General features: G+C 46.3%; 1 long non-coding RNA gene across 1 annotated transcript; it reads right to left on the bottom strand.

The window, feature by feature from the left end:
* Nucleotides 1-29645: 29645 nt before the first annotated feature.
* On the bottom strand, nt 29646-59628 carry LOC141169999 (uncharacterized). The gene is made up of 3 exons (XR_012252306.1): nt 59544-59628; nt 57313-57408; nt 29646-29740 (listed from the first exon to the last, which is right to left on the bottom strand). It is a non-coding gene; the product is annotated as an uncharacterized lncRNA (long non-coding RNA).
* Between the last annotated feature and the right edge of the window lie 12461 nt (nt 59629-72089).

The following is a 72089-nucleotide window of genomic DNA, read 5'->3' as shown; positions in this document are numbered from 1 at the left end:
TATTGCTCCTTAGTACGGTGTATCTAATCCCATCATCATTCGCGATACTCCTTAGACTGGTGTATCTAATACCGTCATGTGTGATACTCCCCAGATTGGTGTATTACGCCTTAAACCGGTGTATCTAATCCAGTCATCATGTGCGATACTCCTTAGACCAGTGTATCTAATACCGTTGTCATGTGTGATACTCCCCAGACTGGTGTATTACGCCTTAGACCAGTGTATCTAATCCCGTCATCATATGCGATACTCCTTAGACCGGTGTATCTAATACCATCATGTGCGATACTCCTTAAACCGGTGTATCTAATCCCGTCATCATGTGTGAAGGTATCAAGGATAGATGGACGAGATTGAATAGGGTAACAAAGGGGGTTCTTTGTGGCGAACAAATAATTTAAATTTATAGTTTCATGTGATCCTTCACTTTCCAAGGTTTTTAAATCAAGGAGGGAACAAGATTCCTGAAAGGTTCCCACATCTGTGAGTACCAGTAAGTGCGAGGTAGAAGGTTGATGAATAAAATTCTGGTCATATTGCTGTTCAACATTATCCTCAAAGTGACACCGTAATGTTATCATTCTTGCGAATTTATGAACATCTAGGATTGTCCTATATAAATCAAATTAATTCATTGGTGAAAATGATAAGTCTTTAGATAATAAAGATAGCTGCGGTTCACTGAGGATATAACATGATAGGTTGATCCACTGATTGCAATAAAATTTCCGTTGACGTGGTGTGAACTGATTCATGGTTCTTGTGTTTCCTGCCACTCCTGCTCCACCTTTTATATTTTTTGAATGGTCCATATTTTCAAAACTAGTTTTGATCAAACCTTTGTTATAGACCGTATTCCTCCTAGTGGTGCTAATAAATTGGTTGACCGAAAATGTGTCGGAAACATCCTTTGAAGTCATGCCAACTGAGGTTTCAAAAGATGAGTCTGTGTCTGAAAAACTAACTTTTAAAAAAAAAAAAATCCTTCTGAGTATAGGTTTAAAGTTTTGCCACTTGCCATTATTTCTTTTGTAGCCATTATATGTTCTCCAAGACAATAGATTTTAGTTTTTAGAGCAGAGTCCCACTCTTTAAATTCCTTGGAATCAGTATGAGGAAAAATTGTTGTTTGAACTTGCTGGATATCTGCCTGCACCGCAGTCAATGATTGTCCTTCATATGAAACTATTAGCTGCTTCAGCTGATTAGAACACTGATTCAAGATACTACACCATTTTTTGTTGAATTCATCTGAACACTGTGTAGTAGGTACTTTTTTTATACGAGTCCTTTTGGGATGATATGTTTCTCAAGATATGAACCTAAGGTTGTACTGTCCAACCATAACTTTAATTCTTTAACAAGGAGATTTTTCAACTATTTGAAGTGTGTGTCTAATTTGTTTGGGCTCTGATCCTGCTAAACTAAACATTTTCCACCGAACATAATGGGATTATTTCCTGTTCTGTGGTTACAGGGATAAAACGGGTTAAAAACCCAGGGCAGAATCACCATGGATATTTTTTATCCTGAGAATCCTGGTGGATCTATGAACCAAATACTAGGTTTCCTCTGGGTATGAACTTGATCTACTATTACGAATATTTTTTTTATTGTACTTTGTTTCACCATTATTTTTATTGCTAACAAAAGTGTTTCTTTTAAAAAAAATTCCTGCTCAGGATTGGTGATGCTTGATCACGTGTTTAGCCAGTATATGACTTAATACGCTAAACAAGTTCCTTAATCATTGCCTGCATTGAACACGTGTAGTGTTCAATTCAGGCAATGATTAAGGAACTCTTTCCGAAACGCGTTTGCTGATAAACACCCCTCTTCCATAGTGACTTAAAACCTTTTGTCTCTAGAAAGTTGTATACTTTAATTTTTTTAATGCATTTTCATTAAAAGTGTTTTTAAGAAGCTCAGGATGCTGGAATTACTTCTTTTTACTGACAAAAAATTTTAGGGGCTTCATCGCAAAAGGGATGTCTACATTTTTAGTCATTTGATCCCATAAATGTAATTTATGCCTGTATGTTTCTCACTTCCCTTCACCAATTAGATTATTTAGTGCTGATCCTTCACACACAAATCGACTTACAATAATAGGTAAAAAAGCAAGATGGGTGAATGCTTTTGCAAACCACTGTACATCACTGGGGTGACCAAGGGGACAACGATATAACTGGGTAGGACTTAGAAGAATAGACATCACTGGTAGAGCTGGGGGTCATATACATCACTGGCAAGGCATGTACATGATTTAGGAGAGCTGGGGGCCTTATATATCACTGGGGAGGACTGGGGGGCAAATTTATCACTGGAGAGGGCTGGGGGTCATATACACCACTGGGGAGCCTGGAAGCAAATAGAGGACTGGGGGACATAGATATCACTGGGAAGGTCTGGGAGACATATACAGTGGCTTGCAAAAGCTTTTTACCTATTTTGATACATTACAACCTGTGTTTAAATATTTTTGTAATCCAATTTTTGTGTGATGCAACATCACTAAATAGTATAAGTGTGTGAAGTGAAGGGAGAAAAATATAGGCATTAAAGGGAACCTGTCACCAGGTTTGCCCCATGACATACGGCCACCACCTTTCAGCCCTCATATACAGCATACTAATATGCTGTGTATATGCCCCCGATCCGACCTGTAACAATAGAAAAACACCTTTTATTATACTCACCTGCGGGGCGGTCTGGTCCGAGGGCGTCGCTGGTCCTGGACCGACGCTTCCCTTCTTTCGATGCTATCCTCCTATGCTTCATTTAGATCACGTGTCACTACGTCATCCACACAGGGTCCCCGGCATCGTACTATTGCGCAAGTGTACTTCTCTGCCCTGTTGAGTACTGCACTGTGCATGCACCAGAGCTCTTTGACATTTCCCATCACATGCGCACTGCAGTACTTTACTCCGCCCTCAACAGGGCAGAGATGTACGCCTGCACGGAGCGCGATGCTGGAGACTCTAGGAGGATGCCATAGAGATACGTTAACCACACGAAGCACAGGAGGAGGGCGGCATTGAAAGAAGTGGGGAGGCGTCGAACCATGACCAGCAACGCCCCTCGTACCTGATCGCCCCGCAGGTGGGTATAATAAAGGGTGTTTTTCTTTTGTTGGAGGTCGGATCGGGGGCATATACACAGCTTATTAGTATGCTGTATATGAGGGCTGAAAGGTGGTGACCATATCTCGTTACATAGAAAGTTAGAATTGGAGGGGACCTCCAAGGTCATCTGATCCAACCTCCTTCTCCATGCAGGATTCACTTTGCCATCTCAGACACATGTCTCTTCAGCCTGTTCCATTGAAGATGTGACATGGGGCAAACCTGGTGATAGGTTCCCTTTAATTAAATTTATGGGACCAAATAATTAAAAATTGGCATGTGCATATGTGTTCACCCTTTTTGCTATGAAGCCCCTAAAAATTTCTGGCGCAAGCAATTACCTTACCTTAAAAAATCGCATGCTTAGTGAAAGGGCGACCACCTTTGTGCAATCTAAGTGTCATATGGTCTGTCGGTCTATGCACGCCTTTTCTGGAAGGCCACAGAAACTGCAACACCATTATGCAAGATGCACCACTAACGAAATACCACTAACAACAAGGTGAAAACCAAGGAGATTGCCAAATAAGTCAGTGACAAAGTTCTTGAGAAGTACAAGTCATGGTTGGGTTATAAAAAATAAATATCCCAAATTCATAACCATCAAATGGAAAGAACATGGTATCACAACAAACCTACCAAGAGTGGTCCACCCACCAACCAAAACTCTCAGCAAGGGCAAGGAGGGAATTAATCAGAGAAGCAATACAGAGGCCAAAAGGTAAACCTGTAAACCTGAAGGAGATGCAGAGTTCCCAAGGAGAGACTGGAGTATCTATCCATATGACCACAATAAGCCATACATTCCATAGAGATGGACTTTATTGAAGAATGGCCGGAAAAAAGCCTTTAATTACACAAAAAATTGAGTTTTCCAAAAGATGAGGTAGACTCCCCAAATGTATAGAAGAAGGTGTTATGGTCAGATGAGACCAAAGTTGAACATTTTGGCCAACAAGGTAAATGCTATGTCTGGTGCCAAACCAACACAGCTCATCACCCCAAAAACACAAGCCCCACAGTGAAACATGGTGGTGGCAACATACATTTGAGGATTCTTCCACTTGTCTTTTGGCAAACTCAAAACAAGCCTTACAAATTTTTTTGCAAGTAAAGGCTTTTTTTCTGGCCACTCTTCCATAAAGGCTACTTTTATGGACTTTTCAGCTTATTGTGGTTGTATGGACAGATATTCTGCTTGGTAACCCTCTAGGCTCCTTCAGAGTTACCTTTGGTCTCTGTGCTGCCTCTCTGATTAATGTTCTTCTTGCCCAGGCTGAGAGTTTTGCTGGGCAGCCCTCTCTTGGCAGGTTTCTGTTTGTACCGTGCTCTTTGAAGATAATAGATTTGATAGTGCTCCAGAGTACATCAGAGATTATGCCATTTTTGTTATAACCCAATCCTGACTTGTACGTCTTAACAACTTTGTCTCTGTATTTTTTCGGAGATCTCCTTGGTCCTCATGGTGTTGTTTGAATAGTGGTGCCTCTTGCTTAATGGTGTTGCAGCCTCTGTGGCTTTGCCGAAAAGGTGTGTATATACTGATAGACAATGTGACACTTAGATTGCACACAGGGGGCTTCCTTTCACTTAGCATGTGACTTATGAAGGTAATTGCTTGCACTAAAATTTTTTAGGGGCTTCATCACAAAAGGGGTGAACATATTTGCACATGCCAATTTTTAGTTATTTGATCCCATGAATTGAATTTATGCCTATATTTTTCTCACTTCACTTCACCAAGTTGGACTATTTAATGCTGGTGCATCACACACAAATCAGATTACAAAAATAGGCAAAAAATACAAGATGGGTGAATGCTTTTGCAAACCACTGTACATCACTGAGGTGACCAAGGGGACAACGACATCACTGGATAGGACTTGGAGGCATAAACATCACTGGTTAAAAGGCTTGGGGGCATATACATCACTGACGAGGCATGTACTTCACTTAGGAGGGCTGGAGAGCATAGACATCACTGAGGGCATAAATATCACTGGTGGGAGCTGGGAGGCATATACATCATTGGGGAGGCTGGACGCTTATACATCACTGGGGATGTCTCAGGGTCATAGACATCACTTGGGAGGACTGGGGGCATAGATATCATTGGGGAACCTGAAAGCATATAGAGGACTGGGAGGCATAGATATAACTGTGAAGGGCTGGGTGGCATATACAGTTTCTTGCAAAATATTTTTCCTATTTTGTTACATTACAACCTGTGTTTAAATATTTTTGTAATTCTATTTGTGTGTAATGCATCAGCACTAAATACAGTGGGTACAGAAAGTAGTCAGACCCCTTTAAATTTTTCACTCTTTGTTTCATTGCAGCCATTTGGTAAATTCTAAAAAGTTCATTTTTTTTCTCATTAAAGTACACTCTGCACCCCATCTGGACCGAAAAAAAACAGAAATGTAGAAATTTTTGCAAATTTATTAAAAATGAAAAACTGAAATATCACATGGTCATAAGTATTCAGACCCTTTGCTCAGTATTGAGTAGAAGCACCCTTTTGAGCTAGTACAGCCATGAGTCTTCTTGGGAATGGTGCAACAAGTTTTTCACACCTGGATTTGGGGATCCTCTGCCATTTTTCCTTGAAGATCTTCTCAAGTTTCGTCAGGTTGGATGGTGAACGTTGGTGGACAGCCATTTTCAGGTCCATAAAGAGATGCTCAATTGGGTTTAGGTCAGGGCTCTGGCTCTGCCAGTCAAGAATGGTCACAGAGTTGTTCTGAAGCGACTCCTTTGTTGGCTGTATGCTTAGGGTCATTGTCTTGTTGGAAGGTGTACCTTTGGCCAAGTCTGAGGTCCACAGCACTCTGGAAGAGGTTTTCATCCAGGATATCTCTGTACTTGGCGGCCGCATTCATGTTTCCTTCAACTGCAAGCAGTCGTCCTGTCTCTGCAGCTGAAAAACACCCCCATAGCATGATGCTTCCACCACCACGTTTCACTGTTGGGATTTTATTGGGCAGGTGATGAGCAGTGCCTGGTTTTCTCCACACATACCGCATAGAATTATCACCAAAAAGTTCTATCTTCTTCTCATCAGACCAGAGAATCTTATTTCTCATAGTCTGGGAGTCCTTCATGTGTTTTTGATCAAACTGTATGCGGGCTTTCATATGTCTTGCACTGAGTAGAGGCTTCCGTCGGGCCACTCTGCCATAAATGCCCGACTGGTGGAGGCATGCAGTGATAGTTGACTTTGTGGATCTTTCTCCCATCTCCCTACTGCATCTCTGGAGCTCAGCCACAGTGATCTTGGGGTTCTTCTTTACCTCTCTCACCAAGGCTCTTCTCCCACGATTGCTCAGTTTGGCTGGACAGCCAGGTCTAGGAAGTCTTCTGGTGGTCCCAAACGTCTTCAATTTAAGAATTATGGAGGCCACTGTACTCTTAGGAACCTTGAGTAATGCAGAAATTATTTTGTAACCTTGGCCAGATCTATGCCTTGCCACAATTCTGTCTCCTTGGGCAGTTCCTTTGAGCTCATGATTCTCATTTGGTCTGACATGCACTGTGAGCTGTGAGGTCTTCTATAGAAAGGTGTGTGTCTTTCCAAATCAAGTCCTATGAGTTTAATTAAACACAGCTGGGCTCCAATGAAGGAGTAGAGCCATCTGAAGGAGGATCACAAGGAAATGGACAGCATGTGACTTAAATATGAGTGTCTGAGGAAAGGGTCTGAATACTTATGACCATGTGATATTTCAGTTTTTCTTTTTTAATAAATTTGCAAATATTTCTACATTTCTGTTTTTTTTCAGTCAAGATGTGGTGCAGAGTGAACTTTAATGAGAAAAAAAATGAACTTTTTAGAATTTACCAAATGGCTGCAATGAAACAAAGAGTGAAAAATTTAAAGGGGTCTGAATACTTTCCGTAACCACTGTAGTATGAGTTGGTGAAGTGAAGGGAGAAAAATATAGGCATTAAAGGGAACCTGTCACCAGCTTTGCCCCATATGAGATACGGCCACAACCTTTCAGCCCTCATATACAGCATACTAATATGCCGTGTATATGCCCCCGATCAGGACTCCAACAAAAGAAAAACACCTATTATACTCATCTGCGGGGCGGTCGGGTCCGAGGGCTTTGCTGGTCCTGGACCGGCGCCTCCCTACTTTCGATGCTGTCCTCCTTCTGTGTTTCATGTGGATGATACATCCCTACGTCATCCACACAGGGTCCCTTACATCGCGCTATTGCACAGGCGTACATCTCTGCCCTGTTGAGGGCAGACTAAAGTACTGCAGTGCACATGCACCAGAGCTCTTTGAACTTTCCCATCACGTGCGCACTGCAGTACTTTTACTCTGATAAGTAAGCAATGGGTCAAATAGGTAGAACCACTAAATAGAGAATATGATATAGCAAGATGTGGTAAAATAAAACGTAGCTTTGTCATCCAAATAGAGTCCGTGGCATCCATATATAAAGAAGGGAACAACGTCTACATATCGAGTATATGCAACAAAGCAAGAAAAAAGATGAATGTATACAATGGTGATCACCTTCAAAAATAGTTTATTACAATTGACAATGAAAAACAGGGCAAAAACAAATTAAAAACATTTAAAAAAACAAAATGGCTGAGACAAAAACAGACCCAGTCTCTGTAGGACTTAGGTCCACCCAACCTGGAGTGCCCTTAGACCTTAAACAATGCATAACATAATTGGCTTAATAATTATACAAAAAATATGATTACATACACAGTAGTTAGGGCTCATATACGTGATAAATTTAATATACACAAGAATATAGAAAAGTCATAGCATTAATATACAGTTCAATGTGAAGCTAATATGCTTTATGTATACACAGCAGCAAATAAATGAATGACACCTATATCAATCCCCAGTATTACTAATATTAATCTGCAGTTTTGGTATTCAGCACTTATGAGGAATTTTTAGTATAGGGTAAATTAGCATGAGCTCACTATAGGTACAAAGGAGTAATCCAGTACCAGAACCACCAATTTAAAGTGTGTCTGTTTAAGTAGGATACTACTCTGAGGTACTCAGTACAGTATAAGACCAGGAAGGGTGGTCCCCCACCACGAATCGCCGCTATCAGTGCGGCTTCATCAGGGGTAGACACAGTAAAGAAAGAGCGTGTATATGTATATATATAGTATATATAGACTGTACATATACACATAATTCATTAATTAAGGAAACTTACAGCTGGAGGGGCGGCCGCCTCAGCAAACAGACATCCACCAAAATACTCTGACGTAATTTCCTCATAAGTGCCGACCCGAGTACTGTGGTCCCCAGTAATCTGCCTGGGGGCCCACAGAAAAGTTAATCGCAGGCCCGAGGTTCCCCACCCCTGCTCTAATGGAAATGTACTGCAGAGGAAACAAGCTATTGCAATGACAAGGACTCAAAAACATCTTATCAAATAAAAGTGAAAGAACCTAGCTAGGACTGTATGTAGGCTGCATGGGAATTCTTCATTCAGCAAGGAACAGCATCATTCCTTTTTGGAGTGCTTAAAATTATGTATATAATATAACTAAAGTGTCGGTTGCAGGTACAATGCAAACCAAAGCCATTCAAGGTTTTCTTCATGAGTGAATCAGTGGACATCCGTTTAGGAATGAGCGATTGAATTATGCATGGGGAAATTCAGTTTTTCAGACTACATAAGTATAGACATACTGTATATGTAATTTTCCACTTACAGTAGGGCAGCCTGAAATACATTTCTCCCAAAGACAGGGCAAATACAATCATTACATAGCCCTTATTTGTTTACTGTGCAGTTTTTCTGTTATTATTGATTGAATTTATTTAATTTAATATAATATTTGTTAGAAATAATACAAAATATAATAGATAAATATATTTGTCTATTTTTGATCATGGGACGTTCTGATATATTCAGAATTCATAAAAAGTAATAAGAAAAATCCCACTTGTTATCTTTTCAATAACTCAAATAGTTAATTTATGTTCATTTATTTATATCTTGTGGTGTTTACTTTGCTTATGTAGTGCCGGCGTCCCTGCCCTCTGCTAGGCAGGGACGCTGTTCCCCTCACCGCTCTGCTCCGTGCCCGGCGTCCCTCTCCCGCTCTGCTGGCAGCGCGCGCTCCTTCCCGGCCACTGAGCTTAGGGCGCGCACGTGCGCTCTCCCTCCCTCTTAAAGGGGCCGCGCGCGCCGTCCTAAGGAGTCCCCGGCCAATGGCCGGAGGACTTTACCATATATAAGGCACCTCCTCAAAAATGGAGGTGCCCGAGCAATGTTGTTGCACCGTTCTACTCTGCTTCAGCCCTCAGGTCCCGTTGCCAGTTACCTGCCAGATTCCTGCCAGCTTGCTGTCCTAATCCTGCCTGATTTCCTGTTACCTGCCTGCCTGCCTGAGGTCCGACGGTCTGCCTTACAACTCCGGTCAGTCTGTCTATGGACCAGCTTGCCCGCTCACCTGGGAGCGCTTCTCCGCTACCTGCCTGCTTGCCTGTCCGGAGGCTCCGCTGTCACGTGCTGTGACCACCAGCTATTCCAGACTCTTGCCCGCTCACCTGGGAGCGCTTCTCCGTTACCTGCCTGCTTGCCTGCCCGGAGGCTCCGCTGTCACGTGCTGTGACCACCAGCTATTCCAGACTCTTGCCCGCTCACCTGGGAGCGCTTCTCCGCTACCTGCCTGCTTGCCTGCCTGGAGGCTCCGCCGTCACGTGCTGTGACCACCTGCTATTCCAGAGACTCTCGCTTGCTCACCTGGGAGCACACATCCTCCATCTGCCTTGCTAGCCTACCTGGAGGTTCAGCCATCACAGGTCGTACCTACCCTTTACCTAGAGACTGCCCCGGTCACTTGCCGTGACCTCCAGCCCGTTCTTCCAGAGACTGCCCCGATCACTTGCCGTGACCTCCTGCCCGTACACCCAGAGACTGTCCCGGTCACCTGCTGTGACTGCCTGCCTGGTCGCCACCCGCTCCCTTACAAGGACCGCCCCCTTCTATAGTAGCCCAGAGGTTCCGCCTCCCAGACCCGTTACAGTTTGTTCGGGCCATGGAACCCGGTGGCACCCAAGCTCCCTCGCTCTCGGACCTGTGTCATGAACTGTCCCGTCAAAGGTCCCAACAGGAGTCCATCCTGGGTCACCTGCGGAATGTCAATACTCGCCTGGACACTCTGACTGCTCCACCAACAACCTCCGCCAGTGCCATGTCTCGCAATCCGGCAGCTCCGCTGTCCACTAACACCATGATTTCCTACCCCGGACCTCGGCTTTCTGCACCTCCTCGCTTCGGAGGCGACTCCGCCCAGGCTCGGGGCTTCATAAATCAGTGCACCCTGCACTTTGAACTATTGTCCCACCAGTTTAACTCCGACCGAGCCAAAATTGCATTCATCATGTCCCATCTCACCGGGGAGGCCCTGGCCTGGCTAAATCCTCTATGGGAGAGAGGAGACCCCCTGGTGTCCAACTTGCCTGCTTTTCTCACGGCTTTCCGGAAAGTCTTCGACGAACCCGGACGGAAGACCTCATCCGCATCATCATTGCTACGCCTCCGTCAGGAAAGTCTCACCGTGGGCCAATATGCCATACGGTTCCGTACCCTTGCCTCGGAGCTGGCCTGGGATAACGACGCTCTGGTTTCCGTCTTCTGGGAGGGTCTGTCCGGCCGTATTAAAGATGAACTTGCCGGTCGGGACATTCCTACCACTCTCGATGACCTGATAACTCTTGCCACCCGGATTGACCTACGGTTCCAGGAGCGTGCCAGAGAGGTCACCCGTGAGAGGAGGTTACCACGTCTAGCTCCTACTTTTCAGAAACCCGTCACTCCTTCTGTCTCTAACCAGGTACACCCTCCTGAGCCTATGCAGGTCGACCAGACCAAGATGGTCAAGACCCGTCAGGACTTACGCCGTGCCGAGGGGACCTTCTTCTACTGTGGCAGTAAGGAGCACCGGATCCGTGCCTGCCCGGAGAGGTCGGGAAACGCCTGTGTCTAGGTTCGCTCAGAGAGGTCCACCTAGACAAGAATAAATCCTCTCCATCCCTGCTGTTGTCAGTTTCAATCGTCTACGGGGAGAACCGTTATTTCGAACTAGCCCAACTGGACTCTGGAGCAGCCGGGAATCTTATTTCACAGTCCCTGGTAGAGAAATACCGCATCCCCACCAAACCTCTGGCTGTACCCTTGTCTGTTGCTGCCGTGGATGGGGGGCTCTTACCACGCCCCATCCAACTCATCACCGAATCCATTACTCTGCAGGTGGGAATGCTGCATTCTGAAAGTATCTCCTTCCATGTTCTGCCTGGACTCTCTCACGCCCTCTTGCTAGGCCTACCTTGGCTCCAGAGACATGCACCCGTGCTTGACTGGCAGACCGGAGAAGTCCTTCGCTGGGGACAGGGCTGCCATAAGACCTGTCTGGTTCCCGTTCATCCCGTCCGTCCTTCTCCTACCCCAGCTAATCTACCTGGACTTCCGATTCCTTATTGGACTTATGCTGATGTCTTTAATAAAAAGGAGGCAGAGACACTACCCCCTCATAGACCATACGACTGCCCTATCGACCTGTTACCTGGTACTTCTCCTCCCCGTGGGCGTATTTATCCATTATCCGCTGCTGAGACCCGGTCGATGTCCGAATATATTAAGGAGAATCTGGCCAGGGGATTCATCCGGAAATCTACCTCCCCGGCGGGAGCAGGCTTCTTTTTCGTCAAAAAGAAGGACGGCTCTCTCCGTCCCTGTATAGACTATAGAGGCCTTAACCAGATCACGGTGAAGAATAAGTACCCCCTTCCGCTCATTCCGGAGTTATTTGATCGTCTGAGGGGGGCTAGAATCTTCACCAAACTGGACCTCCGTGGGGCGTACAACCTGGTTCGTATCCATCAGGGGGATGAATGGAAGACGGCATTCAACACCCGGGACGGCCACTATGAATATCTGGTAATGCCCTTTGGCCTCTGTAACGCTCCTGCCGTCTTTCAAGAGTTGGTCAATGACATCTTCCGGGACCTTCTCTACTCCTGCGTAGTGGTGTACCTGGACGACATCTTGGTCTTCTCTCCGGATCTCCAGACTCACCGGAGGGACGTTCGTCAGGTCCTGCTCAGGCTCAGGCAGAACCATCTCTATGCTAAATTTGAGAAGTGCCTCTTTGAGCAGACCTCGCTTCCGTTTCTGGGCTACATTATCTCTCAGACCGGCCTACAAATGGATCCTGAGAAACTGTCTGCCATCGAGAAATGGCCCCGACCAGAGGGGTTGAAGGCTATTCAACGGTTCCTGGGCTTCGCCAACTATTACCGCCTCTTCATACCGCACTTCTCTTCCCGGACTGCCCCAATTTCCGCGCTCACCCGTAAGGGTACTAATCCCAAAGAGTGGCCGCCCGAAGCAGAGGAGGCCTTTCTTTCCCTAAAACAGGCCTTCTCTTCCGCCCCGGTGCTGCATCGCCCGGACGGCAACAAGCAGTTCTTCCTGGAAGTTGACGCCTCCTCCTCTGGAGCCGGAGCGGTACTTACACAAAAATCATCTTCCGGGAGAATGGTAACTTGTGGCTTCTTCTCCAAACTCTTCTCCTCTTCTGAGCGCAACTATTCCATAGGAGACCGAGAGTTATTGGCCATCAAGCTGGCGTTGGAGGAGTGGCGTTACCTACTCGAGGGGGCTCTTCATCCGGTAATAATTTACACTGACCACAAGAACTTGGCTTACCTCCAGCATGCCCAGAGACTGAACCCGCGCCAAGCCCGGTGGTCCTTGTTTTTTGCTCGCTTTGATTTTGTTCTTCATTTTCGCCCGGCTGATAAAAACGTCAAAGCAGACGCCTTGTCCTGATCCTTTCTGGTGTCCGATCTCGAGGAAGAACCTAAACATATCATCGATCCCGCCAGAGTAATGCAGGTGGCTCCCGTGAGTCTAAATCGTCTCCCTCCCGGTAAGACGTTTGTTACTGTACCTGATCGGGAGAAGATCCTACACTGGGGCCATTCGTCTAAACTAGCTGGCCACGCCGGTCAGAAAAAGACCCTCCAGCTTATTGCCCGGCACTATTGGTGGCCTACCCTGCACAAGGACATAATAGACTTTGTCTCTGCCTGTGTGTCCTGCGCCCGCAACAAAGTCCCGAGACATCTGCCAGCCGGACGCCTCCTTCCGCTTCCTGTACCTGCTGCCCCCTGGCAGCATATAGCAATGGACTTTATAACTGATCTCCCCGTCTCTGCCGGTTGTACGGTCATTTGGGTGGTCGCTGACCGCTTTTCCAAGATGGCTCACTTTATTCCCCTGCCAGGCCTTCAGTCTGCACCCGAGCTGGCTAAAGACTTTATCCGCCACATCTTCCGTCTTCATGGCCTGCCCCTCCACATCGTGTCGGATCGTGGGGTACAGTTCACCTCACGTTTCTGGAGAGCCACTTGTAAACTACTAGACGTCACCCTGGACTTCTCTTCCGCTTACCACCCACAGTCCAATGGTCAAGTGGAGCGGATCAATCAGAACCTGACCAGTTACCTCCGGCACTTCGTTAATGCCCACCATTCTGACTGGGTGGATCTCCTACCATGGGCCGAGTTCTCTTATAATAATCACGAGAGCGAATCCTCCTCCAAATCCCCGTTTTTTTGTAGTCTTTGGTCAGCATCCTTGGATTCCTTTTCCTGTCTCCACCTCTGTGGACAACCCGGCTGCGGAATCTCTCGTTAGCAAATTTTCCTCCATATGGGAGAGTACCCGGTCCGCACTCCTTCTGTCATCCGAGCGTATGAAAAGACACGCTGACAAAAAACGCCTGGATCCTCCACAATTTCGTCCAGGAGATAAAGTCTGGCTCTCATCTAAATATGTCCGACTCAAGATACCTTCTTACAAGTTAGGGCCTCGGTTCATCGGTCCTCTGGAGGTCATCAGTCAGATCAACCCGGTGGCCTATAAATTGAAACTCCCGGCCAACTTGCGTATCCCTAACTCCTTCCATGTATCTCTCCTCAAACCCGTGGTGCTTAACTCTTTTTCCAAGTCTACAGGTACGCCTCCTGCTCCGGTTTCTGCTGAGGACGAGTTTGAGGTAGAGAACATTCTTGCCACCAAAAGGGTAAGAGGAAAGACCTTTTTTCTGGTAGGTTGGAAGGGGTTTGGTCCTGAGGAGAGAACGTGGGAGCCCCGGGAGAACATCCATGCCCCTCTCATCCTAGCTAAATTTCTATCTGGCCTAAAAAAGGGGGGGCCTAAAGGGGGGGGTACTGTAGTGCCGGCGTCCCTGCCCTCTGCTAGGCAGGGACGCTGTTCCCCTCACCGCTCTGCTCCGTGCCCGGCGTCCCTCTCCCTCTCTGCTGGCAGCGCGCGCTCCTTCCCGGCCACTGTGCTTAGGGCGCGCACGCGCGCTCTCCCTCCCTCTTAAAGGGGCCGCGCGCGCCGTCCTAAGGAGTCCCCGGCCAATGGCCGGAGGACTTTACCATATATAAGGCACCTCCTCCAAAATGGAGGTGCCCGAGCAATGTTGTTGCACCGTTCTACTCTGCTTCAGCCCTCAGGTCCCGTTGCCAGTTACCTGCCAGATTCCTGCCAGCTTGCTGTCCTAATCCTGCCTGATTTCCTGTTACCTGCCTGCCTGCCTGAGGTCCGACGGTCTGCCTTACAACTCCGGTCAGTCTGTCTAAGGACCAACTTGCCCGCTCACCTGGGAGCGCACATCAGCTACCTGCCTGCTTGCCTGAGGTCCGACGGTCTGCCTTACAACTCCGGTCAGTCTGTCTATGGACCAGCTTGTCCGCTCACCTGGGAGCGCTTCTCCGCTACCTGCCTGCTTGCCTGTCCGGAGGCTCCGCTGTCACGTGCTGTGACCACCAGCTATTCCAGACTCTTGCCCGCTCACCTGGGAGCGCTTCTCCATTACCTGCCTGCTTGCCTGCCCGGAGGCTCCGCTGTCACGTGCTGTGACCACCAGCTATTCCAGACTCTTGCCCGCTCACCTGGGAGCGCTTCTCCGCTACCTGCCTGCCCGGAGGCTCCGCCGTCACGTGCTGTGACCACCTGCTATTCCAGAGACTCTCGCTTGCTCACCTGGGAGCACACATCCTCCATCTGCCTTGCTAGCCTACCTGGAGGTTCAGCCATCACAGGTCATACCTACCCTTTACCTAGAGACTGCCCCGGTCACTTGCCGTGACCTCCAGCCCGTTTTCCAGAGACTGCCCCGATCACTTGCCGTGACCTCCTGCCCCTACACCCAGAGACTGTCCCGGTCACCTGCTGTGACTGCCTGCCTGGTCGCCACCCGCTCCCTTACAAGGACCGCCCCCTTGTATAGTAGCCCAGAGGTTCCGCCTCCCAGACCCGTTACAGCTTATACCAAAGACAGGGCAAATACAATCATTACATAGCCCTTATTTGTTTACTGTTATGTATAACATTTCCTGTGCAGTTTTTCTGTTATTATTGATTGAATTTATTTAAATTTAATATAATATTTGTTATAAATAATAAAAAATGTTAATAGATAAATAAATTTCTTTGTCTATCTTTGATTTTGGGACTTTCTGATATATTGAGAATTCATAAAAAGTAATAAGAAAATTCCGTCACTCTGAAGTGAGTATGATGAAAAACATTAAACTTTTTGTAACATCCCTGGCGGCGTGTCGCCATGGCTTCCTATCGCTCACCATGCAAGGCTGCCATCCAGGCTGCGCACTGTGTTCCTCTTCTTGCTGTGTGCATGTTTCCTGGTGGAATGCCTAGAGCGGCGGCATCACTTCCTAATTCTTAAAGGAATATTCCTAATGCATCCCCAGCCTATTGCTGTGAGGCACTGGGTACTTAAGGCACATCCACCCAGTGGGAGGTCCCTGAGGAACAGTCGACGTTGGTATTGCCAATCCTTGGTGAGTTGACCCTCACCCCCATCTTCTAACCCCAAGAACGACAGACATTGTGGCTTGGATACAATTGGCCACAGTGGCCCTTTATTATAGCAGTAGCAATTAAAACCGTGTTATATAAACAAATTGTCTTAGGGTCCTTGAAGCCAAGAAGAGTCTGGTGACCCCAATGAGATAAACCACACTTACTCCCAGCTGCGAACCTCAAGCTCAGGAGCTCCAAGAACCCCCTCGAAAGGGGGTTCAGAAACGGTTAAAACCGCCACACCCGGGACTCGATATTCCTTTGTCATAAGTCCCATAAATCACCAGACCCAAATACCACTTATAACTGAGGGATCCATGTCCTGTTGACACTCCCATACCAATTTATAACCAACTTCAAGGACCCTAAAGCACGCCACCACAAGAGTAATTGACAACCTTAAGTACTCGAGACCCCCTTTCCTTTCATAAACATCGCCTGCTCGATGCCCCCTTGTAAAGCTAATGACCATAAATCAATTCCGAAGTTGTTCAAATGAACTCCGTCAGCCAACCAAAAATCTTCCGAGCCATTCTCCAAATCAAAATGCCGAATTGACGCCCCCCCATTTCTGGAAACAAAATTGGAAACCGCTCTGTTCACCTTCTTCTGTGCTCTATTCAAACTCTTTATGGACCAGGCATTTTGCCATTTCTTTCGGGGAACAATCTCGGAGCAGATCGTTATCATCCCCGGAAAAGATGCCCAAAGCCGTAATAAATCGCGTCTCTGATTAGATCCCTACACGGCCGAACCCTTAAATCATTACCCCCTACGTCCCTACGTGTAATAACAGTATGTCTGGGGGGGCGATCTAAATGGACAAAATTATTCACCTGCCGCAACAACCTGTTCCACCCCATACCCCTAAACCCAAGCCAGCGAGTAACAGCTTTCTCCCTTGAAGCACTGAGTTGCCTTCCATCTCGTCGTATGTCTGCCCACACCGCGCCCAGTGGACATAGGCGTGGCCCATTATCCAAATCAATAGAGGGAAACCTATCCAGAAACAACATGTGATCAGAACACAACAATACACATTTTTTTCACAAGTTAACTGTCGACTCCGGTCTCACGCAAGACAAAATCCGCCTCGATTCCCATCTCCCTATCCATTTTACAATATTCAAATTCAGGACGCAAGCCACCGCCTCCATAGCGGCCCCTATCCGAAAAGAATGAGGGGCACAATTACACGGATCCAACCCCAACTTGTTCAAGCACATCCTAAAAAAGACGGTGAATTGATACTGCAATAATGTTCAATCTTCGTGACACAACAATGGTACGTCTGAATTCTGCCCCAGTCCCCTGGAGGACTCAAAAGTTTTTAAAGGACACATCCCTGACCCTTGCACCTCTCCTAACCATACCTTTTTTTCCCCTTCCTAACTGGTCTGTTTTTGAAAGCCTCAACCAAAATTCAACACCTTGTTTTGTTGCAAACACATCTCCTGCTAGTACCCCCCGCCTTTCTTCTTAGATGGAGCTACTAGCTCGCTAACCCTTAGGTTTTTCCTGGGCATTTTTTGGGGCACTAACAGGAAAAGCCTTACCTCATACTCCGAGCTACAAATACCTCCCAGTTCCTTTCCCAAATATTTCAGGAGCTTAAACGAAACCGGGTGCTGATCATCCCTCTGTGCCCGCCCCCTACGAATACCCTTAACTGCTTGCTTCACTAGGAAATTCTTTGTCAGATCCCTACCACCCCTGATCTTAAAGCCGAATGCCAAAGCTGCAATCAACCGATTAACCTTGAGCCCCCTCCCCTAACCGTAGGAGCAGCAAGCCTACCTGATCTTCTTCAGGCAAGGTATTTTTGATACCCCTCAGCCGACCCTCCCACAGCCCCCAAGCAGCTTGATAGGCCTTCCATGTGCTAAGGGATATGGATCATTTAATTAATGGTTGGGCTGCACAAATACCAAGTTCCATAAGTGTTGTGGGCACTCGAGCCCCCTCTCCTCTGCATCTGGGGCCAGCGACCGAAAGCGATCCCACTGGAAACGAGAAAGGGCATCAGCAATTGAATTCCTTTCAGCTGGAATGTGAGAAGCTGTTATACATTATTAAACATTCCAATGCCAGTTACCGTAACACCCTGATTACTGGTGGAGAAGATGCCGTAATATTGTTGATCGCCAACACTACCCCCATGTTATCACAGCGGAAACTAATCCGTTTGTTTTGAAATTGATGACCCAACAGTGTCACCACAAACATTATTGGGAAAACTTCCAGCAACGCTACGTTTTTTAACAGCCCTTCCACTCTCCAACTCTGGGGCCACTCCCCTGCACACCACTGGCCCTTGAAATAAGCGCCAAAACCTGTGCTTTTGTGTCCACTTTGTCTGTTACCTCTTCCATTATCAAAACGCCCATTATACGCTTCGAGGAAAGTGTCCCACACCGACAAATCTAATGTAATGATGAAGAGCCTTTACCCCCGCCGTTGCATTTACCAGCTTCTGGAGAAGACCCTCCCCATGGGCATTACCCTACATGCAAAATTCTACTTGCCTAGCAGCGACTGTGTCTCCCTCAATGTAATCTTTTTCAGCCACCTAGCCCTTGCCACCACCACTTTCTCCTCTTGTAATCTGAGTTTCCACTTCTCTGAATCAATAACGATCCCCAGAAAACAAATACAAGACGCCAGGCCCTCGGTTTTTTCAGAAGCCAGGGGGACTCCAAACAGCTCGGCAATCAATTTCATGGCATGCAATGTGGATTCACACAGCGGTGAATCCTTCGGGCTGAAACACAAAAAATCGTCCAGATAATGAATGATTGGTACCCCCCAGACACGTCTCGGACAACCCATTCCAGGAAGCAACTGAATGCCTCAAACAAGGAGCAAGAAATGGAACAGCTTATTGGCAGGCAACGATCTATGAAATATGCTCCGTCCCAGAAACAATCCAGCAGTCTAACGTTTTTCCTTATTTCTTGACCCATCCCACCGCCTCGTCAAAAGAGGTATAAAACAACGGAACATAATTCTGTTGCAATTCCATCATTCACCGACCTACCCCTTGGATAAGAGACATGATGAATTAACCTAAATTTGTTGGGCTCCGTTCTTGCAGGGAAGATGCTCCTGGTGCCGTCCGGGCTCCACAGTCGGCGATCCAGCCACTTGCTCATCCAGCCAGCCAGGGGGGTGATCCATTGCCGACATCCTAAGGGTCTCCAGCAGCAATATTTGGTATTGCCGCATCTGGAACGACCTGACCTATAAAACTGTCCCACTAGTTAATCTCTTTAGTTAACATGGTAAAAAAAATAAAATAAAGCAAAAAACGATGCTTTATCATCATACTGCCAAATAAAAAATGGAATAAAATGCGATTAAAAAGACAACTGTAAATAAATATGGTGGCGCCGAAAAGGTCATCTTGCCTCCCCCCCAAAAAAAAAGCCGCCATACAGCTCCATCAGCTGAAATTTAAATAAGTTATATCTCTCAGAATAAAGCAATGCAAAAAAAAATATTTTTTCTATTGTGTAAAAGCACCAAAACATAAAAAGAAGATATCAATGTGGTACCGCTGTAAACGTACTGACCCGAAGAATAAAGCTACCTTATCAATTTTACCACACGCAGAACGGCATAAAAAAAATTTCCTGAATTGTTGGTTTCTGTTTATTCTGCCTCCTAAAAATCGGCATAGAAAGCGATCAAAAAATGTCACGTGCCCGAAAATGGTACCAATGGAAAAATTATAGCTCTCTAAATATGGCGATGCAAAAAAAAAGGGATTTTTTAGTGTGTGACAGCTGTCAATCATAAAAACCCGATATGAATCTGGTATCGCTGGAATCGCACCGACCTGGAGAATAAAGTCATCTAATCACTTATACCGCACGAGGAAAGCTGTAAAAAATAAACTCTAGGGTTAAGATTGTGCTGGGATTAAGGTTGTGCTAGGGTTAGGTTTTTGCTAGGGTTATGTTTTGCCAAGTATTTAAAGGGCTCGGATGCGGCTTTAAAGAAGGCAATTAATTTTTATTATAATTAAATGATTACAGAAAATAGGAAATAGTGTGATATTGCGTACACCTTTGCATAATATAAATCACAAAGGTAAAGTACTTACAGCGCACACTATACAGGAAAAACTTCACCAGGAGCAACATACATCATCTGTCTGGGAGACATCAGCCGTGAGGAGCAAAATAGCGAAGACCAAGAAAAGTCCTGGGATGAATCCACACTGCGTCGTCGGGGCATCCCCTTTTAGTCCACAGGTCAACAGGCTTCTGTCTTAGCTGAAAACTTCACTAGCTTATATCTTGTTTAAAAACAAAATGTTTGCGTAACCAAATGTTACACAAGTTCTGACAGAGTCTATTTGTTCAATATAGTATCTTTCTTCTGAGTGACCAGCTCTTCCGATGTCACTTAACACCGATCAAATATAGTTATATGAATAAGTTTGGGCACCCCTATTAATCTTAAGCTTAATGTTTTATAAAAATTGGTGTTTTTGCAACAGCTATTTCAGTTTGATATATGTAATAACTGTTGGACACAGTAATGTTTCTGCCTTGAATGAGGTTTATTGTACTAACAGAAAATGTACAATCTGCATTCAAACAAAATTTGACAGGTGCATAAGTATGGGCACCTCACCAGAAAAGTGACATTAATATTTAGTAGATCCTCCTTTTGCAAAAATAACAGCCTCTAGTCGCTTCCTGTAGCTTTTAATGAGTTCCTGGATCCTGGATGAAGGTATTTTTGACCATTCCTCTTTACAAAACAATTCCAGTTCAGTTAAGTTTGATGGTCGCCGAGCATGGACAGCCCTCTTCAAATGATCCCACAGATGTTCAATGATATTCAGGTCTGGGGACTGGGATGGCCATTCCAGAACATTGTAATTGTTCCTCTGCATGAATGCCTGAGTAGATTTGGAGCGGTGTTTTGGATCATTGTCTTGCTGAAAGATCCATCCCCTGCGTAACTTCAACTTTATCACTGATTCTTGAACATTATTGTCAAGAATCTGCTGATACTGAGTGGAATCCATGCGTCCCTCAACTTTAACAAGATTCCCGGTGCCGACATTGGCCACACAGCCCCAAAGCATGATGGAACCTCCACCAGATTTTACTGTGGGTAGCAAGTGTTTTTCTTGGAATGCTGTGTTTTTTTGCCGCCATGCATAACGCCTTTTTGTATGACCAAACAACTCAATCTTGGTTTCATCAGTCCACAGGACCTTCTTCCAAAAAGAAATTGGCTTCCCCAAATGTGCTTTTGCATACCTCAGCCGACTGTTTGTGGCATGCTTGCAGAAACGGCTTATTTCGCATCACTCTCCCATACAGCTTCTCCTTGTGCAAAGTGCGTTGTATAGTTGACCGATGCACAGTGACACCATCTGCAGCAAGTTGATGCTGCAGCTCTCTGGAAGTGGTCTGAGGATTGTCCTTGACTGATCTCACCATTCTTCTTCTCTGCCTTTCTGATGTTTTTCTTGGCCTGCCACTTCTGGCCTTAACAAGAACTGTCCCTGTGTTCTTCCATTTCCTTACTATGTTCCTCACAGTGGAAACTGACAGGTTAAATCTCTGAGACAGCTTTTTGTATCCTTCCCCTGAACAACTATGTTGAATAATCTTTGTTTTCAGATCATTTGACAGTTGTTTTGAGGAGCCCATGATGCCACTCTTCAGAGGAGATTCAAACAGGAGAACAACTTGCAAGTGGCCAGTTTAAGTAGCTTTTCTCATGATTGCATGCACCTGGCTATGAAGTTCAAAGCTCAATGAGGTTGCAAAACCAAAAAAAGTGCTTTAGTAAGTCAGTAAAAAGTAGGAGTATTTAAAACAAGAAAATGATAAGGGTGCCCATACTTATGCACCTGTCAAATTTTGTTTGAATGCAGATTGTACATTTTCTGTTAGTACAATAAACCTCATTTATAGGCAGAAACATTATTGTGTCCAACAGTTATTACATATATCAAACTGAAATAGCTGTTGCAAAAACACCAATTTTTATAAAACAATAAGCTTAAGATTAATAGGGGTGCCCAAACTTTTTCATATAACTGTATATCACCGGAGATGAAACATGGCAAAGGCTCCTGGTACCAGATGTTTTACCATTCTATAAACACAGCATATTCTTACCAAATATTGTTAACGAATATAAACATGCATCGTTCTCACTAAACATTAATAAAAGAGCTATGTGGTACTGCTTGATACTATAAACTAAACATTGATAATAGAGCTATGAGGTCCAGGCGTTTGGAAAATTACAAGGCTAACATAAGCTGAACTGTTAAAGGGTTCTTTAACCACTTCGCACCAGAGCCCGTTTTTGCCTTCGTGACCGGGCCAATTTTTTCAATTCTGACCACTGTCACTTTATGAAGCAATTACTCTGGAACGCTTCAACGGATCCCCCTGATTCTGAGATTGTTTTTTCGTGACATATTGTACTTCATGATAGTGGTAAAATTTCTTTGATATCACATGCGTTTATTTGTGAAAAAAATCGGAAATTTGGTGAAAATTTTGAAAATTTTGCAATTTTCAAACTTTGAATTTTCATGCCCTTAAATCAGAGAGATATGTCACACAAAATACTTAATAAATAACATTTCCCACATGTCTACTTTACATCAGCACAATTTTGGAACCAAAATTTTTTTTTGTTAGGGAGCTATAAGGGTTAAAAGTTGACCAGCAATTTCTCATTTTTCCAACAAAATTTACAAAAACATTTTTTTTAGGGACCACATCATATTTGAAGTCACTTTGAGGGGTCTTTATGACAGAAAATACCCAAAAGTGACACCGTTCTAAAAACTGCACCCTCAAGGTGCTCAAAACCACATTGAAGAACTTTATTAACCCTTCAGGTGCTTCACAGGAATTTTTGGAATGTGGAAGAAAAAAATGAACATTTAACTTTTTTCACAAAAATGTTACTTTAGACCCCATTTTTTTTATTTTCACAGGGGTAACAGGAAACAATGGACCCAAAATTTTTTTGGGCAATTTCTCTTGAGCGTGCTGATACCCCATATGTGAGGGAAAACCACTGTTTGGGCGCACGGCAGGGCTCGGAAGGGAAGGAGCGCCATTTGACTTTTTGAATGTAAAATTTGTTTGAATAATTAGCGGACGCCATGTTGCATTTGGGGAGCCCCTGATGTGCATAAACAGTGGAAACCCCCCACAAGTGACACCATTTTGGAAACTAGACCCCTTAGGGAACTTATCTAGATGTGTGGTGAGCACCTTGCACCCCCAGCTGCTTCACAGAAGTTTATAATATTGAGCCATAAAAATAAAATTTTCACATTTTTCCCACAAAAAATGTTTTCCTTTCCCTAATTTTGTACTATCATAAGGGTAACAGGATAAATTGCACCATGAAATTTGTTGTTCAATTTCTCCTGAACACGCCGATACCCCATATGTGGGGGAAAACCACTGCTTTGGTGTACGGCAGGGTTCGGAAGAGAAAGGAGCGCTATGTTGGCTGGGATAGGCAGCAGACACCATGTCACATTTGAAGAGTCGCTGACATGTCAAAACAGCAGAAACCCCCACAAGTGACCCCATTTTGTAAACTACACCTCTCAAGGAATTCATCTAGGGAAGTAGTGAGTATTTTTTAATTTTTAAATTTATACCATTGGGCAGTGAAAAAAGCATAATTATATTTTTACCACAAAAAAATGTTTTACCCTCAGATTTTACATTTTCACACAGGGCAATGGGTAAAAATGGTGCCGAAATGTGTCACACAATTTCTTCTAAAAGTGGCAATACCCCATATGTGGCTGTATCGTACCGCTCAGCCATATGGCGAGATCTGGGGGGGACAGAGTGCAATTTGACAATTGGAGAACAAAATATTGTAGAATAGGCATTTGGATTTGGGAGCACAAAATTTTTTGAATTTCTTTTGGGGGGCAAGGGCCATTTCGCTTTTCCAGAGCCTTTCTGCTGCCAGTAACTTGGAAGTCCCTTATATTTTTAACAGATGACGGACCTGAGTGGGGACTAGCTTTTTTTGAGGACTGAGTTGAAGCTTTTGAACATTTTACGTAACATTTATCCGGCGCTCTAGGCTGAGCACTTACATCGGGGTTTCCATCTAAATTTCCAAGTGATGTAATTCAGATGAAACCCCTGCGGGATCCATTCACTGTAATGAGGCAGCAGAGTTACTCTGGACTCCATCTGGCCTCTGTTTAGCGGTGTCCTTTTTTTCAGAAGTGCACAAAACTGTGGCCAACCGCACTTTTATGCACGCCTAAAACAAATGACACCGTGGGATCACAGGCCAGAGGGCATCCACAGTGGCCTATATCTGCCTCATTACAGGGAATCTTCCGTCATGGGTTCCGGCTGAATCACATATTTCAGAGATTTACACGGAAACTCTGGCGTAAGTGCTCAGCGCAGAGCGCAGGATAAATGTGTGCCGAGCCATACTGCGATCTTTGGGAGACATAATAAACAAATCAGCAGGTGAAGAATTGGTTTTATTTATTTTTTACGCCGTTCCTAGTGTGATATAACTGATTAGATTACTTTATTCTTCGGGTCGGTGCGATTACAGAGATACCAGATTTATATCGGGTTTTTATGACTGACAGCTGTCACACACTAAGAGACGCTTTTTTTTTTTGCAAAATCTAGTTTTTGCATCGCCATATTTTGAGAGCTATAATTTTTCCATATTTCGGCCGACAGAGTCATGTGATGGCTTGTTTTTTGCGGGACGAGTTGACATTTTTTATTGGTACCATTTGTGGGTACGTGACATTTTTTGATCGCTTTCTATTCCGTGTTTTTGGGATGTAAAATTAACAAAAAACAACAATTCAGGAATTGTTTTGAGGTTTTTTTTTATGCCGTTCTGCGTGTGGTAAAAGTGATCAGGCAGCGTTATTCTTCGGGTCAGTACGTTTACAGCGATACTACACTTACTGTATATTTTTTTATGTTTTGGCGCTTTTACACAATAAAACAATTTTATAGAAAAAATATTTTTTTTGAATTGCTTTATTCTGAGAGGTATAACTTTTTTATTTTTTGGCTGATGGAGCTGTATAGCGGCTTGATTTTTGCGGAACAAGATGACGTTTTCAGCGGTACCATTTCTATTTCCATTTTGCTTTTTCATCGCATTTTTTTTCCACTTTTTGTTTGGCGATATGAGGAAAAAGCATAGTTTTTTGCTCCGTTTTTTATTTATTTTTATTACGGTGTACACATAAGAAGTTAATTAGTGTGACAGTTTTATAGCTCGGGTTGTTTCGGACGCGGCAATACCAAATATGTGTACTTTTTTTATTTTTGCATAACTATATGGATTTATCGGTTTAATATTTTATTTATATATTTTGTATTTTTTTTTTAACAGTTTCAAAACATTTTTTTTAACATTTTTACTTAGTCCCTGTATGGGACATTAATTTTTATTTTTCTGATCCCTGATCTCATGTAATGTAATAGACATGTATTACATTATATGAGATCTTCACTTCATAGATCGCAGCATATAGAAGACAGCAAAGGGTTAACATCACTGGGACCTGATCTAATCAGGTCCCGATGATGTTCCCTGTCAGAGCTAACGCTCTGCACCGCTCTCACAGCGCTTGCAGGACCCAGGGGGTCCTGAGCACTGCGAGACCACCCACCGTTTTTAAACGTCCGCGCTGTACAGAGCCCAGGCAGCGCGGACGTTTATCTACAGTGGGCGGTCGGGAAGCGGTTAAAGACAGGCTACCAATATGGATTCCTGATGGACATTAAAAACCTTAGTACTATAAACCACCCTTGATCATCTGGAAGCCATATATCATTTACATACAATACCATATCTCAAGAGAATATCTTCAGCAGATGAACGACACGTTGCTATAAAAGAAGGAATACATTGTATACAACAGCATAAGGCGATACAAGCACAGATTATAGCAAAAATTATTCCTAAAATATAGCGTAAATAACCAAAATCAGGCAACCAATAAAATAACCAATCCCACCATTTACCATTACTCTGTGTGATGTGATCAATCTCATCATGTAACTGATCAATCTGAAATTGCAAATCCTGACTATGATCTGACAAGTTAAAACAACACATACCTTCAAACTCTTCACATCCAAGGTGGTGAATTAATAACAAATAATCTATAGTCGCTCTATTCTGTAAGACAGCTTTTCCGGTAAATTTGTAAATCTAATAATATATCTTCTAAGGTTCTACTGGTAGCATTTATTGATCTAGCTACAAGACAAGAAAATCTCCCTACAGTCATAGCAGCATATGGGACTATGGCAGGAGATCCTACAATCGTAAGGGATAACCCTAGAATTTCTGATTTAGTTAAAAGGTTTACATTATACTTATAGGGAAAATATATATTCTTGTACCCTGTTAGCCAGTAGATAAAAAAATATTTAGATTTGAGAGTCTTCAGTGGTTGATACCTTTTAATGGCTAACTGAAAAGATGGTAACAAATTGCAAGCTTTCGAGACTACTCAGGTCTCTTCATCAGGCATAGTATACCATAAAATCTGAAGAGTCACATATTTATACACAATAAGACATACAAAAAAATGCAATAGGTAAGACAGGTGATGAAAAGCAGAGTTATTATGGAAGAGATAAACAGATCTGGCTATAAATATTTTAGCAGTTAATAGATAAAGAGTGTGAAGGTTTTATTGTCCTGCGATTAGGTCCAGTGTTATGATGGCCTCACAAGTCTGAGGAGCAAATTCCTTAGTTGATGTAGAATGACATAAATCCATGCGACACATTCATTCCTGCTCTGAAAGTGTTAAAGGTCACCATCAGTTTATATTCTGAAATTCTTCAGACCCCCAGCTGGACATTTGGTACATATAATTAAGTACACTACATTAGATGTGATGCAGCTGAACGTACCTGGGATCTTATAGTCCTGATGTGAATTGGGAATCTTTATCTTGTCTGTGGTCGTTATAAACGGACAGGTTTAAAAAAATTTCTGGTTGCAAGGAAAGGTTACTGTGTGCCACGGTTGCGGCGGTGGGGCCGCGTCACTCCATGGCCAGGCATGTAGCGGGGATGGCGTCCCTGACGACGGGGGCGGTACTTCCGATCGCGTGACTGTGGATCATGTGACGCCTCTCCATGGTGACTGGGATGCGTCTGTAGGAAGTCAGGTGATTGGCCTGTGCGCGCCGCTGGATACTTCCGGTATGGCGGTATAGCATGCGCACACTTCACTAATTGTCACAGGGTATATTAGGGTGGGTGATCAGTATGCATGAATACCCCTTGAAAAAGGTTCTTACCGAAACGTGCGTCGGGGTGACGCCAACAGCGGTTCGTTTGGTGGCCAAGTGACTATCCAGGTATATGTTTGAGCAATGCCATTCATTTGAATATGGGGTATGTTCTTTAATAACCATAATTTATAAGTATTCTGGATGTCATAATTAGATTTAAACAAATTGGGAGGATGAAATACTCTATATTTTATTGACAAATTTACATGCAACATTTATATATTGGAGATAGAATGTATATATTTTTTTCATTACCTCCCCTTAATCATCTACTATACGTAGGCTCACCAATTGTGGCCGCTGTGTCACATGGTTTTTATGGTGTAACTTTGTAATCCAATAGTTTTGGTCTCCAGCATTGTGTCCACATGATGTGGTCTGTTTGTGCATAGATACGAATTGTTTTGATGTGGTATTTATATTTTCAATAAAGATATTTTTATGAATTTGTACGAACTCTAGTGGCCATCTTTTTTTCTCTGCTCAGCAGAGACCTCCTAGTATATTTATATGATGGTCCGTTCTGACTTAAAGTCCAGCATGCAATAACATGGGTCCATATGGATTTTATGTACTTCAACCCTGTTTATTGATTTGGTTCTTTAGCCTTTCATTTCCTGTAGATATATGTTGTTATCAAATTCAATGTAATTGTGTGTGAGGATGAATTCTGTAAGTTTGACCACAGAATCAGCAACAATTCCTGTATTTTCTATGAAGATTTTGCAGGCATTTAATCCATCCTTGTGTGGGATATTAGAATACAAAGATTCCACATCCATGGTGGTCAGGATGGTTCCTTCTGGTAGAGGACCTATTGCTGCTAGTTTATTCAGTAGGTCTGTCATGTCCTGAATGTATCTGGGTGTACTCTTTACCAGTGGTTTAAGAACACACTCTACCCATCCAGAAACTTGCTCAGTAAGGGTGCACACACATGAAATAACTGGTCTTCCTGGATTTCCAGATTTGTGGATTTTGGGGAGCATATAGAATGTCCCTATTCTTGGACTCTCTGGTATCAGGTCATCGGCTCTTATGGATTCGTGAGGCAGACAAGATACCAACTTGTTTAGTTCCTTGTAATAGTCCTGTGTAGGGTCAGACTCCAGTTTTTTGTAGTAGCGCGTGTCCATCAGTTGTCTGTTTGCTTCCTTCATGAATATAAACTGATGGTGACCTTTAACACTTTCAGAACAGGAATGAATGTGTCGCATGGATTTCTCTCATTCTACATCAACTAAGGAATTTGCTCCTCAGACTTGTGAGGCCATCATAACACTGGACCTAATCACAGGACAATAAAACCTTCACACTCTTTATCTATTAACTGCTAAAATATTTATAGCCAGATCTGTTTATCTCTTCCATAATAACTCTGCTTTTCATCACCTGTCTTACCTATTGCATTTTTTGTATGTCTTATTGTGTATAAATATGTGACTCTTCAGATTTTGTGGTATACTATGCCTGATGAAGAGGCCTGAGTAGTCTCGAAAGCTTGCAATTTGTTACCATCTTTTCAGTTAGCCATTAAAAGGTATCAACCATTGAGGACTCTCAAATCTAAATATTTTTACATTATACTTACAATCTTCAGCTAAACAGGAAAATCCCCTCTTTGGACGTTTAGCTTTATGGGATGGAAACAAAGGATACATCATTAGGGCTAATCTAGAAATAACACATGGCCCACCTATTATGTTAGCTGAAATATAATTAAAAGTTGTATTCCCACAAGAAAACATCCACCCCTTGGGCAATTTTACATGTTGTATATGTGAGAGAGAGATTACTGTTTTGTTGCACTTCATGTTTTTCGCTACCTCATTCTCTTGAAATTTTTATCTGAACGTGAACCGCACATGATATGTTCATTGTGCCTTTTGTTACCTTCTATTTTTACCTATTTTATTTTGATTACAAGTCATTTGATAACATAACTCAGCAGATGCATTATTTTGAGTCTTTATAGTTATCATGTCTTCAGTAAGGAAGTCCTCTCCAGTACAGTTTATACAAGCGTAATACAGGTTATATGTATCATTTTGGATCACATCTCCTTCAATCTCCTCATCTTGGACAAACCCCCCTATTGAGTTTGTCCACAGTTGTAAGGGAGTTGGTATAGCTACCATACAATTCTCTAGTATATTGGTAGCTGTAGCAGTTTTTGTCATACAAAAATGGCTCATGTTCATCAATTGTGCCAAGTAACTCCATAGGTTCTGTTTCATTTTACACAATGCCACATTTTCTTTGACTGGCACTTCTTCTCTTTGTTGATACTACGGTTGGGTAGAGACAGAGACCGAAAGGACCATGCCTGTAACACCGATCAGCCACCATCTCCATATTTGAATTGGACACTAAAAAGAAAGAGCAGATTTATTATTCTCTGAGATAACACCTGTCTGCTGGAATATGTTCCCATTTTTCCTGTCCTGGCTTCATCACTATTAACACATTACCTGCCCCTCTAGCAATCACCTCTGCAGGCTCTGGGGGACCTTTATCCCCAGCTTGTTTTACCCATGTTTTTGCACCATCATTTAAAGAATGACTGGAACCAAAATCTTTATCTCCTCTGACAGTTATTACTGTGGGGGCTGTTCCCTTGATCACCTTCATTTTCTGGATGGATAAAATCAACAATTGAGCTACCCTGTCTCCTTTTTGAATCAACCAGTCACTATCCCCACTATTCAGCAGGAGTACCTTAATTTCACTTTGATAGTCCTGATCTATCACTCCTCCCATCACCTGAATTCCCTTTAAGGCTAAATCTGACCTTGGAGCTATAAGACCAAAATGTTCAGGAGGCATTTGTAATCCTATAGCAGTTCTGATTGCCTTTATAACTCCTGTTCCAATCTGATTTCCTCATGGGATTGTAGATCTAATCCTGCAGCTTGTGGAGTAGCCCTATAGGGTCCTAGTGCTCCCGTCTCCAATTCCCAATAGAGAACCGTCTGTTCTGTGGTAGAAGCTTTTAAGGGCATTATCTGTAAATTGGGGGTAATCATCCTCATTGATGGTGTTTCCTGTTCTCCAATTGGCCTGTTAAGAATGTTAAGGGCTTCATTTAAATGTTTTCTCCACCCTTTGTAAGTTCCATCTCCCAATTTCTTTAATTGTTCTTTGAATAACCCATTCATCTGCTCTACCAATCCTGCGGCTTGGGGAGAATGTGGGATATGAAAGATTCACTCAATGTTATGTTCTGAGCAAAATTCTGCAACCTTCTTGTTCCTGAAGTGACTACCATTGTCACTCTGAATTTGTTACGGAATTCCGTAGTATAATACTATGGTTTCCATTGTTTTGATCGTACTGTTGGCATTGGCCGCTTTACACGGACAAGCCATCATGTACCCTGAGTATGTATCCACAGCCGTGCATACATACACACATCCTCCATCTTGTGGAAGGGGACCAATATAATCCACCTGCCAAATTTGTCCAGCCAATTTGCCTCGGGCTATATGGCCCCTAACCACATGGGGAATAGGTCTCTGTTGTGAATGTTGACACACTGGCCATTTCATAATTGTTTCCTTAATTACATGTAACCTGAGGGGCACTCCTCTGGTTTGTGCCCATTCATAAGTAGCTTTTTCTACAAGATGCCCACATTTCTGATGTGCCCATTGAGCCAATCCAAGTTGCTTTTCAGCTGAGTCAGGCTCCTCACTGGCATCAGCAACTGATATTTTGGAATGTTCATCCGCTATTGAATTGAAGAGTCTTTCTAGGTTATCTGAAGCACAATGGACGTCAACGTGAAATACAGTCACTTTAATTCTTTGCACAATTGCCCAAACATCTTGCCACAGTTCTTTCCCCCACACATCTTTGCTGTATATTTTCCAGCATATGGAGTGGGACAGACTTAGGTCTATATCATCAAAAGAAGTATTTGGCTCTGATCTGATGAGTGTTTATAAATGATGATGGAATAGCAACCTCTATAGGTCATGGGGAATACTAGATGAATCTCTAAATAAAAGCTACAGCAAGAGAGACACTAGAAGAAGATTTATTTGTTGATTTCTCAGTGGAGTAAACAGAAACTGTTATCTGTAATGTGTTATACATAACCATATATTGGCTTGTTAACTTGTGTTGCCCCTGAAGAGCCGCTACGACAGTTGGTGGTGAAACGCGTCGGGCATTAAGCATTTTTCGGGCATTAAGCATTTTTCATCTGAAAGGATGGTTATAGTTGAAATTGGGTACTAGGCATCTTCCTTTGAGTGGATGGTTATAGATATGTCATACTGAAATCATCTAACCAATATACTACTTGTTTAGGTATACCTAGGAGAGTATAGGCTGACCTCGGACAATATAACTACTAACAGTAGATGGGAAGCTGAACCATGATTATAACCTAGGTTATTGGTTGGGGTTTTTTTCTGTTTGATTGGTAATTAGTATACAATGTTTAGTCTGTTAGCCTGTGAGTCAGGGTTGTTTTGTTTTTTTGCACAATTGTTTGGTATGTTTTTAACTTTATACCTTAATAAATATATAATTTTAAAATGTCTTCCCTTTAGTTTATATACTGTGATTGGTTAAGATTAATAACATTTATTGTTGTGAGCCCCTATTCTTATTTTGCCAATTAATGACCAAATTTACATGAGGGCGTCTATCTATGTGGAGGGCTCGGCCAAGAAGTCAATCACTTGTGTCTCCCTCTGACTGGGAAACCTCTCTGGGAGAAAAAGTCAACTCCTGTCGCTGTGTTTTGACCTCCTGCAACAGCAATTTTACTTCAGCGTAAAGATCCTCAAACCCCGGCGCTGTGGGTTTCACTGGGGACGAAGTGGGAGTGGGCCCTCCCGCTCTCTCCGTGTCCAACTACGCCCACGCTGTGGGGATCCAGAATCTTCCACTGTCACCTTTTTATTTTGTGAACTTCCTGATTTCTTATGAAGCCCTCGCTTTTGGTATAATTTCCACATTTCATCAGTACTAGTGATGGGCGAGCACTAAAATGCTCGAGTCGAGCAAATTGGAATGCTCGACCCGAGCAATGAGCCCAATGTAAGTCTATGAAAAATTCGAACATTTTTCAGGCGGCTCCCCCCGGAGGTCTGCAGAGGCCTAAAAATTGCCCAAATCGATGGGAACAGTGCTCAAATGACATGGGAACAGCATGGGGAAGACCCCTGAAAGCATTTCTGACTCCCAGGTCACTGCTGTGAACAACGTTGTCAGAGGTATTACGCCACTTTTACGAACTCACAATAAAACATACAAAAACGAAACCAAAATGGATTTTCCTGGGAAATATGTTAAGGAACATCCTTTACAGGGTAATGACTTGTATATAAGGCAAAATAAATAACCAAAACCAAAAATACTCCTCCACACCAGCGTTTTTGATGCCTTTTTGCATTCAACCGTGACAAATGCATTCACCGGGAGATGTAATTTTAATATTTTACAACCTTATCTGGCCATGTGGTGTGTGACACATCATCAGACACATCCTGTTTCATTTATGAAGGAGGCACTCTGAAAGTCACAAAGCCTATTTTTATAGGGTTATCAGGCGGCCTTTTCTATTCTTAAAGGGCCAGCAGTCGGCCCTTACCATTCTTAGAGAGCCATCAGCCGGCTGTGCTTTGTTGTTCCCATTACTAAAGAGTGGGTCTCCTATACTATTATTGCGTATGCAGTGAGTGGCAGGGCTGCACAAAATTTGGACGCACCCCAATACCCCTTTGAAAATTTGGACGCACCCCAGTACCCCTTTGAAGAGACTTAGAGGAGGACCTCCTGAAAACAATGTTCCCATTATTAGAAAGTGGGTCTCCCATGCTGTTTGCCTATGCAGTGAATGCAAGGGCTGCCAAACATTGGGAGGCACTCCAATGTCCCTTGGAAGAGACGTGGAGGTTAGAGGGCCTCCTGAAAACAATGTTCCTATTAATAGGAAGTGGGTCTCCCATTGTGTTGGCCTATGCAGTGAATGCAAGGGCGCCAAAAATTTGGAGGCACTCCAATGCACCTTGGAAAAGATGTGGAGGAGGGCCTCATAAAAAAATGTTCCCATTAGAAAGGAGCGGGTCTCCTATACTTGTAATGCCCATGCACTAAGCGTATGGGCTGACAAACATTTACCCCTGGGGGGTATAAATGAACATATTGAAGACCAGAAGCAAATATCCAAAATCAGGAAGCGTATACCCATGTGTGGCTGTGAAAAGATGCATGGGAATACACCTCCCAAAAAAAGACACTGGATTTAAGTTTATGTTACGCTGCTATCATGGTGGTGTTAAGAAGTCTGGCCCAATCCAGCCCTTGTTCATTTTTATAAGAGTCAGCCTGTCAGCTTTTACAGTTGACAGGTGGATGCTCTTATCAGTTGTAATTTCACCAGCGGCACTAAAAACCCTCTCTGATAAAATGCTAGCGGCCAGGCAGGCCAGGACCTCCAAGGCGTAGAGAGTCAGTTCATTCCACGTGTCCAGCTTGGATATCCAATAATTATAAGGCACAGAGGAATCATGGAGGACATTGGTACAGTCGGCAAGGTACTCCCTCAGCATCTTCCCAAACTTTGCACTCCTTGTGAGAGTAACCCGCACCTCAGGGCCTGTGCAATGGGAGGGGCTGAGAAAACTCTCCCAGAACTTTGACAGTGTTCCCCTGCCTCTGCTGGATTGGAGTTGTGTCTCTCTCGGCTGTACTCCTTGGTTGTCCAATGAACTGTGACCTCTGCTGCCAGCGTTTTCAAAAGGGAATTTTTTTAATAGTTCCACAACAAGGGCCTTCTGGTACTGCCCCATTTTTGTAGACCTGTCCGCCTCAGGAATAAGAGATATAATGTTTTCCTTGTAGCGTGGGTCTAGAAGTGTCATCAACCAGTAATGACTGTCACCCAAAATTTGGAGAACGCAAGGGTCACGGGAAAGGCAGCGTAACACAAACTCAGCCATGCGTGCCAGACTGCTAACCGGCAAGACTTCCGTGTCCTCACCAAGAGGATGACTGATCATGCTCTCCTCCTCCTCTTCCCTGTCCTCAGGACATCCACGCTGAACTGACGGTATGACAGTTGTGCAGGTAGTACCGTCTATAGCGCAAGAAACTAGCTCCTGTTCTTCCTCCTCCTTCTCTTGCTCATTGTCACCCAATCCCCGTTGGGATGAGATGAGGCTGGACTGTGTGTAATCATCCTGTATGGTTCCTTGCTCCATCTCATTGTGCTCCGCCTGCAATGCATCCTCTTTGCTTCTGAGCAGAGAGCGTTTCAGCAGACAGAGAAGCGGGATGGTGACGCTAATTATGGCGTCATCACCGCTCACCATCTTGGTGGAATCCTCAAAATTTTGGAGGATGGTACAGATGTCTGCTATCCATGTCCACCCCTGAGGTCTTGTGTGGAGTCTGAACTGAATACAGCCTTGTTGATGCTGGTAGTGAACAACTGCCCTCTTCTGCTAACAAATTCTTTCCAACATCTGCAGTGTAGAGTTCCAACGCGTGGAGACATCACACACCAGTCGATGAGCCGGAAGCTGCAAACGCTGCTGAAGCACGGCAAGGGCAGCGGAAGCTGTACCTTACTTTCTAAAATGGGCACACAGGCGGCGTACTTTGATGAGCAGATCCAGCAGCTCTGGGTAGGTTTTGAGAAACCGATGAACCACGAGGTTAAACACATGGGCCAGGCATGGTACATGTGTGAGCTCGCCTCACCTCAGAGCCGCCACCAGGTTCCGGCCATTGTCACACATGACCATGCCTGACTGTAGGTTCAGTAGTGTCAGACACAGATCTGCTTGCTTTTTCAGAGCTGTCCACAACTTTTCAGCATTGTGCGGTTTGCCACCTAAGCATATTAGCTTCAGCACAGCCCGCTTGGCTGAGGCAGTGCTTCCAGCTTGTGACTGATGAAGTTGACGCGCCCCCTGGGCCATATTCTTTAGGGGAATACCCGGAGCCGGATCAGATGGGGGTTGTAGTCTCCGAGTGGCGGTGACCCGGTCCGTGCCCAGGGCGTCAAGCTCAGTGTGTGGCAGTCCTTACTGATGTTACTAAAGTTCTTTATGTCGACTACGCCACCCGTTGTATTGCGGTCACTACGGCCGCCGCTGCAGCAGGGTCCACTGAGGCTGATGGTGTGTGCGCAGCTTAGGTAGTATAACCCCCAACGGGAGGGGTATAGCCTCAGGGGGTCAGGTGCAGAGGATGGTGGTTGTAGAGGTGCAGAGAGGATGGTAATGAGAGACAGAGTCGGGTTCTGCAGTTCAGGGTTTTTACTTACTGCTGTTGTTCCGGTCACTCCGGCCTTGAGTGACCACCCGAGCCGTGCTGCGTCCACCAGGTCCTGGACTCGGCCAACCCCCAAGTAGTTCTGGAGCGTGGTTCTGAGCTCCCTTTCTGTCCTGTCCTCGTCTCTGGCCGTCCCCACCAGGGATCCACCTATGTCCGGCTCCCTCGGGCCTCTTGTTGGTGAACCCTTGTCACTGGGTTCCCTGACCCTACTCGTGGTCTGCCTTCCGGGTGGATTTAGTGGGTGGTCGTGGCAGATGCTGCCCACGACCTCCGGTCTCTGGCTGAGGTGTGCTGTAGCCTCCACCAGCTTGGGATCCGGTACCCTGTTGCCAACTCTTCACCCTCTGGTCTGATTTGGGTTCTCAGAGTTCTTTCTTTCTCCCCCTCTGGGTCCTTCGTTCTCCTCTCTCTCTCTCTGGGCCTGGGGCTGCTCTGCTCTTCTGCTTCTTTCCTCCACAACAGGCTGGCTGGTGACTGTCTGCCTGTCAGACCCTCTACAAAGACCCTGTTCTAAGATGGTTCCCACCTTATATACTCCCTCTATGTGTGAGCTCAGGTGACCAGCACCCAATGAGCTCCTAGCACTACCCAGACTGCTCCCCCTATCTGCCCCTACACTACTGGGATATTCCACCCCCCTCCCACTCCAGCCAAGGACAGACTCGATCGTACCTGCACATTTCTAAGTGGGAGTACCGTTGGTCTGCCCTCCGGAAATGGGATGTGTGTAGTGCATGCAGCTAACCGAGCTCAGCTCCACACTCCATCCTTACCCGGGAGTGGAATATCACACCTCTGGGTTGAGGTGCAATACCCCTGTAGCAGCCGAATCCTCAGGGTGCTACATGGTCATTTCGGAGATTGAGGCTGAAAAGGAGGAGAAGGATGAGGTGCAGGAGCTGTAGACTGTGGGGGGCAACCCTGATTGACCTAGGGCCTGCAATCCTCGGCATCGGGAGGATGTGTTCCGTCCCAAGGTCCGACTGGGCTTCCACTATGTTAACCCAGTGTGCCGTCAGCGAGATGTACCGTCCCTAACCACAAACACTTGTACACGTGTCCCTGGTTAGGTGGACTTTCCCTGTAACTGCATTGTTGAGGGCATGGCTAATGTTGTGGGACACGTGGTTGTGTAATGCAGGGACGGCACATCAGGAGAAATAGTGGCGGCTGGGGACCGAGTACCGAGGGATGGTCGCTGCCATCAGGTCGCGGAAAGCTTCCGTCTCCACGAGCCTAGAAGGCAACATTTCGAGCGCAAGCAGTCGCAAAATGTGGAAATTTAGTAGTGTGGCCTATGGGGCGTTGTCTGCGTATTTGCGCTTGAGTTCCAAGGACTGGGGTATGGACAACTGAATGCTGCGCTGGGACAAGGACGTGCTTGCTGATGATGCTATTTGAGATTGTGCAACGACAGGTGCAGGGCAGGAGGCATCTTCGCATGCACTATGGACAGGGGATTGGCTTGCACACAAAACAGCGGAAGAAGCAGTGGTGTCACCTGCAGACACTGTTCCTGGACCCTGGGGTTCGGCCCACAAAGTCGGGTGCTTTGCTGCCATGTGCCTAATCATTCTGGCCTAATGCTGGCCTGGCAGGTGGTGTAAATGGCCTTTTTGGGGTTATCGGCAGAGTCTTTAAAAATCAATTAGACTCGAGAAGACCTAACAGTTGCACTGGCAACGTCCGTCGAGTTGGTGTTACTGGGAACTCTTTCTCGCCTTCTGTTTGCGACCACCACAGTGCATCTTCATGCCTGTTGGGGTGCTCTTCCTTCCTCCCCCTGTGTGCTGCTGTCCTCATTCTGCATGTCCTCCTGCCAGGTTGGGTTAGTTACTATATCATCCACCACCTCGTCTTCCACCTCCGCACAATGGTCCTCCTCCTGACTTTCTGGCAATTGTGTCTCATAGTCCACCTCTCGTGACACTTTCCCACCATCGCCTTCGTATCACCGTGGCTGCTCAAATATTTGGGCATTGCTAAATGCGATCTTCTCTTGCCCCGCTTCAAGTGGACCAGGCAAGAGGCCCGAATCTATAAATGGAAAAGTGAACAGCTCTTCGGAGTGTCCAAGTGTGGGATCAGTTGTCTCTGGGCACTCGGCATGGTGGGAGGAAGGGGAGGATCAGGGTGAGGAATATGCAGTCCAGACTCACGGCTACTGAGACTTGACCTGTGTGGAAGACAGGGTGGTGGTGGTGGTGGTGGCTAAGTGACTGGAAGCATTATCTGCTATCCAACCACTAACCTTTTCACACTGCTCTGTGTTCAATAGTGGTGTTCTATGGTCCCCTATTAATTGGGACAGGAAGGTCGAGCGAGAAGCAGTGGGTGTTTGTTGTGGCACAATTTCAGCTTGCCCACGGCCTCGGCCTCTGCATGCACCATCACCATCACGTCCAGTTCCCCGTCTCTTGCCACGTGCCTTGTGCATTTAAAATGGACGACAATATCTTCCACGCTCACTACAAATGGCTCAAATTGGAGCGCAATTATATGTGATCCGTGTGATGGACAAAGCAGTTTTAAATAGCTGCATTTTTAGCGCTGTAATATGAAAAGGACCTGGCTGTACTCTGCAGTGCCAACAAGCAAATGACGATAAAAAATTGTGTTCTCTGGATTGCTTTTTAAGTATATAATCAGGATTAAAATAAAAATATATATATTCCTGACCCGATACCTAGGGCTATTTTCTGGAAATATCTGGAAAAGCAGCAGACAGAACTGGAATGGACCCTCTTGCTATGTGCACTGCAGTCTGCTATATACTCTGCCTGCCTGCCTAGCACTGATATCTCTGCAGCTGGATTAGTCCTCAGAAGGACTGTTAGTTGAGATGAATATGTGTCTCTAATATAGTCTGGCATACCTACACTAACTAGAAACAAGCAAATCTCTCCCTAGCTTAGCAGCAGCTCTCCCTACACTGTCTGATTCCGGAGTGACTGTGACGAGCATGGCGGCGCCAGGTCTGATATAGACCTGATGACGCTGTGCGGCCAGCCAATCACTGTAATGCCACAACCAACATGGCTGCGGCATTACAGTGTGTGGCAGACCATCCCTGCATGTTGCTTGGCGCTCTAAAGAGCACCAAACATGCAGGGAGGAGACCCGAGTTCCCGCCAAGCAACCCCCGGAAATACTCGGCGAGCGCCGAGCATCTGCGACGCTCCAGCCCTCCCTGGGATATGGGTTTACTCGGAGCCGGGTCAGTGTAGGGGTAGCGGGGGAGGCAGTCGTGGCCTGGACCGTTCCGTGCCCAGGGCCGTCACATAAAAATATTGGCCTTTCAAGTAAGAGTGATATTTCGACTACGCCACCTGCGGTTTCCGGTGATGGACACCAGCGCTGCTACAGTCCACTGAGGCTGGTGTTACGGGCTGCTAAGATGGGACAGCTCCCCACAGGCGGAGCAGGCCTCAGGGCAGTGTGAGAAGGAATGGTGGGTGCAGTGCCGCGCAGGAAATAACAGGCTGAGGCGGTGTGTGAAGTCATCCAGGGCTTTTACTCACTTTCAGATGAACTTCAGCCGCAAAAGCTTCCCTCTGCTACTCACGGCGTACTGCGACCACCGGGATGGTGGGTCCAGCACTTTCCAGGTAGATCAGGAGCACCTGTCGAGACCCCTCTGGTGTGTGTTCCTCTCCTTGGTAAGTTCTCCCACTAAATCTTCTCCTGACTGTGTGTGGTTAGAACGAGGTGTAAGGCCGGGTCCCACTGGATAAACGCAGTGTAAGAGATACAGGTGGCGTAAGCCACTCCGTCCGTATCCCCCCTGGGATCCACTAAGCCTCCGGGCTTTTCTGACTGAGACGTGAAGTAACAAAGTCAGATATCGGGGGCCAGTCACCCCTCTTGCAGCAGGAATCCCTCTGACTAGGCCAGAATAAAGAGTACAGGTGGCCACTCCGCTCCGTCCGTATCCCCCCTGGGATCCTTTTGCCTGCTCCCCTCCAGGCCTTCTTAGGTCAGGACCTTGACCGGGTAGAGACAGTGGTTAACTCAGACCCGCTCCTCGTCTCAAGGCCAGAGAACGAGGACCGTGTATCTTCAGTCAGCTGCAGACTTTTGCTGGACTCTGGCAGAAGACCACAATCACAGACGAATACCACAATCACAGACGAATATCACAATCAAAGACCTTGAACTTAAGATGGCCGGAGATTAAATATGAAAGAATAAGTGTTTCCTAAAAGTATGTTCTCCACCCTCACCCACTACATGGTTCCCCCCATCTTTGGTTCCCCCCCATCTCCTCTATCCCGGGCTGGGGCAGCACCCTGGTGCATTTAGACCCCCTACTGGACAGGAGTGGTTTAGTGTTGAGTGGTAAAGTGGGGTCCTGAGAAATGCTCCATCCTTACCTGGAAGAGGAGATACCACACTTCGAGCTGAGGTGCAGTACCCCTGTGGCGACTGAACCCTCAGGGGCGCCACACATCTCGAGCAGTGAAATGCTCGGGGGAGCACCGAGCAGTAGCGAGCATGCACGCTCGCTCATCACTAGTCAGTACCAATCCCATCAATTTCCTCTTTGGGAACCTCATCTTTCAACAAGGCAATAAACATATCATTGCGTGATATGCGGGAGCCATTGTTATTGTTTTTAGATTCTCTACGCTGCTCTCCGGAAACAAAATTACCACTAGTCCTGGGGCCCCAATCTCCCAAATTACCCAATTGCCGAATTGCCTCTAGGGTGTTGGAGATGGTCTTCCCAGTCTGGTTTACCATTAGGGTCATCATTATATGTTTATAAGCTGGGGAGCAGCCCTGATTATGCGATTTCTGACAGACACACTAACTAGCACTGCTATGTAGTCATCATAGGTCCTTACAGAAATAGCATTTTTTCATGACCTCTTCCTTCAACCTATGGGAACAATCTTTTAATGTAAACCATGGCTTCTTATTAGGGGGCCAATCTGCTTCAGATGGATTTTTAGGCTGTAATGCCATAGCCACAACATCCAGTATACTGCAAGTCGAATGTTGCAACCGAATCCGCAGTGTACAGAACGCTTCCTTCACTACAGGATCATGACTTAGTTGCACAAACTTGGGACCATCTACTGTATCCACTTGTACTCCATGGGCCCCTATCTCCCACAGTCTTACCTCCCAAGTAATCAATGATTCATTGGCTTTTTGAGAAAAACAATCATGAAGATTATTAAGTTCTTGCTGACTATAATCCTCCAACACATCTCTCTGTTGTGCACCTACAGGGGTATCTATGATCCGCCTGCGATGTATGGGATGTGCTTTTACTGAGTCAGTGGGGGAATTAACCTCTCTTTCCGCATTAAAGCACTCATCCTTCTGATCAGAATCAGTGGAATCCCACTTATACACGTAATTTCAGTTATATACATTACTTTCCTATAAAGCTTGTTGTGTGTATATGTGTCACTCCAGGTCTGGATGCCACAAATATTAAAGGCTGTGTCTGAGAGCAGGAGGGAGGTTCCCTGGTTAGGGACAATTAGCATACAGCACCTCCTGTCCTAGGCCAGTAGGGGGAGCTGGCTGCCCCTATAAAAGCTGGAACTGGGGGTAGGGTTAGAGAGAACTGGACGACCTAGCTCAGGACTGAGACTAGTCCCAGAGAAGAAGGGACAGTTCAGCTGTAGCTGAGGAGTCCGTGAGGCAGAGGAGAAACTGCAAGCCAGGGACAGAGGCGATGAGAGCCGCTCCTGGCTGAGAGAATCACACAACCGGACATTGGAGTCCGAAGCTGTCAGGGTTGTAAGCCCAGCAGCAGAGAACCAACTCGCAAGGGATTGCAGGTCCCTTGGCCTAAGAAGCCTGGAGGCTCCACCACACAGAGGGACCAGTACAGCGAGGAGAAAGCAAAAGGTACCCAAGGCCCGAGTCGCAAGCCATACAGGCGAGAAGTACACGGCCAGCTCAGGGACGTGGGCTATTACACCACAAAGAGGGGGATAGTCAGAAAGAGCATAGAGAGAACGGTAGGCCTACACACTCACCCTGACCAGTGGGGCTCGCCCGAATGCTCTCAGACACCCAGGCCCATTCCTAACCTGTACTACTGTTGGGTCATTAATAACACCTACAATAAAGACCCTGGACTGTTTGAAGCGGACTCTGAACTCTTACTATTGTGGCCTGCACTATCACCCCCAGCATTCACCTACACTGCCCTGAGGCTACACTCTTCCCGTGGGGAGTTATCCTACCCCTGTGCTGCACACCAACACCAGCCTCAGCGGTCTGCCTTGCAGCGGCGGTTATCCCTGACCGCAATCCACGGGTGGTGTAGTCGGACATTCACAAATCTATAAATAGACTGCCACAACATTTGGTCTGACCATCCTGAGCCACGGAATCGGGTTGCCACTACTACCCCCAGCATCGTACAGAAGCCCGGTTCCGGGTATCCCACAGCCCAGGGGGTGAGTCAGCTTTTTGGCGTAGTCGGCAGGATTGTGACCAACCCGCCACAAACGGGTATTGTGTGCCTGAAAAAGACTTTATACATACCTGGGTGAAGTTTCCCGCCATTCGGGCCATTTCCCGCCATCCGTTGCAGTTTCCCGCCATCGGGCGCCATCTTCGGGACGCCGCGCGGGAAGAAGAGGGGCATGGACGTCAAAAATGCGCAAGACCTATAGCCCCGCCCTACGCTGAGACGCTGCGCAATGTCCTGGAAAGAGATCCAGCGGACGCCGGCGTCATCACCGTGCGACGCAAGGTCCTCGCCCAGAGCATCGCGAGCGGAGCCACGGCCTACAGAAGAGGATCGCCGGAAGGTAGGCCACGGTTAACTAGGGGGGAGGAAGATGTCGGACGCGGAGGGACCCTCTACCACCAGCGTAGCCGCTGCAGCTTGTGATGCCGTTTTCCATGCCCTATATCCCCGGAGCGGCCTGGCTGCCACAGTATGCCGGCGAGTCGCATACCTTGGGCGACTTTAAAGAAAGGCTGTATAGCCTGTTCAAAGTTTATCCCCTGACAGAAGAACAGAAAGTAAGCATACTGATAGGGCAGTTAACTGGTGCGGCCCAGCGGGAGGTAAAGTCTTGCACAGCTGAGGAGAAAAGGACTGTAAGGGGGGGTTCTGACCCATCTACGGGACACCTTTGATACCCGTACCTCAGCAGAAATCAAAATGTGGTTCTATGGATGTAAGCAGCGAGCTCAAGATAGCATCAGAGATTATGGCCTAAATTTACAGGAAGCCTTGGGAGCAATCAAGCAAGCTGACCCTGGCAGCGTGCAGGATACAGATAAATTATTGACTGAGCAGTTCATAGAAGGTCTGCTGTCCAGCGCCCACAGAACCCAGCTGCGCCTCATGGCCCTACAGAACCCCGATTTGACTTTTGCACAGTTCAAAGATAGGGCCATCCGGGTGCTCCGAGAACCCGCACCAGGTGGCGCTGTAGTTTCCCGGCGCCCTGCCATCACTTACCACCAGGGGGCGGCGCCCTACCCCGCAGACCTTGTGGGGGCTGATGTGCAGGCTCTAAACCCATCCCCGCCAGCAAACCTGCACCACCAGGTCCAAGAACTAACAAAGAGTGTTGCTGCATTGACCAGGACCGTACAGTCATTACAGATGGACTCGTCAGGACCAATCAAGCTGGCTTCAAGTCCGGAGGATGTCCAGTGGCGTCGACAGAGGAGGATTCTGTCGTTCAGAGGGAGGCCCACCGACTGTTACACTGAGGATGGACAGCCGATTTGCCGCCGTTGCAGCCAGCCGGGACACGTAGCCAGGTACTGTACTTTAAATGGGTCTGACCTGGGGCAGAGGGCCAACCCCCAGGCATAAGGTCATTAGGCCCGTCTAATTGGCGTGATGAATACATGGGGGGACGCACAGTTTTACCCATAGTGCTGGACGGTATCCCCATGAGTGTACCGCTGGATACCGGGTCACAAGTAACTACCATCCCCTATGTACTTTTTAAGCAGTATTGGAGTGACACTGACATAACCCACTACCCAGACAATGACTTGAGCATCATCGCCAGCAATGGCCAGCCCGTGCCGCAGGTGGGGTTCAGAGAGATGACCGTTAAGATTGGTAAAGTTGAACTGCCGGCACAGGGAGTGATCATTGTGGACATTGATCGTCGAGAAAGTCACCCTAAAATAACCTTGGGTACTAACGTGATTGAAAATTGTCTTTCAGAAGTAATTGTAATTTTGCAGCAGGTGGCGATGAATGTGAGCTCCAGCCAACAGAGGGTCCTCCAGAAGGAGATAAGAGCCCTGATGAGACAGCAACAGGTAGAACTGTCTGGTGGTGAGATCGGTAGTGTGAGGATGAGCGACCCGTTCCCCATTGCCATGCCTCCCAAAAGTGAAATGATGATCTGGTGTCGGACTGCAATCGGGTTAAGAGGGAAAGACTACCAAGCCATGGTAGAACCAGTGTACTCAGACAGCAGGCCCACCATTTTGACAGCCTGGGGGGTGGTTGATGTCCGCCATGGAAGGGTGCCCGTCCGGATCTTAAACATCGGGGAAAGGGAAGTACACTTGCCCCGGTACGCTACACTTGCCAAATTGTATACTGTTGAACACAATGCTGTCAGGGCCGTGGAACCCTTGCCTCCATCTCCCCAGGCGGAAGGTAATGGCTCCCAGAAACACAAGGAGGACTGGTGCCAGAAACTCCACGTGGGTGCTGACTCCACAGCCCTTGCACCAAAAACAAGGAGTCTACCGGGTGGTTCAGGAGTACAAGAGAATCTTTAGTAAGCACCCGCTAGACTTCGGCAGAGTGAAAGGGGTAGAACACCACATCCCCACGGGGAGCCACCCACCAATAAAAGAGAGATACAGACCTGTACCCCCCGCACACTATCAGAACGCAAAGGGCATGCTGAGAGAAATTAAAGAATCCGGGGTCATTAGAGACAGCTGTAACCCCTGGGCAGCCCCCTTGGTTCTGGTAAAAAAGAGAAAGACGGTACCATGAGAATGTGCGTGGACTATAGACAAGTCAATCGTATCACCCATAAAGACGCATACCCGAGGCCTAGAATAGAGGAGTCTTTGGCCGCACTATAATCAGCTAATTTCTTCTCTACGTAGGACCTTACTAGCGGGTACTGGCAGGTTCCTGTGGCAGAGGCTGACAAGGAGAATGCCGCCTTCACCACCCCGATGGGATTAAGTGAATTCAACTGTATGCCATTCAGGCTCTGCAATGCACCCGGGACCTTCCAGAGGCTGATGGAATGCTGTCTAGGGCACCAAAACTTTGAGACGGTCCTACTCTACCTGGATGACGTGATTGTCTATTCGAAGACTTACGAGGACCATCTAAAGCACCTGGCTGAGGTGTTCGAGGCCATGGCAGGCTTTGGCATGAAAGTGAAACCCTCCAAGTGCCATCTGTTAAAGCCGAAGGTACAGTACCTAGGACACGTGGTGAGTGCAGAGGGAGTAGCCGCCGACCCTGACAAGGTTACAGTAATCCAGAGCTGGCCAAGCCCCTCTAACATCAAAGAAGTGAGGCAATTCCTCGGGTTGGTAGGCTACTACCGAAGGTTCATCCCCGGGTTCACAAAGATGGCAGCTCCAATGCAGGACCTCCTGATAGGTCAGTCTAAGACCAGAAGCCAAAAGCCACCCTTCAAGTGGGACAAGCCGGAAGAGGAGTCCTTCCGCCAGTTGAAGATGGCCCTCACGGGGGATGAGATCCTGGCCTACCCAGATTATGACCAGCCTTTTATCCTCCACACAGACGCCAGTAATGTGGGGCTGGGAGCCGTACTGTCACAGAACCAACAGGGCAGAGAAAGGGTGATCGCGTATGCCAGTCGGAAGCTGAGGCCCACTGAAAGAAACCCGGAGAATTACAGCTCCTTCAAGCTAGAATTCTTGGCAGTGGTGTGGGCCGTCACAGAACGGTTTAAACATTACCTGGCCTCCGCAAAGTTCACCGTGTACACGGACAACAACCCGTTGACACACCTGGACAATGCAAGACTTGGTGCCCTGGAACAGCAGTGGATGGCCCGGCTATCGAACTATGACTTCACAATCAAATACCGGGCAGGCAGGACCAACGCCAACGCAGATGCCCTATCGAGAATGCCCCACCTACCCGAAGGGGAAGAAGACTCGGAGGAGCTGGAGGAAGTAGAGCTCCCTGCGTTCCACTGGTATGGGGCCACTCAGTATTCTCACCGGGTAAGAGACAAAGACCTAACCACCGTCATGTTCAACTCCTTACCCCACCACGGCTGGGCTGAAACGCAAGATAGTGACCCTGCAATTCGCCTGGTGAAAGACCTGTTGACCCAGGCAGGCGCTAGCCCTGGCCCGGACGCTCTAGAGGAAGCCAAGCAGTTATGGAAGAAAAAAAGCAGGCTATTCCTCTACAAAGGTAAACTGTGCAGAAGGCTTGTCAACCACCGGACGCACGAGCTGACCTGGCAGGTAGTGGTCCCGAGACTAGATGCAGCAATGGTCCTGGAGGCCTACCATAACAGAGCAGGACACTTCGGGTTGGAAGAAACTGGAGTTCCTACTGAGAGAGCGGTTCTACTGGGTCGGTATGAGAGGGGCCATAGAGAAGTGGTGCAGGGACTGCGGCCCATGTAACCTCAGAAGGAAGGACTTACCAGCCAGAAGACACCCTTGAGGCCCATTGTCACCAGGCAGCCTCTTGAGCTGGTAGCTCTGGACCATGTGAAATTGGCTCCAAGCCGGTCGGGCTACGTCTATGCCCTGACAATAGTGGACCACTATTCCCGGTTCCTGGTGGTGGTTCCCGTTAAAGACTTGACAGCCCAAACAGCGGCCAGAGCCTTCCAACAACACTTCTGCCGTCCACACGGGTATCCGGAACAGGTCTTGACAGATCAAGGTCCAGCGTTCGAGGCGGAAATCTTCCAGGAGTTCTGCAACCTCTACGGCTGTAAGAAGATTCGGACAACGCCTGGTTTCAGAGTCAGGAGGGAATTTTTCCTCACGTGAAGATTGGCTAAATCATTTGGGGTTTTTGCCCTCCTCTGGATCAACTTTAGCAATTACAGAACTTACAGGTCGAACTTGATGGGCGCAAGTCTTTATTCGGCTTTACTAACTATGTAACCCGCAAACAAACGGGCTGTGTGAGAAAATTAATAATATTGTCATTGATCTCCTCAAAACGTTGCCCCTAGAGGAACGCAGCCTGTGGCCGGAAAAACTGCCGGACCTGATAGACTTATACAACCATATCCCGATGAATGCTACCAATTGCACCCCGGCTTACCTGATGCGAACAAGACCAGGTAAGCTGCCGATAGACCTGGAGATGGGAGTCCTGACACCCGAGGACACCTCCCCCAGACGCGGACTGGGATACGGAATGGCGGCTGCAGTACAAGAAGGTACAGGAGAGTGTGGAGAGGAATCTGGCTCAAGCGAGAGAAAAGCAAGAGAGCCCTTGCTGGTCCCCTGAAACCTGGCGAGCAGGTCCTGAAGCGGAAGAGAAAGCTTCACAAGCTGGATGACCAGTGGGAGAGAGACCCGTAAACAGTACTGCCGTCCAACCACGACAACTCGAAGGTATGTGTAATTACCAAGGATGGAGGAGAAACCACTAGCACTGTCTCCAGAGACCACCTAAAACGGAGCCCCGAGCAACTACAGAGTGCAGGAGAAGATCAAGATGACCTTGAACTTGCAGAGGACAAAGAAGAAATGATCAACACAGTTCTTGGAGAGTATCCTGGACTCGGATAAACGATGCAATAGTGGTACCCGTCCTACACTTCCTTCAGCCAACCCAGCAGGAGCCTACAGCAGAGCAGGAAGAACAAGAGGAACAAGCAGCCCCGGAGGCAGAAGAACCCATGCCAGCAGCCCAGGAGAGTCAACCCTCTGCTGACAGTGATCCTGCCATGCCTGCGGTAAGCCAAAGGACCTGCAGACAGCTGCCTGCCCTGCCTGTAAACCCAGCTAGTAGCTGTACCCTAAATGCTAGTGGGGAAAGCCAGGTTAGACCACCACCAGACAGTGGGTTACGCAGGTCAACCCGGATTACTAGGGGTCAAATACCAGCTCGCTGGAAGATCTAAATGTAAAGTATGTAGTTAATGTGTTATACTTGTTACCTGGTTACTAATACTGTTTTCCCAGTTTTCCTAGATACAATGGACTGACAGGTTATGGACGGTGAATAACCGGAACTACCACGTAGATAGTTGCACCTGGTGCCCTCTTGTGAAGATTGCCACAGAAGAAAAACCTGTCCGGCGTGGCCTCCTTGTGGTCCAAAGTAGTTAGCTTTTACCTTGCCGCCATGTCCAAGGCCAGGAACTTGGGGTTTATGGAGACAGGTCCCCACACTGTGGAAAACTTCACCTTGTTGGGTGATATGGACACCCGGTCACGGAAGCGCCGTGGCCTTAAGGACAAAATGTACTTGTAAATATGTTATGTTGTCATTTATACCCTGTATTTGTGTTTCCTGTTTAGTCCAGAGTACTAAATTTTACTAGGGGGGAATGTGTCACCCCAGGTCTGGATGCCACAAATATTAAAGGCTGTGTCTGAGAGCAGGAGGGAGGTTCCCTGGTTAGGGACAATTAGCATACAGCACCTCCTGTCCCAGGCCAGTAGGGTGAGCTGGCTGCCCCTATAAAAGCTGGAACTGGGGGCAGGGTTAGAGAGAACTGGACGACCTAGCTCAGGACTGAGACTAGTCCCAGAGAAGGAGGGACAGTTCAGCTGTAGCTGAGGAGTCCGTGAGGCAGAGGAGAAACTGCAAGCCAGGGACAGAGGCGACGAGAGTCGGTCCTGGCTGAGAGAATCACACAACCGGACATTGGGGTCCGAGGCTGTCAGGGTTGTAAGCCCAGCAGCAGAGAACCAACTCGCAAGGGATTGCAGGTCCCTTGGCCTAAGAAGCCTGGAGGCTCCGCCACACAGAGGGACCAGTACAGCGAGGAGAAAGCAAAAGGTACCCAAGGCCCGAGTCGCAAGCCATACAGGCGAGAAGTACACGGCCAGCTCAGGGACGTGGGCTATTACACCACGAAGAGGGGGATAGTCAGAAAGAGCATAGAGAGAACGGTAGGCCTACACACTCGCCCTGACCAGTGGGGCTCGCCCGAATGCTCTCAGACACCCAGGCCCATTCCTAACCTGTACTACTGTTGGGTCGTTAATAACACCTACAATAAAGACCCTGGACTGTTTGAAGCGGACTCTGAACTCTTACTATTGCGGCCTGCACTATCACCCCCAGCATTCACCTACACTGCCCTGAGGCTACACTCTTCCCGTGGGGAGTTATCCTACCCATGTGCTGCACATCAACACCAGCCTCAGCTGTCTGCCTTGCAGCGGCGGTTACCCTGACCACAATCCACGGGTGGCGTAGTCGGACATTCACAAATCTATAAATAGACTGCCACAACATTTGGTCTGACCACCCTGAGCCACGGGATCAGGTTGCCACTACTACCCCCAACATCGTACAGAAGCCCGGTTCCGGGTGCCCCACAGCCCAGGGGGTGAGTCATATACATATATAGTTCTCCTGCTCTCTTGTCCCCTTTCTCTCTATGACCAGTGATAGACTATTTTTATATCACATTTAGGCATCCATTTAATGTATACGCTGGGACATATAAGATAAACCGATACCTCTGACGGATGATGCACACTTTTAATGTTTCTTTTATGACTCTAAAACTATAAATCTGTTACACAGCTCCTTCCCGATCAAATAATGTGGACAGCTCCATTCCTCCCTCTGTGTATACATTGTGTAATGTGAATGTATTGTGCTCTGTGAACTGTATATGGGCTACAGAGAATGATACTTGCCACACGATGACCAGTAAAAGGATGATGGAATCCTGTAAATCCTGCAAAAATGAAAAAAGGGGAAATGGGGGAGGGTACAAATGGGAGGAAAAGGAAAAAATGACAAAACATTGTGCCTTTATGGCTAAAAACTCTCCGGATGCTCCTTGTAGACAAGTCGCTGTGCTCGCTCTCTCATTGCAGGTGCCAGGAATGACCAGTAACTGCCAATCACATGACCTCCTCACTGCAGCCAGAACATTTCTATTACATTTGAAACTTTCAAGTAAAGATTTAGCCCTGATTCATCAAGACTGGCAGTTCTCATATCGGAATGTGGTGGTTTCTGGTCCCTTAGTCTGACATTTATTTTCTAAACACTGTGTATTCATGAGCTCCTGAGTATTTGGGGGGGGGGGGGGGGGGGAATTCAGTATTATGGGTACCACATAGTCCTCCATACAGTATAATGTTCCCCATATAGTGCTCCATACAGTATTACGGGCAACACATAGTCCTCCATACAGTATTATGGACCCCATATAGTCCTCCATACAGTATTATTGGCACCACATAATCCTTGGAACAGTATAATGGGCCCCATATAGTGGTTCATACAGTATAATGGGCACCATTTAGTGCTCCATACAGTATTAAGGGCACCATATAGTGCTCCATACAGTATTATGGGCCCCATGTAGTCCTCTATACATATAAAATAAATAAACAAATACTCACCTCTCCCTTATCCCTCGCAGCTCCAGCCCCTGCACTGCTCAGCACAGAGGGCGTGGTGTAGTGATGTCATCGCGCCTTCTACACTGAGACATCACAGAGTTCAGATGGAGAGGGGGAATGATGGGAGAGGGAGCAACAGCTGATGGCTCCCTTTCCTATTGTTGTTTTCAACTGTATCGGCATCCATGATATGGATACACACGTTCCATTAATTTGGGGCAAAAGCAGAAATTGTTTTTAATTGGTTTTTCACCTTTTCAGCAACAAGCAAAACAGTGAGAGTAACACCAACCAATATTGAGATATGTTCTCACTATAGATTAGATACTAGACAGCAATTAAAGTGAGAATCTAAAACATAACTTTTAATATTTAATAGTTAAGAACAATAAACAGATAATGCCACCCATAAAAAGAGAGATGGATCTCAATGCTGGAATGATTATTACCATTAACACAGTCAGGGGACCATCTCTATATTAAATATGTGTAAAAATACATAAAGAGCTTGTACTCTATCTTCAGGTGTGAAGACCAGGCTCTGGATAGAATCTGTAGAGGGAAGAGGGTGTATACGGGGGACACAGTAAGTCGCCCTCCCCTGAAACACCAATTTTTAACAGATCCAGATATACATCAATTAAACTAGGGGAAAATCTCTGTTCTTCCCTTTATTCCATGGATTAAGCATTTATTTCTATCTCCAGGAATCCAGACATTTAAATGAAAAACAGAGATTTCTCAAAACACAAGTATGAGGTCTGAGTGCAGATCCTACATATTTATAATAATTCATACATGATTGTGTCAACAAAATGTCAAAGGGAAAGTGCAGGGCCTCCATACAGGGCTGGCTGTGGTCTGCCCTTGTCAGAGCGGGAGCTTTGTGGGGATAGTTTAAGTTTGAGCCTAAAGGGACTAACAGGGCCAGCTTATACAACTACTTGGTCCAGAAGGAACTCCCCAGACAGCAACTTTCATCCCGGGCAAACAAAGAATGGGTGAGAGAATTCCATTTTGTTGACACAATCATGTATGATGAGTATTACTGTGTATCTACACAATGTTACTTTACTGTGTCCTGTTTGCTTTTTACACCTTCCACCATGTATTCTAGTTTCAATTTATGCGAGACCCCCCCCATAATCCCAGGCGTGGGGAGCAGTGAATATTCTGGCAGCTGATGTCGGCATGTGAGGGCCGCTGCGCCGTTTATACACTGAAGTAAGTTGCCAGCCTCAGAAGATGGTGCCGCACCGTGTAGGAGCAAAGGGAAGGTGAGCAGAATGGTTTATTTTTTTTAAGTATGCGGCATGATGGGGATCATATATACTAGAAATGGCGACATATATACCAAGATAGAGGGCCACATATACAAGGATGGAGATCATATATACCAGAATGGGAGTGCCATATACACCAGGATGGGAGGGCCAAATACCAGGTTGGGGAGGACATATATACCAGGATGGGGGGGGGGGGGGGCATATATACCAGGATGGAGCGCCACACATACCAGGATTTTAGATCATATATACCAGGAAGGAGGGCCACATATACCAGTATTTTAGATCATATATACCAGGATGGAAGGGCCATAAATACCAGGATGAAAGAGCCATATATACCAGGATGAGAGGGCTATATATACCAGGATTGGATGACCATATATACTAGGATGGGAGGGCCATATATACAAGTATAGGGGGAACATATATACCAAGATGGGGGACACATATATAACAGGATGGGGGGGATATATATACCAGGATGGGAGGGCATATACAGTTGAAACCAGAAGTTTACATACACTATATAAAAAGACACATATACATGTTTTTCTCAATATCTAACATGACATCAGGATAAACCTTTCACGTTTTAGATCAATTAGGATTACCATCATTTTTAATATTTGCCAAATGCCAGAATAATGAGAGAGAGAATGTTTTAAAGCATTTTTATTACTTACTGCAAAGTCAAAAGTTTACATACTGTACATTTCATTAGTATTTGGTACCATTGCCCTTAAACTGAATGACTTGGGTCAATCGTTTCTCACAAGCTTCTCACAATAGTTGGTCGGAATTTGGGCCCATTCCTCCTGACAAAACTTGTGTAACTGATCCAGGTTTGTAGGTCGCCTTGCTCGCACCTTCGTTTTCAGCTTTGCTCATAAATTTTCTATAGGATTGAGATCAGGGCTTTGTAATGGTCACTCCAAAACATTGACTTTGATATCCTTAAGCCACTTTGTTACCATTTTGTCAGTATGCTTCGGGTCATTGTCCAATTGGAAGACCAATTTATGCCAAAGCTTTAACTTCCTGGCTGATGTCTTAAGATGTTGCTTCAGTATTGCCACATAATCTTCTTTTCTCATGATGCCATCTATTTTGTGAAGTGCACCAGTCCCTCCTGCAGCAAAACAAAACCACAACATGATGCTGCCACCCACGTGTTTCACATTTGGGATGGTATTTTTAGGCTTCCAAGCTTCTCCCTTTTTCCTTCAAACGTAATGATGTAAGGTCTTTGCTCCTGTGCGTTGCAAACATTAATCTGGCTTTTTATGTTTCTTTTGGAGTAATGGCTTCTTCCTGGCAGAGTGGCCTTTCAGCCCATATTGATACAGTACTCGTTTCACTGTGGATATTGACACAATCTTACCAGCTTCCACCATCATCTTCATAAGGTCTTTTGTTTTTGTCCTTGGGTTGATATGCACATGTTGGACTAAAGCATGTTCATCTCTGGGACACAGAACCGTTTCCTTCCTGAGTGGTATGATGGCTGGACATTCCCATTTTGTTTGTACTTGCATATAATTGTTTGCACAGATGAATGAGGCACCTTCAGGTATCTTGAAATTGTACTCAAGGATGAGCCAGACTTGTGCAAGTCCACAATTCTCTTCCTGATATCTTGGCTAATTTCTTTAGACATTTCCATGATGCTATACAAAGAAGCAGTGCGTTTCAGGTGTGCATTAAAGTACATCCACAGGTGTGTCTCTAATTAACTCAGATGTTGCCAAAAAAATAGAAGCTTACAAACACATGACATCATCATATGGGCAGTCCAGAATTGTTTAAAGGCATAGTAATCTTAGTGTATGTAAACTTCTGGTTTCAACTGTTTACCAGGATGGGTGACATATAACAAAATTGAGGGACATACAGTTATATATTTGGACAGAGACAACATTTTTCTAATTTTGGTTCTAGACATTACCACAATGAATTTTAAACAAAACAATTCAGATGCAGTTGAAGTTCAGACTGTCAGCTTTCATTTGAGGGTATCCACATTAAAATTGGATGAAGGGTTTAGGAATTTCAGCTCCTTAACATGTGCCACCCTGTTTTTAAAGGGACCAAAAGTAATTGGACAGATGAAATAATTGTAAATAAAATGTTCATTTCTAGTACTTGGTTGAAAACCCTTTGTTGGCAATGACTGCCTGAAGTCTTGAACTCATGGACATCACCAGATGCTGTGTTTCCTCCTTTTTGATGCTCTGCCAGGCCTTCACTGCGGTGGTTTTCAGTTGCTGTTTGTTTGTGGGCCTTTCTGTCTGAAGTTTAGTCTTTAACAAGTGAAATGCATGCTCAATTGGGTTGAGATCAGGTGATTGACTTGGCCATTCAAGAATATTCCACTTCCTTGCTTTAATAAACTCCTGGGTTGCTTTGGGTCATTGTCCATCTGTAGTATGAAACGACGACCAATCAGTTTGGCTGCATTTGGCTGGATCTGAGCACACAGTATGGCTCTGAATACATCAGAATTCATTCAGCTGCTTCTGTCCTGTGTCGCATCATAAATAAACACTAGTGACCCAGTGCCACTAGCAGCCATGCATGCCCAAGCCATCACACTGTCTCCGCCGTGTTTTACAGATGATGTGGTATGCTTTGGATCATGAGCTGTACCACGCCTTCGCCATACTTTTCTCTTTCCATCATTCTGGTAGAGGTTGATCTTGGTTTCATCTGTCCAAAGAATGTTCTTCCAGAACGGTGCTGGCTTTTTTAGATGTTTTTTTAGCAAAGTCCAGTCTAGCCTTTTTATTCTTGATGCTTATGAGTGGCTTGTACCGTGCAGTGAACCTCTGTATTTACTTTCATGCAGTCTTCTCTTTATGGTAGATTTGGATATTGATACGCCTACCTCCTGGAGAGTGTTGTTCACTTGGTTGGCTGTTGTGAAGGGGTTTCTCTTCACCATGGAGATTATTCTGCGATCATCCACCACTGTTGTCTTCCGTGGGCGCCCAGGTCTTTTTGCATTGATGAGTTCACCAGAGCTTTCTTTCTTTCTCAGGATGTACCAAACTGTAGATTTTGCCACTCCTAATATTGTAGCAATTTCTCGGATGGGTTTTTCTGTTTTTTGCAGCTTAAGGATGGCTTGTTTCACCTGCATGGAGAGCTCCTTTGATCGCATGTTTACTTCACAGAAAAACCTTCCAAATGCAAGCACCACACCTCAAATCAACTCCAGGCCTTTTATCTGCTTAATTGAGAATGACATAACGAAAGGATTGCCCACACCTGTCCATGAAATAACCTTGGAGTCAATTGTCCAATTACTTTTGGTCCCTTTAAAAACAGGGTGGCACATGTTAAGGAGCTGAAACTCCTAAACCCTTCATCCAATTTTAATGTGGATACCCTCAAATGAAAGCTGAAAGTCTGAACTTCAAATGCATCTAAATTGTTTTGTTTAAAATTCATTGTGGTAATGTCTAGAACCAAAATTAGAAAAATGTTGTCTCTGTCCAAATATATATGGACCTAACTATATACATAATGAGGAGGAGGAGGAGTTAAGGAGCTGGTTGTTAGAGCTCTCCTGTTAGGTTTTTTTTAGTTTGCTGGTCACATGACCATTTTTGCCTATTTTATCCGGCTCCGCCCTCCTGGCCTTGCTGGACTTCATATTCTGTTTTTTTACTTTTAATTATATACGGTATATATATGGCGCCCCTGAGGGTTCAGTCGCCACAGAAGTACTGCACCTCACCCCGAGGTGTGGTGTCTCCCTTCTCTCAGGTAAGGTGGGAGTGCTGCACGGAACCCCAAACACCTGCATCCAACACTACCCTACTCCAGGCCGGCTGGGGGGGCAACATGCAGAGCGCAGCTGCTGAGCCTTGTCCCTGGCTGGATGGGGGGAACCAGTAGTGGGTGTGGGTGGAGGAAGTAGTTAGAGAAAGCACTTTGATAGGAGTATAAATAGGGAAGCCATCTTAGAGAGAGTGTGTTCAGTCAGAGGAGGAGAGTGAGATATGAAAGTGGGGTTCTGCCAGGTACACCCGAGCTGCCTGAGGAAGGACTGAAACCTTGCCCGGTGAACGCAGTGCGACGCGGGAGGCTTGCGCCGGTACAGTGCACCTGTGGACTGTCTAAGAACTGTGAGTAAATCTTGGATGACTGCACTGAGCTGCCTCCGCTCCTTTATTTCGCCGGTGCCATTTCCCTCCCTGCACTATAACGCCCAGCACACCTCCTCCATTTATCTACACTGCCCTGAGGCCTGCTCCACCTGTGGGGAGCCGATCCATCACAAGCTGTCCTAACATTTGCCTCAGAGGACTGTTGCAGCGCTGGTGATCCTCACCAGACACCGCAGGTGGCGTCACGGCAAATTCCCCTACAAAATATCCCCCTTTTTACACTGACCCGCCCTGGGTTACGGACCGGGCCAGCCACCGTGATCTCCCCCAAAAGCAGCCATAAGGCTCGGCTGTCGAGTACCCCATGGCCCTGGGGGCGAGTCATATATATAACAATAAGGACACTCGAGGTATATTCCTGTTGGTCCTGGATAAAGTGCGCTGTGCTTCTGATGTTAGAGGATAATAAGTGTGTGTACATATATCTCAGACATTAGCGCCAACAGACTAATCGTTAGCAAAACTGATAGAAGGGACAAAAAAAATAATAATTAAGTCAATATAGCGATTCATAAATAAATGTCATAAAAGATTAACTTTATTGATGAAGTAAAAAGGTGCAGTGGACATACAAAAACAGGAAGATGGTGCAGATCACACATATAAATAGTAAAATGTAAAGGAGACTCACTGCTTAGTATAAAATCACAAATACAGTATACTGTATATAACCATCATCTGAAATATATATAAGCAAATATGTGTAAAAATACATGTATACTATTGATGATGCTATGAGAATATACGGGGGTATGGGGACTAAATAATGGTCAAGTATACAAGATTGGGGTAAAAGGTATATATATATATTCCCATACATGGCACGGTCAAATAGCGTACACTCAGGATGGATGGGAAAAAATGAGTTTACTGCATACTTTGTTCACAGCAGGAGCTGCCTTACAATGTGCCCACCCCGACACATCACAGGAAGAGAGAGAATAAAAATGCTGCGCTAGCCAATAGGAGAGGGACGCAGAGTGTAGTGACGCATGCGTGAACTGGTGAAGTCCGGGAGCTTGCCTCGACCCACATCACATGACCGACCGTGACACAAACTGGATTGTGACGCCGAAGGGAACAAAAGATACAGGAAGAGAACTGGCAGGGCACCAGATGAGAATGCGTGCCACCGGGGCAATCTGCAAAAGTAGTGTAGCATTCATAGTTCATAGAGAGAAATCAACACTGTGCATAGTGGGAGCGTAATACTCAAAAAAGGCCACAAGATGGTGCAAAACAGCATGGTGTTATCTGTATAAAGCACAATGAAGATAACACAATTATGTGATATTATGACAAAAGGATAATAATATTGCCAGGGTCGGACTGGGGTGCCTAGGGCCCACCAGGGTAATTGACTCTAGGCGCCCACACTACAACTCTGTAATCTAACGAGATGCAATTTGCAGCTTGTCACTACATTACAGAACAGGAGGAAGCGCTGGGCATTGTATATGAGTATATGTAAGTGTAATGCCGGCACGATCTTCCTCCAGAGCGGATATACCAGCAGCGTGTTTCACACAGTAGATTCACTTGTGTGAAACTAGCCTAAATTCCATTTAGTATTCATTGTATTTCTGAGTCAATGTTCTACCAGTAAAACAAAAAGCTAGCTATCAATACTAGATTTCATGTATCACCTACCCTGTATCACTTTATAACTGGCTACCAACTGATCCGGTGGTCTACGCAGTATTCTCAGCTCTTGCTTGTTCACAATGCACAGCATTCACATTGGTCCTACATAAAAGAACATGTAATACTATTAGTTCTTTCATTGTAAAGAGGAAACGGTTGTATATTGTCTTATTTTGCAATTGTACTGTTTGCAGCGTACTTTGACCTGTAAAGGGGATGTTCTGGAAAAATTATTTTCTAGCAAGTGCCCTCAGCATGCCTCTCTAAACAGAAGATTCGTACCTAGGCACTGTTCACACCGTGTCTAAAATGTGTACGTTTCATCCATGAAGGGTCCGTTTCACGTCTGTGTGCCCTCAATGGGTCATCCGTATTCCATGGACACTGCTCAGCTCAGAAAATAATTTCCAATGCATCTATCTGTTAAAAACGGACCAAACATGGATGTCATTCCCGTGATTTTCACAGACCCATAGAATTTAGTGTGTGTGTGTTTGGTCCGCATCACGGACCAAAAATAGTGCATGTGTTCATGAATTTTTTTCATTGACCCATGGTCCGTAAAACAACACTGATGTGTGAACACACATTAAAATCAATGTGTATGCGTGCTGCAAATGAGAAATGTGGACAACACATGTCAGTGAAAAATTGAAATGTGAATAGGTCCTTACCCGCTATGCACCGCTACGGTCTTCTACATCACCTTCTCCATGTCCATGGAACAGTCCACATAGTGTTTCCATCTATCACAGCCGGCACAGGAGCCAATAACTGGTTTCAGTGGTGACATGTGAAGCCAGTCATTGACTGCAGTGGAGCATGTGGCCATTGCTGTGGCAGATATAAGCACAGCGAGACCCAGAGCATTGACATGCAAGAGGCATGGAGGACCTCAGCGGTAGGGAGCAAGTAAGTATGAAACATCTGTTTATAAAAGCAGGATGCAAAAATATGGTAAAAAATCATGAAGATCATCCCAGCATTTTTTCCTTAAATTATACACAGGTACCTGTTACAGCTTACCATGGGAATGTGCCAGGCAGAGGCGATTTCACTGCTCCAATATGAGTCGCCTCCCTCTGCTTTACGTCACAGATTCTACAATTGCTATTGAACGTGGCATCTGAGGGTTTAAATAACTGGGTATGGTGGCATCGCCAGCCCTGATCTTTGCAGTTCGGTGCCTGCTGTATTATACTGCCTGCACCTGGCATGTATAGAGCACAGTCAATGTAGCAGCGCGCTTGCCTATTTTGCTGGCTCACGACCAGCCTCCCTTTATAGTCAAAGGGAGCATCAGGCTGTATCAGGAAAGTGCTGGAATTTTGTGAAATCTATCCGACTCTTTCCAGGCAGAAGAGTTGGACGGATTTCACAACGCAAGTGTGAAAATAGCCTTACAGTGTGAATGACTTGGTGCTGTGGGCTCGGATGCAATACCCGTCCCCGCATCATCAGTGCAGTAACAAACCTACAACTCCCAGTAAACCCTGAAGGATTAAATCTGACAGGGCATGCTGGGAATGGTAAGTTTCAGAGGGGAAACCACTCACATTATTATTATTATACATTTTATTTTAGCAGTGCAGTGTGTATATACAGATACTGAGAATTACACCCAGTATACAGTGCAGGAGAATTGGTACTATCCAGTGTATATAAAGGATAATACATAGAGAATTATGCCCAGTATACAGGACAGAAGTGGTACTCTGCAATATATATAAATATATATATATTTATACACACACATTATATATACTGTAAGGCAGCGCTTGTCATTATCCTGGGGGATACTCGCTTCGCTGCGTCAATTTAAAACACACCTGCCATATTTTCCGGTATTTCTCAAGTCAGCAGTTTATTAACTCCATAAACTGCTGATTTCCGGGTCCACCTCCGTGGCCCACCGACACAGATATAAAGTCCACGAGCCCAAGTGGCAGACCGGCCCACTTGGCTCTAGTTACAGCCTCCCGCAAGGTAATAATAAAATAATGTCCATGAAAATGTCCATAACACAAATAGTATTACCTACGTCGGGCTTTAGCTGCTTTGGTCCATTTGTTTCCCAGATGGGGTCTCTAGCCTCTGGCCCTCCAAGGCTTACTGACATCCACACGGGATCCAGGCTTCACCCGGCCTCACTAGGCTTCAGACAAACAGTGTCCCACCCACCCGGGGAACAGGCCTCATGCCTCTCTCACAGGTACACTGCACACTGCTCAACTCACCAGGTTTTTATATATCCTGTAGACACAGCCACAGGACCTGTGCTTATCTCACAGTCACGTGTCCATACCTTCTGTGAGCAAAAGGACCTGTGTGATGTCACAGTCATGTGACCAGTCAGCTGAGGGGGAGGAAATAGCCTAAACAGACATACTAGATCATTATAGCAATGCCGCTGCACCACATATTCCCCCCCTCTGTTCAAACCTGTGGGGTTGAACACATAATATACACAACAGTTTAAAACCCACAGTTCACAGAGACCATGCACTTGACCCTTACGTTGTCCAGCCCCTGGAACATTATTCATTGACATTAGCCCATTCCTTAGGGACCTCCCATCTGTCAATGTCACTGACTTCGTCAGGTCACCTTTCCGGGTCGTAACCTTGTCAGGCCTCCCCCGCTCCCAGCGGTCAGTCGAAACCCTGTCAGGTCTCCCCCGCTCCCAGCGGTCAATACGGCAGTGCAACTCACATGTCCTTGTACCTAAGGTCTGGTTCGACTCCGTATTGTCCAGTCCTCTATTGGGTCGTTTGTATGGGCCACCCACACCTGAGTTACTGGAGGTCTCACTACCTCTAAACCCACGCCCACTACTCTCAGGACACCTTGAAGGGTCCCTAACTTCAGGTGTTCTGTTATTTAGGGGCCCCCTTCTCTGTCGGGTCCCACCATTTCCAGACGGCTGCCATCCTCTACTGCTCAGATGATGCTGTCCATCTACTCGCAGTCTAGCGAGACTCAATTGTTCCACCTCTCGCAGGTAGGTCACTCGGTACTCCACCAGCATGCTCATATATGCCAGACTTTCTCCGTTCCTATAGCGTAGAATGACACCATGCCGTCTTCATCCGGTATCCAGTCCTGACGATCATGTGGACTGCTCACCACACCAGACTTCTTCACCATCATCTGCATGGCTCGGCCATTTCTCCCAATGAGCTCTCTCACCAGAACATGAGGCACCCGGATGACCTCTTCTAGCAGACTGTGAGCCTCTCTCATCAGCTCCAGTTGTCTAGCGGCTTGCTCAGTCTTCAACCGGAGAAACCGCTTCGTGCGAATACATCGCCAATGTATGTCACTCAGGATTGCCACCCTCTTCACTGTGACTTCAGGTCGTGGACAGGACCACCAGCTGTTTGGCCTCTGAGGTCAAGTACACCTTCCAGGCTCCCACGGCCTTCTTAAACTCCTCATGCACGAACTCACGGGTGCATTCTTCCCTCAGGTCCTCGGGTACATCTACGAGGCACTTGTACCGAGACGTTTCGGTCTCACCAGTGGTTTCCAGACGATCAACCAGCTCAGGTTTCAGGGACAACTGACTTCCAGCTTCTTCACCCTGGATGCTTCCCCTGAGCGGACTCACAGCTACAACTTCTCAACTTTTCGTCTTGACCACCTCCACTTCACCATTATCTTTCAACACCATACTCTTAGCTCTCCTCAGGTCCACCTTCTCATGGTCTAAGGGAGTAAGTGCAACTTGTTTGCCTTTTCCCTTCTCCAAGGAGACCTCGTTCACCGCGTGACACTTTGCTAGGCGGCCTTAGAGCTCTAAAACTTCTCCTTTTAGCTCAGTTACTCGCCTCTCAGCAGTCCATCTCTGAAGCTCTTCCTGCTTCAACTGCTCTTCCAGCAGGAGAGCTCTCTCAGACCTCTCCGTCTCCAATGTGCCCACTCGGCTCTCAATAGCCAGTCTCTCACGCTTCTCTTGCGTCCACTGGGCTTGTAGCACCTCCTTGAGCTGCTTGATCTCGGCTCCGACATCCACCGAATCATCAGAGCTCACATCACTCGAGGAGGTATCTGCTTCATACCTCCCATCACCAGCGGTCAACTCCTGGCTCTGGTCTGTGGCTTTTCCGATGGACTCCTCCATCTTCTCTCGCTCAGCTTCCATCTTGCTGACTGTTTCCTTAAGGTACGTCTCCGCCTTCTGGAGGGTATCACAGGACATCTGTAGCTCCTTCACCTGAGCTTCCAGATCTAGGGTCTTTCCCCGGAGATCATCATTCTCCTCACGGATATCTTGCAGAGTGGTCTCAACCACTTGGCGCTCTTGCTCTGCATCCGCCTTACCCTCCTCTAGTTTTCCTTTAAGCTTGAGGAGGTCCTCATAATCTCTCCTAATCTGTTGCAGTTCCTCACTGAACCTTTCATGCCTCTTTTCTGCCTCATGGTCGTGAGCAGACACTTCAACTTTTATTGCTTCTTTCAGGGCGGATAGCTCCTGGTCTCGCTGGTACAGAGTCCTCCAGTCGCTCCTTCTCCTGCATTAGAGGCTTTACTTGGTCCTGGAACTGCTGCAGCTCCCTCATGAGTTCATCATACTCCTTTTTAGATTCACACAGCTCCTGGTTGAACTGTTCGCGCAGTCGTTCTAGTTCCGGATGACGTCCAGAAACTCCATCCTGCCGCGTCTCCTTCTCAAGTTTCAACTGCGAAACCTCCTCCTTAATTTTGCGGCGGTCCTCCTTAATTGTGTGGAACATCTCCTTCCACTGGACAACTTCCTCGTTGCTTTCCTTTAGACTTCGCCGTAAGTCCTTCACAACCTGGAATACCCTCTGCCGTTCAGACTCCAGGCTCTGCTGGTCTGAGGACACGTTCTCCAGGTCCGTCACCTCCTCTTCTGCCTCTGAAGTAGGATCCACCCTTGTAACAACGGCACACACCATTACATTTTCTTTATTTTCACTTTTAGTCAAGACTACAGGAGCAACCTTTCTGTGGCCCTTGCGCCGTCTACGTCGAGATGTGGACTCTCTCCCCTCGTCTAGTCCCTCCTGACCGACCTCTCCTACTTCCGTAGTGTCACCGTCAGCTATCAGGTCTGTGTCACTCCCCATGATGTTGTGGACTACCAGGTCACCTCCCACTTTGACTTCAACCCCCTCCACTGGAGTCACACCATTCTCAACGGTCAAATTATCATTTCTAGGAGGTACCAACCCACCATCAACAATTTCCAGTTTTCCACACTCTACGCTCTTGTGAAAATCCGCCCCTTTTTAGACTCCGCCCCCTTTTGTACAACCACACCTGTAAGGGAATTTTTACAAAAAACATCAGCGACAGTCTTAGGACTCAGTTCACAAGACCTCTTACCACCTCCCCGGGCACTCTGGGACAACACGGGCGCCCCCGGAGGGTCCATAGAATGGTCCACGGCCACCATTCTATACGGTGCCCACAGCTCCTGCGGTTCCCGCACCATGTCCAGTAACAGTTTCTCAAATACCTGCTCCGGACCCAACCGTCCCTTCAAACGCTCATTAGCTCCAGACACCTCTGTTGCTTTGCACACAGCCATCACGGTACACTGTTCACACTTGAACTTCACCGCTCCCCCCGAAAAAATCTTCGTGGCCCCGCCGAGCCACCGCAAAACAGGATTTGAGAGCGATGTCAATCTTCGCAACCCCACCGAGTTGCAGCAAGATGCTTTGACTTCGTGAGCCCCGCCGAGCCACAGCAAACCAGGTTTGAGTGTGACAACGACCTTCACAACCCCGCCGAGTTGTAGCCAGATGCTTTGACCTTCGTGAGCCCCGCCGAGCCACAGCAAACCAGGTTTGAGTGCGACGACGACCTTCACAGTTGCTCCCAGCAACCAGACTGCAGATGCTCCCAGCAACCAGACTGCAGCTGCCCGCGCTCTCAAACCACATGTAAGGCAGCGCTTGTCATTATCCTGGGGGATACTCGCTTCGCTGCGTCAATTTAAAACACACCTGCCATATTTTCCAGTATTTCTCAAGTCAGCAGTTTATTAACTCCATAAGCTGCTGATTTCCGGGTCCAACTCCGTGGCCCACCGACACAGATATAAAGTCCACGAGCCCAAGTGGCAGACCGGCCCACTTGGCTCTAGTTACAGCCTCCCGCAAGGTAATAATAAAACAATGTCCATGAAAATGTCCATAACACAAATAGTATTACCTACGTCGGGCTTTAGCTGCTTTGGTCCATTTGTTTCCCAGATGGGGTCTCTAGCCTCTGGCCCTCCAAGGCTTACTGACATCCACACGGGATCCAGGCTTCACCCGGCCTCACTAGGCTTCAGACAAACAGTGTCCCACCCACCCGGGGAACAGGCCTCATGCCTCTCTCACAGGTACACTGCACACTGCTCAACTCACCAGGTTTTTATATATCCTGTAGACACAGCCACAGGACCTGTGCTTATCTCACAGTCACGTGTCCATACCTTCTGTGAGCAAAAGGACCTGTGTGATGTCACAGTCATGTGACCAGTCAGCTGAGGGGGAGGAAATAGCCTAAACAGACATACTAGATCATTATAGCAATGCCGCTGCACCACAATACATACAGTGCTGGCCAAAAGTATTGGCACCCCTGCAATTCTGTCAGATAATACTCAGTTTCTTCCTGAAAATGATTGCAATCACAAATTCTTTGGTATTATTATCTTCATTTAATTTGCTTGCAAGGAAAAAACACAAAAGAGAATGAAGAAAAAATCAAATCATTGATCATTTCACACAAAACTCCAAAAAAGGGCCAGACAAAAGTATTGGCACCCTCAGCCTAATACTTGGTTGCACAACCTTTAGCCAAAATAACTGCAAAAAAACGCTTCCGGTAACCATCAATGAGTTTCTTACAATGCTCTGCTGGAATTGTAGACCATTCTTCTTTGGCAAACTGCTCCAGGTCCTTGATATTTGAAGGATGCCTTCTCCAAACTGCCATTTTGAGATCTCTCCACAGGTGTTCTATGGGATTCAGGTCTGGACTCATTGCTGGCCACCTTAGAAGTCTCCAGTGCTTTCTCTAAAACCATTTTATAGTGCTTTTGGAAGTGTGTTTTGGGTCATTGTCCTGCTGGAAGACCCATGACCTCTGAGGGAGACCCAGCTTTCTCACACTGGGCCCTACATTATGCTGCAAAATTTGTTGGTAGTCTTCAGACTTCATAATGCCACGCACACGGTCAAGCAGTCCAGTGCCAGAGGCAGCAAAGCAACCCCAAAACTTCAGGGAACCTCCGCCATGTTTGACTGTAGGGACCGTGTTCTTTTCTTTGAATGCCTCTTTTTTTTCCTGTACACTCTATGTTGATGCTTTTTCCCAAAAAGCTCTACTTTTGTCTCATCTGACCAGAGAAAATTCTTCCAAAACGTTTTAGGCTTTCTCAGGTAAGTTTTTTGGCAAACTCCAGCCTGGCTTTTTTATGTCTCAGGGTAAGAAGTGGGGTCTTCCTGGGTATCCTACCATCCGCACAATCTTGCGTTGAAATCTCTCGTCAATTTTTCTTTTCCGTCCACATCTAGGGAGGTTAGCCACAGTGCCATGGGCTTTAAACTTCTTGATGACACTGCGCACGGAAGACACAGGAACATTCAGGTCTTTGGAGATGGACTTGTAGCCTTGAGATTGCTCATGCTTCCTCACAATTTGGTTTCTCAAGTCCTCAGACAGTTCTTTGGTCTTCTTTCTTTTCTCCATGCTCAGTGTGGTGCACACAAGGACACAGGACAGAGGTTGAGTCAGCATTAATCCATGTTAACTGGCTGCAGGTGTGATTTAGTTATTGCCAACACCTGTTAGGTGCCACAGGTAAGTTACAGGTGCTGTTAATTACACGAATTAGAGAAGCATCACATGATTTTTCAAAGGGTGCCAATACTTTTGTCCACCCCCTTTTTTAGGTTTGATGTGGAATTATATCCAATTTGGCTTTAGGACAATTCTTTTTGTGTTTTTTTCATTGAAGACAAATTAAATGAAGAGAATAATACCAAAGAATTTGTGATTGCAATCATTTTCAGGAAGAAACTGAGTATTATCTGACAGAATTGCAGACGTGCCAATACTTTTGGCCAGCACTGTATACACTGTGTTCAAGAATATAGAGTGGAGCAGTGTATATACTATATAATGTATAGCTATGGCAGTGTATATAGTGTGGATTCCACACTATATACGCAGCACCTTAGTATCTAACCATCTGTACACCATATACTGTGTATACTGTAGTAGCATATATAGACCCTTATACACAGAACGGCCTTCATCTTTTAGAGTCGTGGCGGGAAGACAACTAGAAAATACATAGCTTCTAATGGCCACAAGCCTACTCAATATTAAATATGAATATAACAGGAGAAACAGAGTTTATATAGGCATAAAACCAGTATAGCTTTATTAGATACAAGATAGTAAAAAAGCCACAACAGTGGCGACACAAAGTAAATAACAGATTACAAAATACAGTACATGGTAACATATGTAGAGAGTATATGTGGCAAAACCCCCCCCAAAAAAAGAGGGAGTGATAAGCAGAGAACATATAGAATATACCATAAGTAAAGAGTATCCGCACAAGTGTGCAGGTATGCATCAAATGTCGAGGAGAATTCAAATACCGCTTACCAGTCACTAATAAGGGAGGGCCAGCAGAAGAAAGGTGACAAGTAGACCAGGAACAGGATAAACTCAAGGCACCAAGAGACCAAAAGGGAGGCTCGACGCGTGTTTCGCCCCGATGCTATGGGCTTTCTCAAGAGGCATAAGCTTGTAAAGGACAGGGACCTTTTTAAAGTCTTTTCACACGGTCACGTGACCGCGATACTAGTCACGTGACCGGAAGTGAATAAGTGACCGATGCTCGTCGGCGCATGCGCTAGGCGCCGGAAACTGTCGGTGCGGGCAGAATCCGTCACCTGGTAACGCGCACGCCGGAAACACATGGTATGTGCACCGGAAGTGCGCGGCCAGGAGAAAGACGGCCATGCCCGGGCCGAGAGCAGCGTGCCCAGAGCGCATGCGCACCGCATCGTGTGTCACCTAGCAACATAATGGCCAATAGCAGAGGCTGGCATCCAAAAAAATAACAAAGGGTCAAGCAATCATTAGTCCTGCAATGCATTATATATATAATGGCCGATAATACAAGTCACGACAGTATAACATCAAATGTGTAGAGATGTCCATGTATACAGTATGCAGGGCCGGTCTCATTAAATCCAGTGATGTTGATCAGCGCATAAAATAGGATGTGGTTCCGTTCTCATGCTATATATGGACCAAAGAAAAAAGGAGCCAAGAGGAAAAATAAAGAAAAATAGGGATTAAAAGGTAAAAAGCAAATATTGAAAATACCAGATAAATATTAAAAACAAAAATAGCCAAAAGGGCCAAAATTGGTTATATAACATCTAAGGCGGAGAATGATATAACAGGCGAGGCCCATGTCACAGGAAGGGGGCAAAGCTAAGTGCCTCATTAAGGCCCCGAGGAGACATGGTATTCAGACATACGATCCATTTTACTTCCTTTTGACCAAGAGCCTTTGTCCAGTCACCTCCACGGGAGCCAAGGTGTGAAATATCAATTCCACGCACCTTCAAAGATTTTGGATCGCAGTTATGTTTGCATTGAAAGTGACGTGGGATAGTTTTTGGCTCCCGTTGGTCGGCCACCGTTCTGGCCGCGCCAATGTCGCGCACGTGTTCCCGTATCCTCACTCTTAGCTCTCTCGTGGTCAAACCGATGTAAATTAAATCACAGGCACAAGTTGCGTAATAAATCACATGGGTTAAACCACAGGATATATAATTACAAATTTGGTATTCACGAGAGCCGTCGGATGAGGAAAAGGAGACAGAGCGCACGGCATTGGCGCATGCCAGACAGTGGCCGCAAGGAAAAAAGCCAATCCTTGGTCCTCAGGACCCAAAAGGGTTGGTAAGTGGGGGAACATAATGACTCCGTGTCAACATGTCACCCAGGTTATTGGCTTTCCTGGGTGTCATGAGTGGATAGTCCCCCACATATTCTCGTAGGGAGGGCTCCGCACCAAGAACACCCCAATGCTTGGAGAGGATCCGCCGCATCTCCCCCCACTCATGATTAAAGGTGGAGATGTAGCGGATCCTTCCCATGTCTTTCTTCCCAGCGGAAGCTGTTGAATATAACAATTGATTGCGGGGAGTACCCCTTGCCCTTCTATAGCCCTTTTTTTTGGGGGGGGGTGGTTTGCCACATATACTCTCTACATATGTTACCATGTACTGTATTTTGTAATCTGTTATTTACTTTGTGTCGCCACTGTTGTGGCTTTTTTACTATCTTGTATCTAATAAAGCTATACTGGTTTTATGCCTATATAAACTCTGTTTCTCCTGTTATATTCATATATAAACCCTTGTAGCATCTGTGTACACACCCTCCATGCACTTAATAGTCCCCTGTATTGGTACTGTACACATGCTGGCTGGTGCAGACCCTATTTAGTTTATAATGGTTGTATCGCACAATATCAGCACATTTTATCATTTACCTTTCGTGTCTCCCTATTTCTCCATAGATTGTAGCTTGCGAGCAGCAGGTCCCTCACTCCTCTTGGTATCTGAGTTGTGTGTTATCCTGTACTGTCTTTATTTTCTGTACATGTCCCCTCTGTAATGTAAAGTGCTGCGGAATATGTTGGCGCTAAAAATATATTATATACACAACGCTACATAATATTATACAAACACAGCACCATACTATACACTTTATTATGCTGTATACACTACATAAGGAACAACGAGACTGCGGTCTATACATCATACAGGAGGCAGAGAGTGCGAGTTTATAGGTCGTGTACAGCACTCTCTGCCTCCTCTATGACATACAGACCGCATGCTCGGTCTCCCCTAATATATGCTTTATATAGGAGGCCGCGAGTGCGGTCTGTTTGTCATATATGAGGCAGAAAGTGCGATCTATACATCATATAGGCCCCACACATGACATACACCACTCTCTCGGCCTCCTATATGAGATATAGACCGCACTTTCCTTCTCCTATAATATATACTTTACATAGGAGGCTGAGTGTGTTGTATATGTAATATAGACCCGCACTCTCAGCATCCTATATGACATATACTCTGTATATGTCATATAAGAGGCCAAGAGTGTGATCTATATTTCATAAAGGAGGTAGAGTGCGATCTATACATTATACACAGTAGGCCCCATATATTACATATACCGCACTCTCGGTCTCCTATATGACATACAGACTCTCGGCCTCCTATATGACATGGGGCTCTTTCACATGTCCGGATATTTCCCATACTGGAAAAAACAGTACCGGAGATATCCGTGTCTGTGTGGCATCTTTGTACCGGCGCCTGGGAACAGCACGAACTGTACTGCTGATTCCCAGGCGCCGCTACGTGTCACACGGAAATCATCTGTGTGTCATCAGTGTGTCATCAGTGCGTACGTGTGCAGGCGTTTTTCGACCCGTGCATGGTGTAAAAAAACAAACATATCAGCGTGTTTTTCCCACGGACACACGGTCTGTGGAAACGCACTGACATGTGCACAGACCCATTCATCTGAATATGTCTACGTGTGTCAGTGTCTCTGATACGTGTGGAAACTGTCACAACACATACTGGAAACACTGATGTGTGAAAGAGGCCTTATAGATTGTATATGTGGTATAAGAGGCCAAGAGTGTGATCTATATTTCATATAGGAGGTAGAGAGTGCGATCTATATATCATATAGGCGGCGGCCCCATATATGACGTATACCGCACTCTCAGCCTCCTATAGTGTATACTTTATATAGGAGGCTGAGTGCGTTGTATACATCATGTAGGCCCGTCCCTACTCTAAGCCTCATATATGACATATACCGCACTCTCAGCCTCCTATATTCTGTACTTTATATAGGAGGCTGATTGTGTTGCATACATCATATAGACCCGCTGCCCGCACTCTAGGGCTCATATATGATGTATACTGCACTCTCAGCCTTCTATAGTTTATACTTTATATAAGAGGCTGAGTGCGTTGTATACATCATATAGACCCACCGCCCGTACTCTAGGCCTCATATATTACGTATACTGCACTCTCAGCCTCCTATAGTCTATACTTTATATAGGAGGCTGAGTGTGTTGTATACATCATATAGACCCGCTGCCCGCACTCTAGGCCTCATATATGACGTATACCGCACTCTCAGCCTCCTATAGTCTATACTTTATATAAGAGGCTGAGTGTGTTGTATACATCATATAGACCCACCGCCCGCACTCTAGGCCTCATATATGACGTATACCACACTCTCAGCCTCCTATAGTCTATACTTTATATAAGAGGCTGAGTGTGTTGTATACATCATATAGACCCACCGCCCGCACTCTAGGCCTCATATATGACGTATACCACACTCTCAGCCTCCTATAGTCTATACTTTATATAAGAGGCTGAGTGTGTTGTATACATCATATAGACCCGCCGCCCGCACTCTAGGCCTCATATATGAAATATACCGCACTCTCAGCCTCCTATAGTCTATACTTTATATAGCAGGCTGAGTGTGTTGTATACATCATATAGGCCCGCCGCCCGCACTCTAGGCCTCATATATGACGTATACTGCACTCTCAGCCTCCTATAGTCTATACAACACACTCAGCCTCCTATATAAAGTATAGACTATAGGAGGCTGAGAGTGCAGTATACGTCATATATGAGGCCTAGAGTGCGGGCGGCGGGCCTATATGATGTATACAACACACTCAGCCTCCTATATAAAGTATAGACTATAGGAGGCTGAGAGTGCGGTATATTTCATATATGAGGCCTAGAGTGCGGGCGGCAGGTCTATATGATGTATACAACACACTCAGCCTCCTATATAAAGTATAGACTATAGGAGGCTGAGAGTGCGGTATATTTCATATATGAGGCCTAGAGTGCGGGCGGCGGGTCTATATGATCTATACAACACACTCAGCCTCCTATATAAAGTATAGATCATATAGACCCGCCGCCCGCACTCTAGGCCTCATATATGACATATACCGCACTCTCAGCCTCCTATAGTCTATACTTTATATAGGAGGCCGAGTGCGTTGTATACATCATGTAGACCCGCCGCCCGCACTCTAGGCCTCATATATGACGTATACCGCACTCTCAGCCTCCTATAGTCTATACTTTATATAGGAGGCCGAGTACGTTATATACATCTGACTCGCCATCTGACTCGGCCGTGGGGCACCCGGAACCGGGCTTCAGTGCAATGTTGGGGGTAGTAGTGGCAACCCGATCCCGTGGCTCAGGGTGGTCAGACCAAATGCTGTGGCAGTCTATTTGTAGGGTTTTGAATGTCCGACTACGCCACCCGTGGATTGCGGTCAGGGATGACCGCCGCTGCAGGGCAGACCGCTGAGGCTGATGTTGGTATGCAGCACAGGGATAGGATAACTCCCCATGGGAAGAGTGTAGCCTCAGGGCAGTGTATTAGGATGCTGGGGGTGATGGTGCAGGCCACAATAATAAGGGTTCAGAGTCCGCTTCAAACAGTCCAGGGTCTTTATTGTAGTTAGTACTAATGACCCAACAGGAGTACAGGGTAGGAATGGGCCTGGGTGTCTGAGAGCATTCGGGTGAGCCCCACTGGTCAGGGTGAGTGGGTAGGCCTACCGCTCTCTGTCTGCCCTTACTGACTATCCCCCTTTTCGTGGTGTGATAGCCCACGTCCCTGAGCTGGCCGTGTACTTCGCCTGTATGGCTTGCGACTCGGGCCTTAGGTACCTGTAGCTTCTCCGTGCCGTACCGGTCCCTCTGTGTGGCGGAGCCTCCAGGCTTCTCAGGCCAAGGGACCTAAAATCCCTCGCAGGTCGGTTATCTGCTGCCGGGCTTGCAACCCTGACAGCCTCAGACCCCAGTGTCCGGTTGTGTAGTTCTCTATCAGCCAGGACCGGCTCTCGTCGCCTCTGTCCCTGGCTTGCTGTTCCTCCTCTGACTCCCGGACTCCTCAGCTGCTGCTGACCTGCCCCTTTCCTCTGGGAACCCTTCTGGATGCTTCAGAAGTGGGTCCTGGTCTCCCTAACCCTGCCCTCAGTTCCAGCTTTTATAGGGGAAGCCTGCTCCCCTTACTGGCCTGGGACAGGAGGTGCTGCATGCTAATGGTCCCTGACCAGGGAACCTCCCTCCTGCTCTCAGACACAGCCTTTAATATTTGTGGCATCCAGTCCTGGGGCGACACACATCATGTAGGCCCGTCCGCACTCTAAGCCTCATATATAACATTTACCGCACTCTCAGCCTCCTATAGTCTATACTTTATATAGAAGGCCGAGTGCGTTGTATACATCATGTAGGCCCGTCCGCAATCTAAGCCTCATATATGACTTATACCGCACTCTCAGCCTCCTATAGTCTATACTTCATATAGGAGGACGAGTGTGTGGCGCCCCTGAGGGTTCAGTCGCCACAGAGGTACTTGCATCTCAACTAGAGGTGTGGTGTCTCCCTTCTCTCAGGTAAGGAGGGATTGCTGCCTGGAACCCCAGCACCCACATTCAACACTACACTGCTCCAGGCTGGCTGGAAGGGCAAGATGCAATGTGTTTTCTGCTGAGCTCTGTCCCTGGCTGGAGTGGGGCGAACCCAAAGGTAGGGGGAACCAGTAGTGGGTGTGGGTGGAGGAAGTACAGTAGTTAGGGGGAGCACTGGGAGAAGTAGGTATATAAAGGGAAGCCATCTTAGGGTGGC

This window comes from Phyllobates terribilis, unplaced genomic scaffold (assembly GCF_046119375.1).
Source record: "Phyllobates terribilis strain yellow unplaced genomic scaffold, ASM4611937v1 Scaffold_1__5_contigs__length_1240528914, whole genome shotgun sequence".
In the NCBI taxonomy this organism is placed as follows: domain Eukaryota; kingdom Metazoa; phylum Chordata; class Amphibia; order Anura; family Dendrobatidae; genus Phyllobates; species Phyllobates terribilis.
This window is presented reverse-complemented; position numbering and strand designations above follow the sequence as displayed.